General features: G+C 41.3%; 1 protein-coding gene and 1 pseudogene across 8 annotated transcripts; both read left to right on the forward strand.

The window, feature by feature from the left end:
- Nucleotides 1-19,258: 19,258 nt before the first annotated feature.
- LOC306937445 (SWI/SNF-related matrix-associated actin-dependent regulator of chromatin subfamily E member 1-like) lies at nucleotides 19,259-44,363 on the forward strand. Of its 7 annotated transcripts, none has more exons than XM_079521204.1 (11): nucleotides 19,259-19,745; nucleotides 34,684-34,743; nucleotides 35,245-35,288; nucleotides 36,052-36,150; nucleotides 39,413-39,505; nucleotides 40,149-40,280; nucleotides 40,773-40,944; nucleotides 42,087-42,259; nucleotides 42,443-42,544; nucleotides 43,274-43,565; nucleotides 43,896-44,363. In XM_079521204.1, the coding sequence occupies exons 2-11, from the start codon at nucleotides 34,737-34,739 to the stop codon at nucleotides 44,351-44,353; spliced, it is 1,572 nt and encodes a 523-aa protein (XP_079377330.1). In that variant the 5' UTR covers nucleotides 19,259-19,745; nucleotides 34,684-34,736; the 3' UTR covers nucleotides 44,354-44,363. The 7 variants fall into 7 exon arrangements, with proteins under 7 accessions (XP_079377330.1, XP_079377333.1, XP_079377331.1 ...); XM_079521207.1 differs by having other exon boundaries at nucleotides 19,259-19,684; XM_079521205.1 differs by lacking the exon at nucleotides 19,259-19,745 and adding an exon at nucleotides 30,736-30,774.
- Nucleotides 44,364-45,068: 705 nt separating this feature from the next.
- On the forward strand, nucleotides 45,069-47,871 carry LOC306937446 (large ribosomal subunit protein eL27-like; annotated as a pseudogene). Its single transcript has one exon. The product of its transcript is annotated as a large ribosomal subunit protein eL27-like (transcript).
- Nucleotides 47,872-72,089: the final 24,218 nt, after the last annotated feature.

Below are 72,089 nucleotides of genomic sequence, written 5' to 3' on the forward strand. Positions count from 1 at the left end.
TAGGAAAAAAATAAATAAAGGGACCAATAAAAATATGTCCCGACCCAGTGTTTGGGAACTACTGTCAGACCTTCCTCATCCAGCCACCTGGCCCCTGGAAGCCAGTCAAGCCATTGCTCTCAGTTTGGCCTACATCCGGTGTTAAAGAGCCTGCATGGTGGTTTCTAATCTGCGCTGAATACAGCACAGGGCGTGATTTGTCTGCTAATTCAACTCGACATGCTAGGCATTTTGTCATCAAATATTCATCCTCATTTTGGAAGCAGAACTGTAAGTACGATTAGTGGGTGCGTGTGCATCTCTCTGTGTTGTGGTTGAACTGTATCTCCCTTCACTGTCTGTCTGTCTGTCTGTCTGTCTGTCTGTCTGTCTGTCTTCTCTGATATCAATGTTCAACTATGCTCCCCACCTACATGTCTTCCTCTCTTTTTCTCGCACGCATGTGCGCGCGCGCACACACACACACACACACACACACACACACACACACACACACACACACACACACTTTCTCTCATCTTGCTCCTCTCACACCTACCCTGTGTCCTGACAATTCCTCATAGCCTTCCCCACTCTCTCTTTTTATCTCGCTCCCCCTCTTTTTGTCTCCACCAGGCCGAAGGCATGGGGAGAGAGTATGTTTTGCACTCCGTCCGTCCGTGTGTCCGTGTGTCCGTGTGTCCGTCCGTCTGTGAACAGCTAATCTCCGGCACCGTTAACCCGGTCGATGCCAAATTTTGCACACACACTCCCTGGATGCCAACGATGAACCTCTGCCCCCAAATTTCCAGAACGGCCTGTTATAGCGCCACCAGCAGGCCGCTTTGTGCAAAACAAGTTTTTGGACAGTACACCTACAGATTTTGTCCAAACATCACGCAAATTGGTACACAGTCTCTCTAGAGCCATTCAACGAAACGGGTCTTTCAGATTTCTCAGACTCCATCCTGATTGGCTAAGATTGGCTTCCAAAGTTCGCAGGAGTGCTCAGTTTCAAACAAAATGCTGCAAATCATCAACACATCGTGTGATTTCCGTGAAATTGTGCACGCACATTCCCACTAGGCCGAGGAAGAAATGCCACGTGAACATTTTCAACTCAGCCTCATGGTGGCGCTATAACTGGCCGAAAAGTGTTTTTACCTCTAACTGCACGGATCTGTGGATAACTTTGTATGCCAACTCCCTAGAGGCCAAGGAAAAATCTTTGCCTGGAATTTTTCACATATGCTCTTTATAGCGCCACCAGGAGGCCGACATATGTAAAACACATTTTCTAATATTACTCCTTCAGATTTTATCAAACTTTTACGCAAATCGGTACACATGCTCTCCATAGTCATGTGATCAAGACTGGTTTGTTTGATTTCTCATAATCCACCCTCATTGGCTACGATTGGCTTCTAAACTTTTCAGGAGTAGCCCGCTTTGTACCCGTTTTGTACAAATCACAAACTACTCAACGCAGCGTCCGATTGTGGTGAAACTGTGCATGCATATTCCCACTAGGCTTTGGAAGAAATGCCACTTGACAGTTTTCAAATCAGCCTCATGGTGGCGCTACAACAGGCCAAGCATCACACACACACTCCTATCCTATCCTGGTGGAGACCTGTGCCCAGGGCACTTTTTCTAGTTCTCTCTCCTTTTCCTCTGTATCTCTCAGTCTGTTTTTTGCATCCTTCTCCCACTATAGTCCTCCTGCCTCTCTCTCTCTCTCTCTCTCTCTCTCTCTCTCTCTCTCTCACACTCTCTCTTCTTCACACTTATAGAGGTGTCTGTCTGATATGCATTTAGCAGCTGCCCATAATTTTGTTAAACCAGAACTGTGCAGGCCAACATGTATTAATTACATGACATTGCATCCACCTCTCCCAACTCGTCAGGCTTCAGATGAGACAAGAGTTACATAATGCAGACTCTTTAAACTTCTGTCAATCTGAGGTTGTTGCTTTCGGCCAGAAACCTTTGTATCTCCATATTTCAACGTTTTGTTTTGTTTCTTTTTCGTGAATGCAAAATAAAAGTAGCAAAAAGCAGATCAAGCTAGTTTTGAAAAAAAAACATCACACTCGTGTAAAGTGAGGGGCACCCACTGTTTTTCACGATTGTTAACACGTTTTTCACAACCTAACGCCATTCTCAAAACTGCACACACAAAACTGAAAACCTCCCACACAAAATGCTAAACCCTGACACTCCTTTTCCATGATGACTCTTTGCCATCAAATCTCTTAACTGTTCCCAAAATGGAACTCGTGTTTTCATTTGGTACACACAGCCATATTTTCAAATGACACACACTGTGTGTGTCATTTGTGCAGCAAATGCTTAGTTGTGTGTACTCAATGAATGGTTTGTGTGTGACACACAAACCATTCATTGAGTACACACAACTAAGCATTTGCTGCACACTACCAAGCATTTACAGCACAATGAAGTGCAAAATTGAAAACACAATCATAGAAATGGAACACACATGAATGACAAATGACTCTGGAGAATAATGAGCCAATTATCCTTTTGTAAAATGACTGTGTAAGCCTACTTTTTCATAGTCAAACATAAAACAGCACACAAATATGCAGCCAAAAAATGTTTTATTTCTACCTCCGGTTCCTATCTGGCCAGAGGGCCTCATCCACATCACAGGCAATGTTCTCCCTGTCCAAGCAGCGTTGGAAGAAACGCCTCGAGTGGCGCATAAAACCCTGACAGGCCTCAACACTCACGCCGCCACAAGGCTCCTCCATGGCCTGGAGCAGTGTGAAGGCTCATACATAGTCTGGATTTTCAGTGGTTAGGTGACCACCGAACTACAACATGACGTCACGAGCCGCGGTGAAGAGCAAACCACCGCCACCGCTCCAGCCCTTCTCTCTGTTTTTACTCACCACCACTCAACGTTATTTCAGCTCCGGTGGTCAGCTCACCACCGGAGCGGTGGTCACCTCACCACCGAAAATCCAGACTATGAATAGGCCTTGACCCGACTCTGTGGGTTCCGTTCATATACTGTACCTTCTACCTCCAAGCTGAAAATAACTCCTCAATAGGATTCAGGAAAGGAGAATAAGGTGGAAGGAATCGAACAGAAAAATGTTCTAATGATGCCAGCAAATGTGTAGTGGCTGAGATTTGGTTGGACCCTCTGTCTCATGGTCAAACCATGATTGAGCACATGGTCAACCACAGTTGCCCGAATCTCATTACATATGACCGTTCTCCTTCTTCTTTCTCCTCTTCCTCTTCCCCCTCTTTCTCTTCCTCCTCTTCCTCTCCTTCCTCCTCCTTCTCTCTGTCGAGTCTGTCCACCTACTCCTCTACCTCCTCCTCGTCCTCCTCTCACTCTTACCCCTCTCCTTCTCTGGTTGTCGATCTCTTCAAGGTTCTCCATTGTTCACCAAACAAAACAGAGGCTCTCAAGTCCCTTTTATGCTATAGTCCTGATTGCAAATTGCTCACCACATCTGAATGTTTAGAGATTTGACTATTTGTGTCTTGTAGGTTGATGCTTTGAGATTTTATGTGAGAAGTGTGTGCAACAACTGAACATTGTGTGTAGTGTTTGGACAGCAAGGTAATATGTAATTGACATCAGAGTGTAAAGAAGGAGAGTCAGAGTCTCTAGACTCTAATGCAGATAAGGGAGTGTGATGTAGTGCAAATTGTGTCTAGCGATTGGGTACATGAAGTGAAGGTTGTGCAAATTGTGCCAAGTTTTCAATTTTTGTGTACTGTAAAGTAGACTTGGCTGGCAAACGATTTATGTCATAAGTGCTCTAAATAAACATTAAAAAAAACACCTGTGTGAAGTGAGGGGCGCTCTTATCATTATACATCATCATACATCATCTTATGAACAACTGAATTTATGTGATTGGTTAGCCGATTTGCTCGTCTACATATGACGTAACTTTTCCCTTCATTGTCAATAGCATTTAATGTTTAATGGCAAATATGAGACGTGTGGGGACAAAACCTGTATATAGGAGGAGCCCTCAAAAATCACACCCGTGTGAAGTGAGGGGCGCTCCTATCATCGTACATCATCATGACGTAACATGTCTATTTGCTCAGACACATGTGATGTAAATTCTCCTTTCATTGTCAATGGCATTTAATGTTTGTGTTGGCACAGAAAAGCCGATTTGCTCAGACACATATGATCCATTGGAAGCCAGGTTATTTTGTCCATTTCCTGAAAAGTAACAGTTTTGAAAAGTACTTGGAGGCCAGACGTAATTGCAATGCATACTTGTGTTTAGAAGATCTTATTTCCATTATTCGGGTATGTCTGTCCTGTTGACCGGGGTCTCCCAGGGGTCTAACCTTGTCCCCTTGGTTTTTTGAGGGGCACTAGCCTCTCCTATGCCCAGCTGTGTGTGTTTGTGTGTAAAAAGTGTGTAAATGCTATTTTTGAAGGGTGCTTTGCTCTTGCCCCTCCTACGTTTAATGTCTTTAATTTAAAACTTTTATTCTTCTTCTTTTTTGCCATACATTGTTTTGTTTTTTAGGAAATAATTCCACCATCTAATGTGAATGCATTTTATATTAGTATTTTAATGCATTTGTGTATCGTGTGCCGAAGACAAATTTATACAATATATATATATTTTTTGCACATAGTCACCCATTTTCACCCAAATCATCACAAACATCAACAGACAACGTACACCCCCCCAACGAAACAAGGACAAAAAAATAAATAAATAAATAAAAATAAAAGTAAAAACACAGGTCACATCATGGGTCACAGTCAAGAGTATTGTACACTTGTAAGAGAGGCACTGTCTGTTAATTCTGAAATCCACAGTCTGCTATATTCGGGTCACACCGAGCAGTCTAATCCAGGGAGGTACGATTATTGAAGTATTCTATAAAGGGTCTCCATGCCTTAGTGAAGCCTTCGACGGTTCCTCTGAGAGAGAATTTTATTTTTTCTAAGCTTAAGAAGTACATCACATCATTGAGCCAGATTGAGTGAGAGGGTGGATTTGGTGACTTCCAAGCTAGTAATATTCTTCTTCTAGCTAGCAGTGTTGCAAAGGCCATAATCTCTAACTTCTGATTCGTGTAATGTAAGGGGTTTGACGGTGTGCCGAATATAGCGATCAATGGACAGGGTTGTAGTGGAATTTCTAGCACGTCTGATAGTGTGACAAATACAAGTGACAAGAATCGCTGTAGCTGGGGACAAGACCAATACATGTGTGTGAGATGTGCTTGTGTCTGGGCACAGCGGTCGCACTTTGAATCTGTCTCAGGATACATTTCAGGATACAAGATTGAATGTATCACAGAGGGAGGAAAAACTATGGAATGTATTGTCCTTATAAAGTCCTTAAAGCACCTAATTCCCACTTCGTTCCATCTATTGAATGCTGAGTCTATGGTAGATGGCGTGAATAGATGATTCATTTTGATGGGAGCATAGACAGAAGGTGAGAGAACTTTGAAGTGACGTCGAAATTGGATCCAAATTTTTTGTTGAGTTTTTTGTTGAGTTGACTGTGCTATGGGGTTAGATGAGTATCGGGAAGGAGATAGAGGAAGAGAGGAGTACACTAGAGCAGGTAGAGAGGATAGTTGACACGATTGAAGCTCCAAAGAGCACCAGTCTATCTCAGGTGCGTGTAACCAGTAATTTATCTTATGAATATTAGCTCCCCAGTAATAATTTAAAAAATTTGGAAGGGCCAGACCTCCATCAACCTTCCTTCTCGATTTTACTAATTCTCGGAGATTTGTTATCCCAAATAAAGCTAGTTATAGACGCCCTTGCCTAAATGTTAGTCGCTCTGGATTAAGAGCGTCTGCTAAATGCCTAAATTGTAAATTGTAAATTGACGTCACGCCCTGACGTCATGCCCTGACGTCACGCCCTGAGGTCACGCCCTGAGGTCACGCCCTGAGGTCATGCCCTGACGTCACGCCCTGACGTCACGCCCTCAGGGCGTCACGCCCTGAGGTCACGCCCTGAGGTCACGCCCTGACGTCACGCCCTGAGGTCACGCCCTGAGGTCACGCCCTGACGTCACGCCCTGACGTCACGCCCTGACGTCACGCCCTGAGGTCACGCCCTGACGTCACGCCCTGACGTCACGCCCTGACGTCACGCCCTGAGGTCACGCCCTGACGTCACGCCCTGAGGTCACGCCCTGAGGTCACACCCTGAGGTCACGCCCTGAGGTCACGCCCTGACGTCACGCCCTGATGTCACGCCCTGAGGTCACACCCTGACGTCACGCCCTGACGTCATGCCCTGACGTCACGCTGACGGTTGTTTCCGTGACAACATCTGTTTTTTTCCGCCACGTTGCCTGAGCGGCCCGTTAGATATCTCACCTGTTGCTAACGGGGAAGTTGGGTGTGTCCGAGTAGTGGAAGGAATAATAACCCATTCTGGGCGGGAACCCCTTTTGGTGTTTTAAACATTGTTATAATTTAGCTATTGAAAAATAGCAGATCTACAAGCTCATAGCGCGCCACCGAGTGGCACGCTATGAGCTTGTAGGTCTGCTATTTTTGAAAAAACGTGAAAAAGTGGCACAAATCTTTGAATATGTATTCTTTCAGAGTGAACGTTTTTAACTCATATCTTTGCTTCTGGGAGGATCCCTGGAACAACATATTTTCAGATGGGGGTCGGCGGCCAATTACATATATTTTTGGGGGTCCTTGACATGAAACTGTTTGAGAACCAGAAACATAGAAACATGGGTTTTTCAGAAAACCCAGAAAAAAGGATTTAGAAGACATTTTTTTAATTTCGATGTCAGGCCTAAATGGGTTAATAATAATAATCTTTATTGTCCCGAAGGATATTTGTCTTCACAGTGTTCAACACCCACATCAAGAACAACACAGAGCACATGACACCAAGACAATACAACATGAGGTCCACTGTATACAGAACCATCCTGTACACTGTATACAGAACCATCCTGTACACTGTATACAGAACCATCCTGTACACTGTATACAGAACCATCCTGTACACTGTATACAGAACCATCCTACATGTACGATCTACAATAAAGTTTTAAGGGAAATGAGATGTTAATTCCATTGATCCAATCCATTGATCATTCAAATAAATGGCCCACCCATCTGACCATTTGGACATTTTCAAATGGGAGTGTGATCCAGAAACGGTTGGGAACCACTGGCCACACATGATGGGCCACACATGATGGGCCACACATGATGGGCCACACATGATGGCCACACATGATGGGCCACACATGATGGCCACACATGATGGGCCACACATGATGGCCACACATGATGGCCACACATGATGGGCCACACATGATGGCCACACATGATGGCCACACATGATGGGCCACACATGATGGGCCACACATGATGGGCCACACATGATGGCCACACATGATGGCCACACAAAGTTGCTTTAACATGGTGGATACTTTTTGGTTTAATTTACAGTAGTTAATATTTACTTTCAGCACTACTACATTCTACATGCATAAACGCACAACCGGTTAAATGACACACTGTTTATTTCAAGTTTGGTGATAAAGTTACAGACTGGAGTGCACATCCATATGTTACATTTTGTCAAATGCCAGAGTATCAGTTCATATGAGTACTGGAGTTTAAATGGCTGGTCACAGAAAGAAGGGCCAGTTGCTTCAGATTGGCTTATAAGGAGCTGGGTAATTGGACTGCACCATGTCCCCTTTGCATGGGGATGGGCAGGGCTTTATGTTTGAATTTATTTATGATTTTTGAAATTTCAGTTTCATTGTATTTTCTTTTGTTGAAATGGGTTTAGTGATGTGTTGTAGTGGATTATGTTGTAGTGATTTTAAATGTTGTTACTTTTCTTCCCCTGTGTGTCAATAGTGGTTTGATCACCCACTATATATGTTCATGTCTCATTTTGGTTAGCGCAGCGGCAAGTTCAGTTCTGTTTGTCTTTATTATTTTGGTTATTTGTCATGTTTCATGGGGAAAATAAAAGACATTTTTTTTTGCTTTTATTTTCCCTTTTTAATAAAACCATGCAAGAATCCCGGCAATGAAGTCTCTCATTGTCGACCAACTCCCTGACAACTATATCAAATCACTGTTCCGAGTAAGCAAAATGTTCATATTTTCCTAGTTTGATGACTGATGGTGGTAGTGATAATATGGGACTGAAACTTTTAATGATGGAATGCCCTTTACCAGAGCCATCGTTCAGCTGAATGCATTGGAAATCGCAGAAGTACTGAAAGTTCCCACCAGCTAGTCTCGGCTGATGTTGTAGAAACATTATGCAGCGTATTGGACTAGCATTGTGATACAGGACAGTTCTTAACTAAAGCTGCCCTCAGACTTCAGAGAGAAGCTGTATTTTCAGAGCTGCATTAACTTAAAGAAAAAAGCACTCATCACCCCCCCCCCCCCCCCCCCCCCCCCCCCCGGATCAGATGGGCAATGCTGATCAAACGCCTTTGTATTTTAATATTGAGCCACATTACATTAAAACTACACTACATTACTGTGTGTGTGCGCGTGCGTGCGTGCTAGATATCATGTCAGCCACTATCTGTTTTAGATCTGTTTCATGTCTCATTTTGGTTAGCGCAGCGGCAAGTTCAGTTCTGTTTGTCTTTATTATTTTGGTTATTTGTCATGTTTCATGGGGAAAATAAAAGACATTTTTTTTGCTTTTATTTTCCCTTTTTAAGAAAACCATGCAAGAATCCCGGCAATGCCCAGGCGGTGGCGTAACCGTCTGGGCACCCGACTGGTAATCCAGTCGCAGTGTGCCGCGGGTTCGACTCCCGAGCCCGACACGGCCTTTACTGCATGTCTTCCCCCATCTCTCTCCCGTTTCCTGTCAGCCTACTGTCTGTCCCTTCAAAAAAAAAACAATAAAAGGCGTAAGCCGCAAAAAAATATCTTAAAAAAAAAAAAAAAAGAATCCCGGCAATGAAGTCTCTCATTGTCGACCAACTCCCTGACAACTATATCAAATCACTGTTCCGAGTAAGCAAAATGTTCATATTTTCCTAGTTTGATGACTGATGGTGGTAGTGAGAATATGGGACTGAAACTTTTAATGATGGAATGCCCTTTACCAGAGCCATCGTTCAGCTGAATGCATTGGAAATCGCAGAAGTACTGAAAGTTCCCACCAGCTAGTCTCGGCTGATGTTGTAGAAACATTATGCAGCGTATTGGACTAGCATTGTGATACAGGACAGTTCTTAACTAAAGCTGCCCTCAGACTTCAGAGAGAAGCTGTATTTTCAGAGCTGCATTAACTTAAAGAAAAAAGCACTCATCACCTCATCATTGACTGCCACGATTGTTTCAGTCAGCTCACTCATCATCACGTTCTCATTCACATGATTCACTCATCCAATATCACACACTCATTCCACCTTCATACCGGCAGCAGTTTGCAACTTTGCACTGCTCATCCTGCTTGCTTGCTGCTGCATACTGATAAGGTGCTGCCAGACTTACTAAAGAGCCGCGCACGTTCTCGGCTGTGCGCAGCTTCTTTTTCCGGGTTTTTAGACAGCTGGTGGATGGAAATTAAGCTCCACCTCCGCGGACGACTTGCGCGACGGCCAGATTCCCGGAAACGCTCTCCTCCGCGCAAGTCGTCCGCGGAGGTGGAGCTTAATTTCCATCCACCAGCTGTCTAAAAACTTGGAAAATAAGCTGCGGACAGTGTAAGACGTGCGCGGCTGTCGGCCGTTTTGCGCTTAGGTGTGGAAACACTGATACTGCTGTCTGCTTAAACTTTGGGCTCTCCTTTTGCTGCTCACCCTCCTCCACCCCAGCTACCACCTGTCGTTTTGGATCTGCTGTTTAGGTACGGGGATTCGGAGTCCCTATGGTTGGGACTGATGTGCTTGAGTACCTAAAAAGCAGATCCAATTCATCGCCAAACCATAATAAATATATTGCTCATTTTATATTCAATATCAATAAATATATATTCCATTCATGAGATGTCCTGACTGAACACTTATTGAGGCAGAAAGACTACAGCTTCTATCAGTCAGGAGGTGGAGTGGCCATCTCGGAATCTGAAAGTTCCCGGTTTGATTCCCAGCCCCTCCTGGCTGCATGTCGAAGTGTCCTTGAGCAAGACACTGAATCCCTACTGCTCCCGATGAGCAGGCTGGTGCCTTGCATCGTGTCCTCTGCCGTCTGTCTGAATGTGTGTATGAGTGGGTGAATGTGAAATACATTGTAAAGTACTTTTGCAGTCGAGTGAGACAAGAACAAAGAGGGGGTGGAATTATTGCCGCTATATACCCAGAAAAGTTTTGCTGAAAGGTCAACTGGGTAACTCTTGCTGAATTATCTACTTATTATTATGACACACAGGCCTCCAAGGCACATGTCACTATTTCTGTGAGCTGCGCTCTCATTATCACCAGATATGACAGAATGGTTTTGAAGGGAGATTTCAGCATTCATATTCACAACAGTGCAAAATCTAAGGCTTTGGAACTCGTGAATCTAATCGAAAGCAAAGAACTTAATTAAACATTATTTATGTCAGTCATCAGCATGGTATTATCCTTGATTTGGTGGTGTAAAAAGTGTCTGTCCACTGATAATGATTCAGTGTTTCATATCTCTGTCTCTGATTATTACTTTTTCATTTCAAGGACCCCCAAAATTATATGTATTCGGCCACCAACGCCCATCTGAAAAGGTTTTGTACCAGGCAGGGACCCCCCAGAAGTAAAGATTTTGGGTTCAAAACCTTTGCTGTTAAAGAATATATTCAAATTGTGCCACATTTTCAAGATTTTTCAACAGCTAAAATTTCAAAAAATGTGGTTAAAAGCTACGGTGACACAGATGCATTCCAGGTCTTAACAATGTTTTGTCTGTAGCTACAAACACAAAGATGCTGAGGCTGCAGCAAAAAGTGAGTTCGCTGAGCTTGTAAGTTCCTTTGATCCATGTAGTGTGACTGCTCGCTAGACAAAATGGATTCTGCCCTAAACAAAAAAAGGAAATATATGGTGGCACCACTCAAGGTTAAAAGATACAAAATAAAAACACACGCATCAAAACATTCATATGAAAAAGTATTGCCACAGACGGTTCTCAAACTTTTGAATTTCAGGACCCCTTCCTCTTAACTCTTGAGACCAAATGGACTCGTATAAAAGCCTATTCATACCCCAGTTTTCGGTGATAAGGTGACCTAACCACTGAATCGGTGGTTAGTTAAAACAAGAGAGTTGTGTTTGGGTGAGCGGTGAGTCGCTTACCACCGCGGCGTGACGTCATATTGTAGTTTTCGGTGGTCACCTCATCACCTGTGAATGCCGTAAGGGTCCTTTTGGTCCAACTTTTTTATAGACATGTTGTGAGCTTGTAGATCAGCTATTTGAACTATTTTAATATGTTTTAAAATATATATAGCCAACTGTCTGTACTGTGAGAAAGGCCTTTTCTAATATCATATCAACGTCATGAGTCCTAGTCCTCGTCTGAAGACAAAGTCCTAGTCTTTTTAGTCTAAGAAGGTATAGAGGCCTCGGATGGATGATACAATCACCCACAATGCAACAGCACATAAATGTTGAAAACAGGAATTTCCTCCCCTGGATTGAATTTCCACAGATCATTGAATCTCCAGTCTATCCAGTATACCTGTATGGCTACTGAAACACCATCGCCATTGTAGGCAAAGGCTGAATGGCCATGGTCTTTTCCTGGAAGAAGATAGCTTGTCGGTTCCTTTGGCCCCAAATTCCAGTTCCATTTTTCAGAGTTTATTTTAATAATCAATCAATCAATTGTGTTCTGGCTTGTATCAACGGACCTTACATAGAGATTATTAAAATCAAAGTGTCTTCCAAAATGTTTGGGGGCCCGCTTGCAATATACTCAGGAGCTCCCACTGTCTGATAAGCGAGTCAGTGACATTATTTTAATACAATTTAAAAAATATAAACCTGTTACATAAATGTCAGGTTCTTATGAGTGGGGACGTTCATAAGATATTCATGAAACATAACATATTTCCCAATGTTGTATCGCGAATGTGAAAGTATTGACATCCTACATATGTCTGCAGGTGAAATGAAATTCAGCTGTGGAACAAATTGCTTTGACAGCCCGTGCAGAATTGTCCCATTCCGAAACATGAGCACTCTTCCTTGCTACCTGGACACTGCTGCTGATCGAGAGCGTGCTTCTGTGTGAAATCCAGCACAGGCTGTCAACAAAACCCATTTACAGGTGTTTCACAGCGGAATATCAATTACCAACCCATTTTATACTCTCTCTCTCTCTCTCTCTCTCTCTCCTTCCCTTCCCTTCCCTTCCCTTCCCTTCCCTTCCCTTCCCTTCCCTTCCCTTCCCTTCCCTTCCCTTCCCTTCCCTTCCCTTCCCTTCCCTTCCCTTCCCTGTCTGTCTGTCTGTCTGTCTGTCTGTCTGTCTGTCTGTCTGTCTGTCTGTCTGTCTGTCTGTCTGTCTGTCTCAGTGTTTATCTCTACTCTCCTTTCTCCATCATGTATATGTCTTCACGTGCACGCACGCACGCACGCACGCACACACATACATGCAGACACATTTTCTGTTCTCTCACACCTACTTTCTTTTTCTGTCTTGAGAATTCTTCACAGCCCTCCGTTCTCTCTCTCTTTCTCCCTTCATCTTCCTCTCTTTCTTCTGCTTCTCTCAATCTCTGCTAGAGGTGTCTGATATGTATTTAACAGCAGCATGATCTGACATACCCCCCCCCCCCCCCCCGCACAAACAAGCGCACACATACACACACACACACGAAAGCTGACACACCCATCTGCAGACACGCACACACACACACACACACACACGCAAACACACACACAAACACACACACACACACACACACACACGCACGCGCGCACACACGCACGCACGCACGCACACACACAGAGAGAGAGAGACGCATCTTTCCAGCCTGCCAGTGGTGTATCCTAGCAACCCAACTTTACTAGTAGTAGTAGTAACATGAGGCTGGCAGGCTGACACACAAGCCTACCCTCCTAGGTAGAGAGCATGAATATTCCTCATGGTGAATGCCTCCCAGTGCCCTCAGGTGACGGGCTCAGGGCACGTCGCCATGGTTTTCTGACTACCGCTAACCTTTTTTTTACAGTTGCAGGCTAAACAGAACACCGGGCCCCAGGAGAAACACACGATTATTTCTGGGAACCCGGAGCCAGACTCCTGGCATCCTCCGCCTGCGAGCAGAGGTGAAAAAGTGTCGACTTCTCAACTGCACCTGTCCTATTGTCAATGTGCTGTGTGGTGCAGAGGGTTGTGGCTTCCTTCCTGGGGGCTTTCCTTTATCCTTCCTTCCCACAGGCTCCTTCCTTCCTTACAAGAGTGAAGGGGTCGAGTCAACCGATTCAGAGTCAGCTCTTATGCATTCCTTTGAGCAGAACACACTGTAGTGTAGATAGATAGATAGATAGATAGATAGATAGATAGATAGATAGATAGATAGATAGATAGATAGATAGATAGATAGATAGATAGATAGATAGATAGATAGATAGATATACAGACAGACAGACAGACAGACAGACAGACAGACAGACAGACAGACAGACAGACAGACAGACAGACAGACAGACAGACAGACAGACAGACAGACAGACAGACAGACAGACAGACAGACAGACAGACAGATAGATAGATAGATAGATGCAGCAGTGTCGCTCTTTCCTTCCTTCTATCTCCTTGTTTTTCATAGTTTCTGTCGCTGTATTGCCTTGAAAGCATCTCTGCTCCTCCCTCGCAACATGGGTTCACTCTGAGTGTCATCACTCGCCTTTCTTTAGTGTCCCTGGATCACCTTCCTTTCTGCCCCCACGTTCATTGTCCAGGCTGTCTTATGTTTTATTTTCTTATTTTTTAAGCTTTGGCAGATACAGGCTTTGAGGAAAATATTCACTGATCTGACTGACTGACTGACTGACTGACTGACTGACTGACTGACTGACTGACTGACTGACTGACTGACTGACTGAAGGAATCAAACCAGTGGGCAGGTACTTTACAACCTGTACAGACAGACTCATATGGTTTGACTATATATATATATATATATATATATATATATATAATCACTAAATCACTAAAATCACTAAAATCACTAAAATCACTCATCACTAATCACTAAATACACATAATATGAAACCCCACTTAGGCAACCACGTAAAAAAGAGAGGACAGAAAATGGTACATATAGAACAGCAGAGGAGCGCTAATCACAGATGAACAAAATCACTAATCACTAAATCACTAAATCACTAAATCACTAAAATCACTAAAAATCACAAAAATCACTAAATCACTAATCACTAAATACACATAATATGAAACTCCACTTAGGCAACCACGTAAAAAAGAGAGGACAGAAAATAGTACATATAGAACAGTAGAGGAGCGCTAATCACAGATTAACTAAATCACTAAAATCACTAATCACTAAATCACTAAAATCACAAAATCACTAAAAATCACTAAAAATCACTAAAAATCACTGAAACACTAAACACTAATGAAACACTAATGAAACACTAAACACTAATGAAACACTAATGAAACACTAAACACTAATGAAACACTAATGAAACACTAAACACTAATGAAACACTAAACACTAATGAAACACTAATGAAACACTAAACACTAATGAAACACTAAACACTAATGAAACACTAAACACTAATGAAACACTAATGAAACACTAAACACTAATGAAACACTAATGCAACACTAAACACTAATGAAACATTAAACACTAATGAAACACTAATGAAACACTAAACACTAATGAAACACTAATGAAACACTAAACACTAATGAAACACTAAACACTAATGAAACACTAATGAAACACTAATGAAACACTAAACACTAATGAAACACTAATGAAACACTAATGAAACACTAAACACTAATGAAACACTAAACACTAATGAAACACTAATGCAACACTAAACACTATTGAAACACTAAACACTAATGAAACACTAATGAAACACTAAACACTAATGAACACTAATGCAACACTAAACACTATTGAAACACTAAACACTAATGAAACACTAATGAAACACTAAACACTAATGAAACACTAAACACTAATGAAACACTAATGAAACACTAATGAAACACTAAACACTAATGAAACACTAATGAAACACTAATGAAACACTAATGAAACATTAAACACTAATGAAACACTAAACACTAATGAAACACTAAACACTAATGAAACACTAAACACTAATGAAACACTAATGAAACACTAAACACTAATGAAACACTAAACACTAATGAAACACTACTGAAACACTAAACACTAATGTTTACCTTTACCTTTACAAACACATTGGTGAAGAAAATTCTTGGTAAGAAATGTATTCACAGATTTTACATTATTCTGATAATATTCCCTGACTAATTGGTAAAATAATAGCAGGTCCGCCATTTTTGAAAATGGCTGCCATTGTCACAGCATAAATCTAAATAGTACTACTGTATTGCTCATCCTTGAAAATGTAGGATTAGTCAGAATCAAGATTCTAGGTGGTGTAGAACTTGAGTTATTGGGAAATACCAGAAAGTTGGCGGCCATTTTGAAAAATGCCTACCATGGTCACAGGACAAATCTAAATAGTACCAATGTATCCCACATCCTTGAAAATGTATGATTAGTCACCAGAATCAAGATCCTAGGTGGTGTAGAACTTGAGTTATAGAGGGTATGCGCATGCTTAAAGTTAATGGCACATCGAGTGGCAAATCGAGTGGCAAAGCAACATGCAAAGTGAGTTTAACATTGTTTAACGTTGTTTAATGCAATTAGATATGACTTTTATGTTTGGATGCATGGGCTGTCAAGGCCTGAAAGTAGATTTTAGACACTCAGTAGGCATTCCTGCATAACTTCCGGGTTTGATGATGATGTCACGTGCATACCCTCTATTGTAAAATAACAGCAGGTGGCGGCCATTTTGAAAAATGGCTGCCATGGTCACAGGGCAAATCTAAATAGTACCACTGTATTCCTCATCCTTGAAAATGTGGGATTAGTCACCAGAATCAAGATCCTAGGTGGTCTAGAACCTAAATCAGTTCAACTTGTCAACTCCGTCAGATGTTCGTCAACTCCACATCCCACTCCACTGACACATGCCTTCTCTATTTGAGCGACCACATCAAACAAGAGGTGGACGCTGGCAAATACTGCGGCATGGTCATGCTGGACCTCCAAAAGGCTTTTGACACCGTGAACCACTCCATACTGGTTAACAAGCTAAAAGCAATTGGTTTCGATAGCACATCAGTGAGCTGGATGCAATCCTACCTGGAGGGGAGAGAACAGATGGTGCAGTGAACGGAACACTGTCCCCCCCCCTCCCAGTGAGCTGTGGCGTTCCACAAGGAAGCATACTAGGGCCTCTACTGTTCCTAATATATGTAAACGACATGACTTCAGCTTGTGACTGCAACTTGTTCCTGTTCGCAGATGACTCAGCACTGCTGGTCTCGGACAGGGACAAACTGCAGGTTGAAAATGCCCTCAGCTCTGAACTCGGTAGAATCTGCACCTGGCTCGCTGATAACAAACTATCTTTACACCTGGGAAAAACTGAATCCATTCTCTTTGGCTCTATTAGTAATCTCAGCAAGGCAAATGGCTTCTTGGTTAGAGTGGGTGACAATGTTATCACACGTAAAGATGAAATTACCTACCTAGGTTCCATCCTGGAGGCTAATCTTTCCGGTGATAAAATGGCCACCAACGTAATCAAAAAAGTCAACCATAGAACAAGATTCCTCTACAGGATCTCCTCACTGGTCAACAAAAACACCTTGAAGACCTTAACAGGAGCCCTTGTACAGGGTTTCTTTGACTATGCATGCACCTCCTGGTACCACAGCACCTCAAAGGCCCTTAAAACCAGGCTCCAGACTTCCCAAAACAAACTGGTCAGGCTCCTACTTGATCTAGCCCCCCGAACCCACCTCACCCCTGCCCACTTCGACAGGCTGGAATGGCTTAGGGTCGACGACAGAGTACAGCATCTTGCAATGGGTCTGGTCCACAAGATTCGATACACCACCAAGATACCCATGTACCTGTCTAGATACTTCCTTAATGTTAACGAAGTCCACACCCACAACACCAGAGGGAGTGCAACGAACCATGTACAACCCAGATTCGGCACAAACAAGGGACTAAATTATTTTCGCTCCTATGCCACCAAAATGTGGAACGCCCTACCAACTGTCATTAAGACATGCGAATCCCTTGACTCCTTCAAAACCGCTCTCAAAGGGCACCTACGGATGGCTGCAATTCGAAACTGGCCCCCGTAAAATCTGAATCCCCCCCCCCGCACCCCCCTTTTTTCCCCTCACTGTATATATTTCTTTCCCCTTTTTACCTCCTTTATGATGAATTCCTGTTCTGTCTATAGAAGTGTCTATTTGTACGTCTCTAAATGTTTTGATGATTTGAACATGGTGGACCCTATTGGAAACAAGTGTAATGCTTAATTGGGTCGTCCACTCACAGTTAACAGCCTTTGTATTGAGTTTGTGCTTGAAATGTACTGTAATTCTGCAAACTGTTAATAAATTCTTCAATCAATCAATCAAAACTCCGTCAGACGTTGGTCACATGATGTTTTTGTTAATTTCCAAAGAAATAGATGATTTGATGTCAAATATTTTGTGCTTATGTATTGAAACACCAACTGAAATACTACATAACGATGCTTTTTTTTTTTTACATGGTGTTTATGTTATAATATTGAAAGTAGAGGTTGCAAATGAAGGATTTGAGAAATGGGATATTTCATAATAGTGTGATATTGGAACAAAACAATATTAAATGAATTGTATTACTAAACTTGACTACTGAAAGCCATTATAAGATAACTGAGGACTTTATATTATTGTTGAAATGATCAAATTAAAATAAACGGGATTTTAGTGTGTCTGAGGGAGTTGACATGAATCAGTTATGAAGTGCATAAATGTCCCATTTTAGAAGAAAATGTTGAAAAACCTGTTCCTTCTCAAGATTGGTAGTTGAGACCTGTGTCTACAAATACATCCATTTGAGTTTAATGTTTCTAAAAATAAAATAAAAATCTGATTTGAAAAAAGTTTTGTCCCTTATCTCAAGAATATATATATATATATATATATATATATATATATATATATATATAGTCAAACCATGAATATATATAGCAGTCTATCAATACCCATGCCTTTTTTGGAAGAGCGGTGCGCTTTTAAAAGTTGAGAACAGGTTTTTTGTTTCCAGAAATGTACATATGACGTTTTTGATCATCTGATCAATCACGATAAATCGTGTCTGCCGTCTTGAGATATCTGGCCCAACCCTCTGCAACAGGTCTTTATATATTGCCCCTGCCTTAGCCCGAAGCAAACTTTAAAACAAGCTTTGTCCAGAGTCCAGACAGAGCTCCTAGACAAGGTTTTGATGATATGCCCCCTAGCATAAACCTGTTGGGGGTGGAGGGTGACGCTTCAGCAGAGAAAGTGATTTAGGCTACTCTTTTTCTTCATAGCAGCCAGAACACAAGGGACATGCACTTTCCACAGCCAGGCTGCTGAATAGGCGTTGGGCCATGTCACCATGTCAGGCTCCCACTATCACGTGAATATATGACTGTAGATAGATACACTTCCATTCCCATACTTTTCCTACATGTGTGATATCTATCTGCTGCTGTTTGATACAGTACGTCTCTTGTGCACGTCTTGTATATTTGATATTATAGTTTTCATATTTTATATTTCCATTATAACTGTCACGGGGCAACCGGTGCCCTAGACACTAGAAGACTCCACAATGTAAAACTGAACATTCCAAACGCACACTGCACAGCTGCTTCCATTAATTGACTGTCATCAAACTCCTTCGAGGTGTGGCTATGTGTATACTCTTATCTGTGTTGCCTAATTCTATTATAATTGATTTGTGACTTATTTGATGCCTTGGAAAACATTCAGAGTCTATTAAGGAAATGTGTAATTGTATAGTTAGTCTAACTCATGGGTCATGGTTTACCTTGTTTGAGTAGATTGTTCAATGACTAATCATTGTGGGTGGGTCTCACCTGGTATATAAGGGAGGCTGGAAATGTTGAGGGGAAAATTGCTCAGTTGGTTTGAGACAGCAAAGAGACAACACCAAGGGAGAGCTGCCAGGGTCCTCAGGGAAGGCATAGCCTGTTTTCAGTTTCTTTAGTTCTTTTGTTGTTTTTGTCTTTGTTTAGTTATCAAGTGTTTATTTCTTACTTTCGGTTTTTGAAAGTGTATTTTGGCCAGTATTATTTTTGCAGTATTATGTTTTGCCTCAGTGTGACAATCCGATATATGGGCTGTTCATCAGTTTTGGAGGTAAATAAATACAACAAAAGATCTACATTCTTGGACTTCGTCTATTCTTGGAGCCTTGACCGCTCGGCAACTGTTACATGTGGTGGCAGCGGAAAAAGAAGAAAGGACAGTCCAGAATGCCTACAAATCGACATCACCAGCAGTATAGCAAGCCATACTCTTGGAGGAAGAGGGTGCCACAGGGGGAGCTGTCGAGGAAGGCTTCCAGCCCATGGTGGACACAGCCACTAACCAAGAGGCAAGCTTTGCCAACTACATCAAGCTGTTGGAGCCGTTTCATCAGTTCCAGAGGGACAAGGGTACAGAGAATTACAATTTGTGACTTTGTGACTGTAATTACAATTACAGTCACAAAGTGCTTTAACAACAATAAAATTAAAACAAGTCAATAGTCAATAAAACAAGTCAAGAACAAAATCACTAATAAAGTAAGACAAAATAGAGTTAAAAATAAAGCAATCAACATTTAACATTTAACCAGGCCGGCTATGGAAAGGCCTGTTTAAAAAGGTGAGTTTAACAGTCCTTTAAAAATGTCCACAGAATCCACAGTTCTTAGGTGGAGGGGGAGCTCATTCCATAGCGTAGGAGGGGCAAAACCTGCAAAGGCTCGATCACCTTTAGTTACTAGTTTTGTCTGAGGAACAACCCGCAAAGCCTGGGATGTGGATCTCCGTGACCTTCTGGGCAGGAAGAGGGTGCCACACTACATTCTTGAACTTCGTCTATTCTTGGAGCCTTGACCGCTCAGCAACTGTTACAATAACCGTCATTCATTCACGTTGCACTAAACTGAGTAGAGTTCGAGTGCACTTGTGGGAGGATGGGATTCTTGGGCCGTGCTTTGATGAGGAGAACAGAAAGGCATCATATACAGATGTTGGATGTGAATTATTGAGCAGCGTACGACAGTGTGCCTCTGTATTCACTTCTCAAGGAGACTCCTAAGATACCGCTTAGACTTTGTGGTGGAGCATTACGCGTGCGCGCGCACACACACACACACACACACACACACACACACACACACACACACACACAATTTTACAATTTACAATTTAGGCATTTAGCAGACGCTCTTAATCCAGAGCGACTTACATTAAGCAAAAACAAAAAGCATGGCATACATCACATGTATAAAAAGTAGTTATCATGAATCATGCGTAAACTAAGAACGTAACAGTGGAGTATCTATGTAAACTATACATACTATACTATATAATATATTATACATGTGTACTATAAAGTGCTATGACTACATAAAGTGCAATTCTAGAGCTGTCTACATAACAAGCTATAAGTCTGTTTAAAATACTATCTAAGTCTACATAATGTGCTATCTAAGGGGCTAGGCTAGGGCAAGTGCTACGGGCCATGGTGGAGTCTGAAGAGGTGGGTTTTCAGACTACGGCGGAAGATTGGGAGTGAGGCTGCAGTTCTGACTGCAATGGGAAGTGCATTCCATAGTTTTGGAGCCAGAAGGGAGAAGAGTTTGGGACGTGTGGAGCGTTGTCCCGGCGTTTTTAGTGAAGGTACCTCCAGCTTCCCTGCGTTGGCTGATCTGAGTGAGCGGGAGGGTTTGTAGGGTACGATCATACTTGTGAGATATGGGGGGGCCATGCCTTTGGTTGCTTTGAATGCCAGCATCAGAGTTTTGTATTCTGTGCGGGCAGCGACCGGGAGCCAATGGAGCGAGCGGAGAAGGGGGGAGACGTGTGAGAATTTTGGCTGGTTGAAGACCAAGCGTGCTGCGGCATTTTGGATCAGTTGGAGGGGCTTAAGTGCACATGCCGGTAGGCCAGTAAGGAGGGAGTTGCAATAGTCAAGTTTTGACAAGACTGTTGTCTGGATTAGGAGCTGGGCTGACTCCTGGGTGAGGAACGGTCTAATTCGTCGTATGTTGTAGAGTGTAAACCTACAGGATCTAGTGACAGCTGTGATGTGTGTTTTGAACGAGAGCTGACTGTCCAGGACAACACCAAGGTTCCTGGCTGTCGGGACAGACTTTACCAGGGCGTTGTCTACGGAGATAGTTAGCTCCCGCATAGGGCAGGACTTAGCTGGGAAGAACAGAAGCTCAGTCTTGTCTGGGTTCAGCTTGAGGTGGTTGGAAGACATCCACTGTGAGATGTCAGCCAGGCATGCAGTGATGCGCTCTTCTACCTGGGTGGCAGAGGGGGGGAAGGATAGAAACAGTTGTGTGTCATCGGCATAGCAGTGATAGGATATATTGTGAGCAGAGATGATGGTGCCAAGGGATTTAGTGTACAGTGAGAAGAGGAGGGGACCAAGTACAGATCCCTGTGGGACCCCAGTTTGGAGGGTGCGGGGGGGTGATAGCAAACCTTTCCAAGAAACCTGGTAAGTCCGGTCAGAGAGGTAGGAGGAGAACCACTTCAGCGCCGTCCCGCCTATGCCTAGATCAGCTAGGGTGCCTAGGAGCAGCTGGTGGTTCACTGTGTCAAATGCCGCCGATAGGTCTAGGAGAATCAGGACTGCAGAGTGGGAAGCAGCCTGGGCAGCATGTAGTGCTTCTGTGACTGCGAGGAGTGCACACACACACACACACACACACACACACACACACAGCCTTGACTGTACACTCACTGTCCCTTCCTCCGCCTGTCTCTCGACAAAAGGCATATTGAGTACTGATCATTGTGCCTGAACCACTGTCTTAACACAGTGGTTCTGAAACATTTCCATGTCAAGGCCTCCAAATTGACATATGAAATCTCTATGACATCTCTGTTTTTTAGAGACCATATAAGAGAAGATAAGTTAATTTAATATTTTTTATTCAAAAATAGAACAGGCCTCAAGATCAGGTAGATTATAGTTATAGTCACCATGTACACCGTTTTTCAATGTACAAATATTTATTTCCCCAAAAAAAAAGAATTTATTTTTTTAATTTATTTTATTTTTTACATAATAGGTAGTTAAACAACTAGTCGACTAGTAAACTAGGCAACTAGTCAACTAGTAAAAATTACTAGAAGTGAATGCCCTACTACAAGCTCACAACCCCTTTTGAGAAACACTGTCTTAACACACTCATGTTGAGAACCAGTGAATAAGTGGACAGCCATAGGTGAATGGATAGTGGCTGCCTGGTGAGCAGGTCACAGGTTCAAGACCCTGGCAGTGGCTGGGTGTAAGCTGAATAGTAATACCAACCTTGAAATACCATACCACCACACACATGAAGACAGATAATTCATCTTTATTTGGGTAAAGAATACATCTTGACAGTACAAAAAGAAAGATGCAGAAAACGTAGAGGCATAATTACTAAAAACAGTCCGATTCAAGTATGAAAACAGTCGGTTTTTAAATGCATAAGTTACAATTATTTTAGTATTATAATAATTATTATTGGAAGAAGTACTAGAAGAAAGTTGAACCTGGTGGAGCCGGCTTCCTTCCAGCCTTTTGCGTTATTTATTTACGTTCCCACTAGCTGGAAACCAACTGAGAAATGCAACTCAGAGATTTTCAATGAGAATTGACAACATGTCCTCACTATAAAGCAGTTGCATACTGTAAACATATTTCAGTGCTGATGAAAGCCTTGCAAACCTTTTTATTGTGTTTCCCGTTTCCCCACCCACACCATATTGTACGTAAGTGACACTATCTTCATATTATTACTAATACTTTAGTTGTTGTTGGGGTATTTGCCACAGTACATGTCCACATAATTATTATGTGTAGTGTTTCCTCTGTATTTACCCATCTTAACTAATAGGAGCTGTGGCTGCCATAAATACAGACCCTAGTGAGAAGTTATGGGATAGGTGTCATTCTCAAGGACACGTTGACAAATTGAGTGGGTGAGCCGTGGGGCGAAGTGGCGACATTCTAACTACCAGACTCTTCCCAGTACCCACTCAGCTAAAGCCACCATGGCTTTTTTCTCTTGAGATTGGCCAATTAAAAACATTGGAGAACCCTCTGCGTTTAGGCCGTCACCCCTCAAACAACGAATTCACCAGACCTTAACCTAGCATTGACTGAGGCTAAGGTTCCCCAGGAAATTGTCAGTGATCAAACACGATCAGTCTGGCAATGCCAGACAGTTGGATGATTCGAGTACAAAGGACCCCAATGGAACCATGAAGCCTTAGGCTTTCTTGGGTTTAAATCCTCTTAGCAGACCTTGTATTGAACTGTACTATCCTGTTCTCTTTTTTTGTTAATAAAGTATTCAATCAATGTCAAAAGCAGTAGCCTACGACCAAAAGGCGGGATTAACAGTTCAAGAGGTTTATTTAAGTAACTTAAACTTCCCATAAAATGGGGCAGGCAAAAGCAAGAAGTGGAATAATACAAAATGGCTTGTGTGAAACACCATACAGAACACACTGAGGCCCCGTACACATTATTTAAACAAAATCGCTCCCTCTGTTCCCGGGGGGAGAGCGGGGGGAGAGCAGCTCGCAATTAATTTTCAATGGCAGTCACTGGGTTTCACAGAGCAGCTCTGCTCCATGGGGGGGAGGAGGGCAGAACACAGCCATGGAGCAGAGCTGCTCTGTGAAACCCATGCAGGGACTCCCATTGAAAATGAATTGCGAGCTGCTGCTCTGCGAGTTCTGTGACTGCATGCGAGTTCTGTTCCCCTGACCTTGCATTTCTTTTGGTGCCATCATGTGACATTATGGTCAGAACAACTGCATTTTACTCCTTTTCTTCACATCACTTTACATCATCCCCTGAAGGCCTTTTATTTTTTTATTTTTTTTTAATTCTTTTTATATGTTTTATACTTTTTTCAAGGTACCTAAATTAAGAATTTGGTCTCTCACCTTGGGACATTGCTATAAACCATCCCATCAGACATACTGTGTAAGCCCCCGGGAGGACCCAGGGGCCATGAAACATGAACAACTTTATGAGGCACAGATGATGGGCTCTATTGCCTACAGCTGTGAGGAACCAGGGATGAAATTAATGTGCGTAACACAGTGGCCAATTGCCTATTGGTTATAGATTTGGCCTCATGTGTATTGGACTGTGTTATTTTGTAAGCTGTTGATTTGTAACCTGGACCAAAGACACTAAAGCAAGGTCCTGTGCACTTCTTGCAGACTAAAGTTTAAACAGGTAAGTCTATTCTCACTTATATAGGCTAATTCATGATTGAGATGTGGTTAACTGTCTCTTTTTTTGCAGTAATTTTGTAATCAGCCTCTGTTTGTACAGCCACACAATGTTTATTCTTTTGTAAAAATGCTCAAAGTTTAATGTACTGTAAGATCTCATTTGAGACTGGATACTTTCCCATTTATGTGACTCTGAGAAGTTGCAACCATGCCAGTATACATAGGAGATATATAGACCATTATAAAGCACTGGCTCCCAGAAAACAGAGGAACACTGTAACCAACCCTATTTTATACTCTTATTAATTGAAAATAGTTGCTCGGCTTGTAGATCTGCTATTTTAGAAAGGTGTGTGTGTGTGTGTGTGTGTGTGTGTGTGTGTGTGTGTGTGTGTGTGTGTGTGTGTGTGTGTGTGTGTGTGTGTGTGTGTGTGTGTGTGTGTGTGTGTGTGTGTGTGTGTGTGTGTGTGTGTGTGTGTGTGTGTGTGTGTGTGTGTGTGTGTGTGTGTGTGTGTGTGTGTGTGTGTGTGTGTGAGAGAGATAAACTAAACAGTAGCCCTGCCTGACGTCAAGAACCCTAATGTCTATGTTGACATTCACCTGGATTCACCTTTCTCTGGGCGGTAGATGTTTGTTTTCCCATGCAGGATACCATGTTTTCAACCGTGATTACGTTAATGTGACATGGATATACATGGTGTCCTAATGGAGGGATGTCAAACGGGTAAATATAGCAGATTATACCCTGTCCAGAAGCCTACTCCAGTGGTTCTTAACCCATTTAGGCCTGTCTGAAAGAATATATTATATTCAAAGATTTGTGCCGCATTTTCACGATTTTTCAAAAATAGCAGACCTACAAGCTCGTACCGTGCCACTTGGTGGCGCGCTATGAACTTGTAGATCTGCTGTTTTTCAATAGCTAAAGTATAACATTATGCTTAGTTAAAACACCAAAAGGGGTTCCCGTTCAACCACTGGGGGAAAATAACGAAAGATTAAGTAGGTTGGCACTTGAAACTGTAGTCACCCTATATATTATGATCAACCAAAATGTGCATACAGTATAGTGTTGATGGTACTACTGCTGCTATTGTATTAAAGGTATATTCAGTGATATGACTTAATTCAAATATCACTTTTTTTTCTGGATAATCCTCCCTACTATAGAGTGTGTTGACCATATAAGGAGTTCCTCCCTGTCCCCAGTGAGCCCCTGGGGTCAAAAAACCCTAGTTTCAGTTTTGGTGGCGGGTGGCAAAACCGTCATCCAATCAGGATGAGAGGGGCCTTCCTCCAATCATGATCGAGTGGGGGCGGGCCTTGGTGCATGCTGTTGGCCTGTTGCACTTCCCCCCACTGTAGAGCGTGCATGTGCACATTTTGTTACTGGGGCGGACTGGGTGGTTTTCCAAATCACCCAAATCACTGAATGCTCCTTTAAAGAAATACAAGGAAACAGTTGTTTTGCTGATAGTGTATATAAATACGAGATATCTAAAACATTTGTTATGTTGATGTGACTACTGTGACTACTGCTGCTTTTGTATAAAGTACTGTTATAGCTGCTGTAATGTTTCTGTAGAAAATGGCCTTGCCTTAATGCACATTTATTTTCCCTATGCCTTATTGTACAGTGTGTACACTATATTTCCCCCCCTCTTGCCATTACTATGTTATATGTTGATGTGGATACTTGTTGAAGGCTTTTTCTTATTGTGGCACAGTACTTTTGAGGACCTCGCATATTTGCTTCTTGTACCTGTATGAGTAGTGATAAAATAGCTATTCATGCTTGATTTTTGATTCGTTGCTGCCTTGCTGGGGACATCCCGGTACACCCCGGTACTTTAAAGGGATAGTTCACGCCCCAAATAACCATTTTCCTACCGATTTCTCACCCCATGGAGACTTGAATTCATGCATATTTGTTTAGTTTTTGTTGCATTCCTAAGCCAATAATGTGATGACCAGCTCCCTATACTCCCTATGGAGACACAAAGGAGACTCTTTGTGTCTCCATATGGAACCAGTGTTTGTCATCAAATTATTGGCTTGGGAATGTGACAAAAACAGTGCCCATAGCCTATAGGTGGTTGGCAAAAGGGCCTTTCTGTGTGGAGTCTGTGTTTGCATGTTCTCGGACCCGTGTCCCCCTAGGGTAGGTACCCTCACAAAAAAACACGCAGTAATCCTGGTCTCTATATGTGAAAAGAAGCGGCTTGGACTCCTCATGCATTGAAAAAAGCATGAGGTCAGTCCTTTGCTATCCCCAGGTTGGCAGAGGGACTCAGTCCCTCTGCCAACCTGGGGAGAGCAAAGGACATTTTGAAGGGAAAAAAAGGAATGCGACGAAAGGGAAGGGAAAACAAGTGGGAAAAAACATTTTTGGGGGTGAACGATCCCTTTAAGGATCCCTGGAGACTGGGCCATGGCTCAGTGGTCCAGGGACCTTGGCTGGACCACTGCCGCGGGTTCGACTTCCGATCCCGACGGCTTTTACTGCATGTCTTCCCCCCCATCTCTCTCCCCATTTCCTGTCAGCCTACTGTCTGTCCCTCCATACAAAAATAAAAAGGCGAAAGCCACAAAAAATAAAAAACATAAAAAAGAAAAAGGATCCCTGGACCCCACATTGAGAAGCACTCAGTGGTTCACTGACTGTAGCCTACATATCCTCATAGCTACAGTAGACCCGTGGGGATTCCTCCCTTTGATCTCCCACACAGGGGACTGGGCTTAAAATCCAGGTGGTATAACATAATATAAGCCTATTGATGGACATCGTTTTCAGTGCTTGCCTTCAGTCGAGGCAAAATTCACTTCCCCTTTGTTAAACTTGAACAAAATGGCCCACTTGGCACAGCTATACTATCGTAAGAAATAACACTATAACAAGCAGAGCACAGCATGGAACTGATACCTGGGATACACTACGAGGGGACTGGTGGTGTTTCAGAATAAAGTGCATCATTCAGATTTACATACATATGTAGCCTGGAAAACACACAAATCTGCCATTGCAAAAAATGCCCTTGGCAGATTTGGTCTATAGCACCGCCCAGTTGTGATTGGATTTCACTCCTTCTGAAGTAGTGAGAGACAAATCAGGACGCAGTATATGCAAATTATGTTTATCACTAGAGGCTTTCTTTTTTTGTAATCCACCCCTAGAAATCTATGCAGTGATATTAGACTGGCCACGGCAGGCTAGTAACATGGTGGCAGATGGTGGATAAAATGTGGGGGAACCCAATAACGGAATAGTTAGGGTGCATGATACTAGTCAGGGGCGGCAGTGACTCAGGGGGTACAGTGGCCGGTAGAACTGCAAGAAAGGAAAAACTGCAGTTCAATCCCATAAATCCCCCTGCACTTTGTGGTATACTAAAATAAAACTATTAATTCTGGGTCTATCCGTACTATCTTTCTGGTGGTTAATGGAACATGTTGAGCTATTGGCCACGATGTACTTGTCCTTAATATCCACAATATGTCTACAATGTTCATTCTGAGTCAGTGCTGACCCAGAAGGCCAGTTTAAGACCGGTCAATAGACATGGCATTCTAGGTACTTGCTCATGCACAGTTATAAGAAGAAATAGCTACTTGTAGTGATGTGGTTTCTGTGTGAATCTAAATGCTCATCCGTAGCTACTACTGCCATCCACTGGTGGACATTAGTGTTGCAGTAGAGACACCCCACACACAGAGAGAGAGAGAGAGAGAGAGAGAGAGAGAGAGAGTCTTTCTTGCCTGTAGGCCTACTGGATTCAAGAATACAAAGTATGCATGAGTGTATTAAGACAGCGGGTTTTAAAGCAGTTGTGCGCTTGTAGATCTGTTATTTTTTAATAAGAAAATAAATTAACACCTTTAAAGGAGCATTCAGTGATTTGGGTGATTTGGGGAAAAAAACGGTCCACCTGATTGGATGAAGGCTTTGCCGCCCAAACCGAAACTAGGGTTTTTTGACCCCAGGGGCTCACTGGGGACAGGGAGGAACTCCTTATATGGTCAGCACACTTTATAGTAGGGAGGATTATCCAAAAAATAAGAACAAATAAGTGATATTTGAATTAAGTGAAATCACTGAATATACCTTTAAAGGGTCTCTGTCTACAAAACATTTTCAGGTGGCGGTCCGCAGCCAAATACATATGGGGGTCGTTGACATGAAAACCTTTGAGACGGCATGCACACTGACAGGTGTGTGTGTGTGTGTGTGTGTGTGTGTGTGTGTGTGTGTGTGTGTGTGTGTGTGTGTGTGTGTGTGTGTGTGTGTGTGTGTGTGTGTGTGTGTGTGTGTGTGTGTGTGTGTGTGTGTGTGTGTGTGTGTGTGTGTGTGTGTGTGTGTGTGTGTGTGTGTGTGTGTGTGTGTGTGTGTGTGTGTGTGTGTGTTCCGTCTCGGACAATTAAAGCCTTTATTTACAGGGTGCAGGCAAAACGATGTCAATACATCTTCGTCCGGTTAGCTGTGTGTGTGTCACGCACGCACTCTCTCTCTCTCTCATACACACACAGTCTGTCGCACAGACTGTGTGTGTGTGCACGTAGTTAGTGTCTCCTTGAGAAGTGAATACAGAGACACACTGTGGTACAGAAAATGGAATGCTATTATCACGAAAAAGATACATTGGCTGAATACCTGAGCACAGAAAATGACAAAACTTAGGAAAGCCTTGACTAGGTAGGTTACAGACTCGGTGAACACCGTCTTGCAATAGAGAAAGGCCTCCATAGACGGATCCCCGCTCCCAAGGGAAGACAGACTATACACCCACTGCCACTGCACATCAAATATGGTGGAAACAGATCTACACTTTCTAACCACCTGACCTGCCCACTATACCAAGACATCAGAGACAAATACTTCCCAGCCCACAGATTACACACACCCAAAGTGAGTTTGAAACTAAATATGACCAACGATAAAAACTCCCATACCTATTGGGAGAAATACAACAATGTGCAAAATCAGTAGTGAAATGCTACGATCGAATCGAATACAACCACCCTAAGGACTACTATCTGTACCGAGTAGACCGCTAGACCTACTGCACATGTACAGAGCTGCTACCTTTAAACCAGGGATGGATTAACCCCCACAAGGGCCCCTGGGACGGTATTTTTTGTGGCGCCCGTGTGTGCGAAATGTTCGTGTTAATCTTTTTTTTACCTACATTTAACTAAATCAACGGCCACTGAAGGGCCTCAAACCAAGTACCGCGTGGTCCAATTTCCCCAAAGGGCCCCTGCATGAGAGCCAAGGGCCCCTGGCCCCATTGGCCCAATGGCTAATTTGGCCCTGCTTAGCGGTGCCTAACCGCTCCAATTGTCCATGACTGGCTGCTCCAATGACTTTCCGCGTGTGTACGTCTGTCTGTATGTTTGTAGCACGACCCATTGACCCCTGCAGCTGATTGGGGTCACACACACACACACACACACACACACACACACACACACACACACACACACACACACACACACACACACACACACACACACACAGGCCAGGAAGCAGGGGTCATTGCAACCCTCATGCTTGACTCCAAGGCACCACTCACTTCACATTATGGTGTGATTTTTTTTTTTATACTATTAAATAGTCTTGGGGAAAAATGCTGATATTTGTCCCAAAGTGACTGCCAGGGAATGCTGCTATTTGTTTCAAAAAAGCTTTAGGCTATACCCTGACTGTATAACAACACTTGCTTTGGCCGTATGTTTTCTCATGCCAATAAAGCTCATTTGAATTGAAATTGAATTAGTCCGTCGCTCAATAATTCACATCCAACATCCTTCCTGATGCCAGGGCTTGCCAGGCTTGTCCGGTTGTCCGGGACAAGTAATAAATCTTTCTGGACAAGTGCATTCACATTTTACTTTTCCGTTGGACAAGTGACTCTTGCTTTAACTTTTTCTGTGATGCAGCCAACAATATTGTCTGGCATTATTGTCTGGCTTTCCTAATAATCACCTTTCCAATATCGTCAAGCCCTAGAATGTCAATTACAATTATAAGACTGCAGCATAAGAAACACCCCTCTCCTGCATAGCACTTGGCCCCTTCCTCATCAAGGGAAATGCCACCAGCGGTGCAGGAGAGACAATTGGCAATCAGTGATTATTTAAATTTCAACACACAATTTTAAAATAGTCCTTGCATGTTATAGACAACAATATTTGACTCAAAGTCTTAGGAATTAATTACTGGGTGAGTACACACGCAGTGCTGCCTGCAAGTTTACATGAGACATGGTCATTGGTCAGTCTGTTAACCATGCGCGGATAGGACCGATCTATGACTGTCTATTTGGAATACATGAAATGTATGTAAGAAGGATCACACATTCTGGGGCTATTAACTTATTAATATTCATCTAATATTCAAACATGTCTCCACCAACACCAACTTACAGTTAGTTGATTAAAAATTTGGGAATGGGAATTGGGAAATGTACTTGTCCGAAGCACAAGTGCCTCAAAACGTTAATGTCGAAAATAACTTAGTCCCTTTTTTTGTGCCGAATCTGGGTTGCACATGGTTTGTTGCACTCCCTCTGGTGTTGTGGGTGTGGACTTCGTTAACATTAAGGAATTATTTAGACAGGTACATGGGTATCTTGGTGGTGGTGGTATCGAATCTTGTGGACCAGACCCATTGCAAGATGCTGTACTCTGTCGTCGACCCTAAGCAATTCCAGCCTGTCAAAGTGGGCAGGGGTGAGGTGGGTGAGGTGGGTTCGGTAGGAGCCTGACCAGTTTGTTTTGGGAAGTCTGGAGCCTTGTTTTAAGGGCCTTTGAGGTGCTGTGCATGCATAGTCAAAGAAACCTTGTACGAGGGCTCCTGTTAGGGTCTTCAAGGTGTTTTTGTTACAGCGAGCCAGGTGCAGATTTTACCGAGTTCAGACTAGAGCTGAAGGACTTTTCAACCTGCAGTTTGTTCCTGTCCGAGACTAGCAGTGCTGAGTCATCTGCGAACAGGAACAAGTTGCAGTTACAAGCGTTTACATATTAGGAACAGTAAAGGCCCTAGTATGCTTCCTTGAGGAACGCCACAGCTCACTGGGAGGGGGGGGGGGACAGTGTTCCGTTCACCTCCACCATCTGTTCTCTCCCCTCCAGGTAGGATTGCATCCAGCTCACTGATGTGCTATCAAAACCAATTGCTTTTAGCTTGTTAACCAGTATGGAGTGGTTCACTGTGTCTAAAGCCTTTTGGAGGTCCAGCATGACCATGCCACAGTATTTTCCAGCATCCACCTCGTGTTTGATGTGGTCGCTCAAATAGAGGAGGCATGTGTCAGTGGAGTGGGATGTTCTGAAGCCAGATTGGAACTCATACATTAATTTATTTGTGGCAAGATAGTATACTTTTCAACCTGTTCATAGACTATTTTTTCCATCACTTTCGAGATGGAGCTTAGAATAGAAATAGGGCGGTAGGGTGGTAGTAACCCCCCTGCACTTCTTGTGCAGGGGGGTTACTTTGGCCAGTTTGAAATCTTGGGGGACCTGTCCCTGTTTGATGGAGAGGTTTACTATGTGGGTGATGATTGGAGCTATAGAGATGGCCGAGTCTCTGAGAAATGTGGAGGGAATATTGTCATGGCCAGTGGCCTTGTGGGGTTGGAGGGCACTCAATGTCTTAAGTACCTCATCAGTTGTTACCATAACTAGTTTAAAATCGTCTTTACAAACACCTAGGTTTCTGTAGAAGGTTTGAATGTGCTCTACACCAAAGAGCCCAGAGTGGGAGGGCAGTTTGTTAACCAGCGTTGTTGCTATGTTTGTAAAAATGTTCAAGTAGTTGGCCACATCAAGCTTGTCAGTGATGACAGTGTCGTTCGATTTGATGTTTATGTACCGGGGCGGCGGCGGCGGTGGTTCGGGGGTAGAGTGCCTGGATGGTAACCGCAAGGTTGCCAGTTCAAACCCGGGCTCCCCCAGAGTTACTGTCGAAGTGTCCTTGAGCAAGACACTGAACCCCTAATTGCTCCTGATGTGCTAGTTGGTGCCTTGCATGGTTTCCGTTGCCATCGGTGTATGAATGTGTGCGTGAAAGGGTGAATGTAATGCACAATCAACAAAGGCGCTATATAAATGCACCATTTACCATTTACCATTTATGTTTGAAAACCTGGTTTTCAGTTTCTGACTGCAGCCTAGTTGGTTGTTGAGTAGCTTCCAGAGCTCCCGAGGATTGTTTTTGTTTTCCTCAGCTTTATCATTGATAAAGTTTCTTTTAGCTGATTTGGTCATGGCAGTAACAATATTTCTTAGCTTGTTTCGTTGGGTTTTTAGGTTGTCCAACTGAGCTTGGAGATCACTGTCGAAGCGCTTGGCAAGCTTTGACTTGCATTTTAGAAATTCAGAGCATTTTTTGTCTCTGGCTTTAATTGCAGTCAGTTTGTCCGAATTCATCCATGGCTCTGATCGGGTTTTGACCCTGATGGTTCTCAAAGGAGTCATGTTGTTCAGTACTGATGTAAATTTGGTTTTGAAGCCAAGCCAAGCTTCTTCGACAAGTGTACTTTTAAGCTCATCGGACCAATCCAGACTCTCCAATTCTTGCCTATTATGTATAGTTTACTATTCACTTTGTGCAAACCTTTATGACAGACATTGATTGATTGAAATATGTATTAACAGTTTGCAGAATTACAGTACATTTCAAGCACAAACTCAATACAAAGACTTAACTGAGTGGACGACCCAATTAAGCATTACACTTGTTTACAAGAGGGTCCACCTTGTTCAATTCATCAAAACATTTAGAGACGTATAAATAGACAGACAGACAGTTATTTGATATATTAATAATTTTAAAGGAAATCATGAGGTTATTTTATTTACAAAATCAGGAATGAATTTCTATCACATTTTTTCAATTCGGTTGCCAGGTTGGTGTGAAAGAGTAATGGAAACATCTATTATCTACATCGAGTGAAATCAGTTTAATTTAAAGTGGAGCTTTAAATTAATGGTATTAGAAGAGTTGTGTTTAATCCTCACATGTTTGTGGGAGGTTTGTCTCATTTTCGTTTACTAAACTGGTGCATAATCTGGATATAGGCTACTGTCTGCCGGAGCAAGTGCATTATGATTATGGGGTGATAATGACATACCGACCTGGCAACCCGTCAGTATTGAGTCAGTGCAGAGTGCAAACAGGCGCGTCGAGGAAACAAAGGAGGGATAAAGTATGTACATTCATTCATGTTTCATTTACTATATTCATTTGTGTATTTGCATCTGCTTGTCGTCTCGCCGCGCCGATTCTAACACCTACTACTATGTCAGAATAACTGTGTTTGCCTTCAGGTAGTTCAAAGCGAGGTTAACCTCGGCCAGCTAACGCTGCTCGTGCATGTAGCCAGCTAGCCTAGCAGTAGCTACTCTTACCTTTGGCACAAATAAACCTCCATTTAACGTTACATTTATTATGTCGACGGACTACGTCGTCGAAATGACACTTCCGTTACTTGTCTTTTGGGAAATTGGGTTCATTTGAATGCATTCCTCTAAAAAAAGAGATGGGAGTTCAACGCCTGCGTTAGTCCCTTTTGTTTTAGCCACCATTGGCTAGTAGGCCATGCTCGAGGATACACACTCAATTCATTCATTTACACACACAGTGGAATGAGACATTTAACGAATCTCCCTGGCAGTGTATAAAGGGAACAAATAGACCTGTATGGGTCCATTTGGTCCCCATGTATGCTGTCAAGACAGAGTGTGTGACTGTGTGTGTGTGTGTGTGGTAGAGGACGTTTTGCATATTGTTTGTCTTTATTAGCCCCAATATGTTCCCTCAGTCTGAGGGAACATATTTGGGGCTAGTCTTTCATATGTCTCGATTAACTGAATACACTGGACCACAATGGAAATACGTCACTTTATAAGTCCCACAAAAAGCTTTTTGTGTTATCATTTCAGCACCTTTTGTATAATTCGTACCACTGTACCTTTTTTCAAACTGTTAATTAAGTATTCAATCAATCAATAGTTACAAATGATTTGTCTATTTGTAATTACCGAAGTGATTACAGTGGTAAAGTGGTTGGTTGGGTTATCTTTTTCTGTGTCCGATTGTTTTAACCTTTTATTATTGTTATTACAGAGTACTGTGATGGAAATAGCTTAAACTAGCCTACATACAGTCCATCTTCCAAGATGTCAAGTAAGTATAAGTAAACGTGCAAATGCTATTTAAGAGAAGCACCCTAAATTCCAAGTGTTGCAAATATGAAAAAGGCTGAGACATTTTAATTTTACAAATCATCTAGTCCTTTTTTAGTAGCTGTTTCATATGAGGAAATATTAATGATGATTACTTGAACTCAACTTGATTGTCAACCTATTCTCTACTGTGAACTTTACTTAGACTAAATGGAGATTGAGATCTGTACTTGTATAAGCCAAATAGGTAATACACCGTTCTCTGCTTGCATTGTGGAACTGCCTAAACCAGGCAGAAATAAGCAACCTTTGACAGGTGTGTGTGTGTGTGTGTGTGTGTGTGTGTGTGTGTGTGTGTGTGTGTGTGTGTGTGTGTGTGTGTGTGTGTGTGTGTGTGTGTGTGTGTGTGTGTGTGTGTGTGTGTGTGTGTGTGTGGTTCAACACTGCTCTATAAATAAGGTGGATTGGATAATTAAATATGTTTTGTTTTGTTCTCCTGCAGAACGGCCATCCTATGCCCCTCCCCCTCCCCCTGCTCCCACAACAGTAAGTACACCACACTGCTTTTCAGGAATCGTAGCACTTATCGGGGTATAATGGCTAAAAGCCACGGTTTCTCTCTAATTTTCAGTCTTCTATAATCTGCATATAGTGAGCCACAAATCTCTTTCAGCCCCCCCCCCCCCCCCCCCCCCCTCCCCATCATCACCACCACCATGAGACTTTCACGTCTTTGTATTCCGTCCATTTCCTGTCATATCACCACTTCAAAACTGTTCCAGACATGGATGAGGTTAATTTACCCAGAGATTGAATAACTTTTTGTAGTTTGTGGAATCCAAACGGTGTTTAAATCTTTGATTTTAAATATTTCCTTCTATAATGTTGGTAGGCTAGAAAACATGCTCAACGTGCTGTTGTAACATTTGACTTGCAACCTTGCATTCAGCAGCAGGGCACAACACAATGAAAGATTGACACGGAAATGTAATGCCGCAGCTGGCTCCAAACGTCGCCTTTCAAACCAAAAACCCTTGTTCATTTTCAGCTTTCTGCATGAGCCTGTCCTAGCTGCAACGTTCACTTTGTTGTGCACTCATCCTGAATGCCAGCCAGCCAGTCGCCTGCTTATTTTGCCTTGCATGATGACATGACATATGCAAACCATTACAAACAAGCAAACTTTATTTTTCATGTTTATTTCTTGTTTATTTTTTTGTTTTCTTTTATTTACATGTTTATTCCTCTTCCCTCCTCTTGTTTGTGTGCCATTTCTCATTCGTGTTTTGTCTCATTTGTCTTCCATCAGCAAATGCCTTCCACCCCAGGGTTTGTGGGCTACAACCCTTACAGCCATCTGGCCTACAACAACCTCCGGCTGGGAGGGAGCGCCGCAGGTTCCAGCAGGGTAATGAATGGAAGGAGGGATGGAAAAAGCAGAGGGAGGGGAAAGAGGAAAAGGTGGTAGTGGGGCGTGGAGTGGGTGGTTCTTAAAGACCCATTCCATTGGCTAAAAATGCAGTTGCTATCGTTGGCATATCACCGTATCAATTCTATCAAAAGCGTAATTCACACACTAAAAGAAATACACATTTTGTTAGCCATTTCTGCTATACTAAGCTCATTAGGAAGAGTGAAATTCACAACTGGGATTTGATTAACAGCTTGATTGTCCAGTCTTAAAGGGTAAGACCACTTTTTTTTAGGTTTGAGTTGTGCAAGTTACCTTGCCATGATGTAACTCCACATGTGGACAAGAAATTAAAAAATATGTTCCAGTGATCAGAATTGATAATTCAAAATATGCTCCTCATTGATTTACATTGTATGCTAAAACACTCTCAAAGTAACTCTTTTAGTACGTAAACAAACACAAACAAAGTTGATTCAGACAATATGGAGCTTCACCAAAATTCATGTGGTTTTATTTTTTCATAAAAATGTTAACGTCCTGTTGATTTTACTATTTGAAGATCTGGATCCCGATCCACGGATCCAGTCCGGGTTTTCTTCCCAATAAAATGGACAAATCAACAGGAAGTTAACATTTTTATGAAAAAATAAAACCACATGAATTTTGGTGAAGCTCCATATGTCTGAATCAACTTTGTTTGTGTTTGTTTACGTACTAAAAGAGTGACTTTGAGAGTGTTTTAGCGTACAATGTAAATCAATGAGGAGCATATTTTGAATTATCAATTTCTAATCACTGGAGCAGTTATTTTGTATTTCTTGTCCACATTTGGAGTTACATCATGGCAAAGTAACTACACAACCCAAACCTCAACAAAAGTGGTCTTACTGGCTCACCTAATTCATTAAATGGTTGATTAGAGTTCAGCTTGTGGATTTTGTACAGAATCAAATTTGCTCCTCGCTGCTGGTTAGCTAGTCTGGAATCTCCCTGTTCAGTAACTTGTTTGCGTGAACAGTTGGTTGCTGCAAGAAAGGTGTGGCAAAATAGTGCACCAATTATATTAAATGATAATTTAGGCCAGATATCATGCCTGAATCCAACAATGCATGTGAAGCCGAGTTTTGGGTCTATGGAATAATTGGTTAAATAATCATGTGTTAGCCTAGTACTCTACTGAAATGCCACATTTGCACATTTCCCTTTGCACTTTTACCAGTGGAATGGACCTTTTTAAATTCTGGATTAAAATGGTTAGAAGGAGCTAATAATACAGTGAATGACAAATGGGGTGATATGCAAGGAGAAGAGATGATGTGGGAATAGATGGCTCATGAATAATGGTTGGAAAGGTTAAAGCAGAGGTGGGTGATGAGCTGATAGGATGGTGTGAGGAGAGAGAGAGAATGATGAGGGCTTGATGGTAGTTAAATACCAGGAGGAAATGGCCAAGAATATGAAAATGGGAAAAGAGTTTATAGAGTAAAGACATCAATATAGGCCACACTTCAAGAGCAGCAAAATTAGTAGTCACAGTAATTTGACTTGATGATCAGGGCATATTTTTGTAATTGTCAGCAGCTGAAGCTGTGCCCCCATGAACGTGTGTGGAAAAGGTCACCTTCAGCTTCCAGGTCAAAGTTGGCACAAAGTTTGAGGCTGAATATACCATAGATATAAAAACCTAGATACCTCTTTGGCCGCTGCAGTTCATAAGAGCGACCTGTATCGCAGGGAAGGCGGAAGTGCAGAAGGCACGTGCCAAAGTGACTACTGGCCAATCACAGCGCGTCTTTTTTCGGGGACTTTTCAATTCAAAGGAGCTTTATTGGCATGAGAAAACAAACTATTACATTGACTGGTCTACCGAACGTCCCCTTCTGTGACGCACGTGGAAGCTTGCCTTCCCTGAAATGGCGCCTGAGATATAGACGCCCCAGAGCCGAGGCATCTACCGTTCTATGTCTATAGATTATGGAATACACCACCCTGGTAGCTTTGTTGTGGCTTTCTGCTCCACTTCACCTCCATTCACAGTTTCATGTACATTTGCCATGGAAGATATTCCATGGAACATTTTGCAGTGAAATTAAAATGGTTCTATAATAGCTTATTAGTGCTTTGAAGTAATGCACTGCATCAATAAAATGTAAACATCCAGGGTTGTGTCCATACATCAGCAACCCAAAATATAATTGCCATTGGCTGGTGTTTATCACACATCATATTGTGTGTGTGTGTGTGTCTGCTTTGGCAATGTAAACGTATGTTTTCTCATGCCAATAAAGCCCTTTTAATTAAATTGAATTGAATTGTGTGGGGGGGTGGGGGTGGGGGGATGCAACTTGCTTGAATGTTAAAATAATTTAGCAAGCAGTTAGTGTCATTTGGACTGTAAGCACTGCAGAGCAGCATGTCAATAGTAGCTTTAGCAACACTGCATGGCCAGTTCTAACGTCAATGCTGCAACTGTTGACGGATGTTTCTCATCAGTCCCCCATGCACCCCCCTCCATCTCTCAATAAGCCACGGACCCTCTTCGTCTACCTGTCATCTTGTCTGTGAGGAAACCGCTTTTCAGTGTCGAGATGAAAATGACATGAACTGTCTAATCAGGACCCCTGATCCGCATGGCTAAATAATTCAGTTGTTGAGGTCAACAACAAATCAAATCCATATATCTAGCATGGTTTGGCCTTTACCAGTTTGACATCATGGCTGTTTGTGTGCCCTTATCTTTGTGTCGTTCAGGGCTTGTGACTTGGCACACCTACTCGCCACAGCACCTGTTTATGTTATGTATTGTCTGAGCCAGCACCATCAAACCTGGAAGGTCTGGTCTTTGTTTTGGCCCATTCTAGTGTTTGTGTGACGGTTCCCAAAAATAGATCAAGCCATGCCATCGTTTAATGACTCAAATATCCCCTCCTGTTTCCATGAGACTTTATAGTTACATTTTTTTGAGTGATAATATTTGTATTTAATCAGTGATAGTTTTAGTTAATCAATGGAAATACTTGAATGCTACATAGCCTATGTGTACTATTTTTTGTTTTGTTAATTAACCATGATTTACTGTTTTCTTTCTCTCCCTTCATCACCCTCTTTCTTTCTATCCCTGCCCCAACGTATTCTCCCCTGTTCTCCATTCCCCTCTCGCTCTTCCTTCCATTCTCATCTTACCTTACTCAATGCTCTCTCTCTCTCTCTCTCTCTCTCTCTCTCTCTCTCTCTCTCTCTCTCTCTCTCTCTACAGAACTCCACGGGCGTCACTGTGCCAAAGCCCCCCAAACCTCCAGACAAGCCCCTGATGCCTTACATGCGGTACAGCCGGAAGGTAAGCAGGAAGGTAAGACACCCACCCACGGTGTCTGCTTTTACTGCTTGTCTCAGGTGGAGTAACTCCATCCAACCAACCAACCACCTACCCAACCTAGCTCCCAACTACCCCAGCACCCCCTCAAACGAGTAGTAGGTTTGTGGGGGTAGCCCCCCCCCCCCCCCCTTGTTAACCCCCCCCCCCTCCCTCCACAAATGCAAATGCCCTTGGCCTTTGGACCCCCAAGGTTTCACGGTCCCTGTCTGTCTGGCCCTGAAGTGAAGGGTCATATAGGGTTAGAGGTTGGGAGACAGCTGTCTCGCGACACCACCGCCGCCGTCCTCAACCGGAACACACCGTTCCTCCTTCTCTGTTCTCCTGTTGATCTCATCTTCCTCTCTGTTGTGATAGATAGTTTTAAGTGAATTCTTAGTGCCCCCCCCCCCCCCCCTCCCGTTCTTTTGCACTGCTGCCCTCTCCTTGTTCTTAGCCCACTCCCTTGTATGTTTACCTCCTTTCATGCTTCCTTCCTTTTACTGGTCTATAAATCTGACCATTTTCCCAGTTTTCCTCTTCTTTCTCCTGTAGTGATCCCCAACTTAGATTTTCATTTGGTTGCAAGGCCTCTTGTATTGACCTGACCATGTGCTATTTTTGCGTGTGTGTACGTCAGGTATGGGACCAAGTGAAGGCATCCAACCCAGACCTGAAGTTGTGGGAGATCGGAAAGATCATCGGAGGGATGTGGAGGGACCTGACGGACGAAGAGAAGCAGGACTACCTGAACGAATATGAGGCTGAGAAGGTGAGCTGCCGTTAAGGTCCTGACCAGAGACCAGGAATTGTTAACTAACACTTTCACGGGCCTGTCTTTATCAAGTTGGGAATGGGGCTGAGTACCGAATTCGATGCCTTTCATGGTATGGACTCAATCACGTCAGTACTACGATTGACATAAAAACAAATGGTTTCACGTTTCAATACTCTTGAATGCAGCCTTGGCCGGTTGCATCCGTTACAGTTTCGCTACTGACATTTTAATGACTCATGTGAAAATAGCCGACAACTTCGGAGGATTAAATGTTTATTCTGATCCGATCTACTCTCACACTAGCTGTACAAATGAAACTGAAAGGGGGCCCTTTTCTGTATCGCATCAAGCAAGGGAAAGGTACATAGTCCATGTGTCTGTAGTAGTTTTGACCGTCTGGAAAAAGTAATTGATCGGTTGAAACAAACTTTTTAAAATGTATCTCATCCACCTCCCTTAACTGATGCGTTTCCTTCCATTGTTCAGATTGAGTACAATGACAACCTGAAGGCCTACCACAACTCCCCAGCCTACCTGGCATATGTCAACGCCAAAAATCGTGCCGAGGCGGCAATGGAGGAGGAGAGCAGACAGAGACAGAGTCGTATGGACAAGGGAGAGCCCTACATGAGCATCCAGCCGGCTGAGGACCCTGATGGTACATATATGATGTTTCACTTTCTTCATGTCCACTAGTAGTTAACCAGCGGAGTGAGTTTCTCTCCCTTTAATTCATATGCAGCAGTTTGTGAAAAATCACTTATGGCTCGTACACACTGCACGATATTTGCTCTGATTATGCTGTCTGGGACCATTTTTGGCGCTCGCTGACTACTCCCGATCTGATGCAAGATTGGGCTTTGATCAAAACCGAGGTTTTGCTCGCTGTGTGTGGTGAAAGGCTCTGCGAGAAGATATAGCGCTGTGTGTGTGTGTGTGTGTGTGTGTGTGTGTGTGTGTGTACACTACACGCATACAGAGAGAGACAGAATTATTTAATGAAAATCAAGATTTAACGTCCTGTCTCTCTATAGCGCACGTAGGCTATAAGCTATCACAAACATTTCGCCCTGTGTAGCCTGACTATTCCCGTGTGTGGAGTGTGTGTGTGTGTGTGTGTGTGTGTGGGGGGGGGGGGTCTCGTGCTTGTATCACGGCATCCGCATCCTGCACATGCGTGAGATGTCAAAATGAATTGGAATAAAAAACAAATGATGTAGCCTATATGTATCAGGTCTGGATTGCATCTTGATGAACTCCTGCAGTGTGTGATGCCTAGTCTATCAATCGTTTAGTGTGAAAGCCACACAGATATAATGCCAGTCAATTTAAAAAAAAGACTCCTGTAGTGTGAAATACATAAAGATCTGATGACTCGCAGACTACTTTAAAACTCCTACAGTCTGTAGGGGCCATTACATGACTATTTACAATAAATAACATTTAATACTTGGCAAAGAATATTGTACAGCCATAGAATAATGGGCTGCCCACACAAAGCACAGAAACTAACTATAAATGTATTGATTTTTATTTATCGTTCTTACTCAAGTGGAGTCCATACCACTATAACGACAATTTCAGTGTTGAATGCTCACATACTTTTCTTTCTAATTTAGTTATTGTGCCTTGTGTGGTTGGCCTTAACACCTTGTATTGTATTGCTCAATCAGTATTAGTAAGTTGAGATAAAGCTATAGATAAAAGAATATCAATTCTGGCAAAAACAAATCTTCCTAATTGAGCCAACCAGCCCATGTCCTCTATTTATTTCTCTTTCCTTTCTCCTCGCCTCTACAGACTATGATGATGGTTTTTCGGTGAAGCACACGGCTGCGGCCCGTTTCCAGAGGAACCACCGACTCATCAGCGACATCCTGAGTGAGATTGTGGTTCCAGATGTGCGCTCTGTGGTGACTACTGCTCGCATGCAGGTTCTCAAGAGACAGGTCCAGTCACTCATGGTTCACCAGGTATGACACACACACACCCCCTTATAACACCTATTTTGAACTAGCATGATACCCACCTTGTTGTAGTAGCAGGAAGATGTGCACTTTGCATGAAATTGATTGACCGGGTGAACCTAGGGGAAAGATGACTCCCCGCCTCTAGTTTGAAGAAACACTGTTTCTCACTTGTGCCTGATATTGCAGAGGAAGCTGGAGGCAGAGCTGCTACAGATTGAAGATCGTCACCAGGACAAGAAGAGACGTTTCCTGGAGACCACAGACTCCTTCAACACTGAACTCAAACGGGTACAATTTACTCCCTAAAGTGTTCCCAATAGTAAGTTCTTAACCCATTTAGGACTGAGTGCGATTCTAAAAAACCCTTCTAAATCCTGACCCGTTTTCTGAAAATATTTATTCAAAAATTTCAAAAATGTTATGCTGCTATATACTATACATAGCAACAAGAACCCCAAAAGGGGTTCCCGTCCAGAAAGGTCAAAACACCAATAGCCCCCTCACCAACCTTAATCCGGTCATTTTAACGCACCCCTCACCAACCTTAATCCGGTCATCTTAACGCACCCCTCACCAACTTCTTTTCTTCTTTTTTTTTACAATTTTATTTATACATTTTCAGGTTTAAAGACGAGACATACTGTACAAACATTCACATCACATACACACAAACCCTCCCCACCCCCCCCATTCAAAGGAAAGGAAAAAAATGAAATATAATAATACAATGCACAAAAACAAAACGTACACAAATGAAAGATCACAGTTAAGAGTTTTAGAAGAAAAAAAACCTCACCAACCTTAATCTGGTCGTTTTAACGCACCCCTCACCAACCTTAATCCAGTCGGACCAATGCTATGTCTAACCAATGGTATGTCTAACCAAAGTATGCCTCCCGTTTCGGTTTGATTTGATGCCTGCATTATTTTGTATTTATCTTGGGAGGCTACCGTTTAATTTCTCCGCTGGGACAAGTGGGATCTACTCTAATCTTATCCAATTGAATCTGTGTCCAGCTTTGCAGCCAGAAGGTGGAGGTGGACATGGAGAAGCTGGCTGCAGAGATGGCTGCTGCGGAGGAGGCAGCCAGGCGCCGGGCGGAGGAGAGGGAGCGAGAGGCGGCCGAACAGGCCGAGAAAGCTGCCCAGCAGGCTCAGGAACAGCAGCTGCATCAGCAGCAACATCAGGAGCTTGCAAACAAGACTGCTGCTAGCAGCAGCCTGGAACAGAGCATGGCTAATGCTGGTGCTGCAGCTAACTCAACCTCAGGGAGCAAAGAGGAGGACAAGCCAACACCAATGGAGACAGGTAGATATATGCACAATTACATGAATACTATTACATACAGTACACACTCACACGTGTTTTCAGATTTTTCTGTGGGAGGTAACTCCTTAGTTAGCCACTAGATGGTGATGTTCACATCGCCATCTAGAGTCCAGCAGTCGACTAGGAGTAGCTATCATGCTTTTTAAACGGTGTTGAAACACTAATTCAATTTGAATTGAAAATGGGAAAAACTAGTGAAAAAACTCCCAACTGTAATCACCATGGTAATTGGTAAGCTCGACTTTGATGTTTAACTGATGCACCCTGTCTCTCTGTACTACGTCTTCCTCCATGTCTGTCCTCTCACAGATGAGGCAATGCCTCCTGAGCGCTCCACCACACCGCAGGCTCCTCCTCCACCACCACCACCCCCACAACAACAACCACCACCGCCTCCACCCACTGGCCCGCCGTCTGAACCCCGTTCTTCCTCCCCCTCTGACAAACCGGGCCCACCCCCCAGCAACCCCCCCAGGGAGAGCACCACTATGGGCGACAACACGCCCAGCAACGACAACAGCAACAGCAGCAGCAGCACGGGGACCCCTACCTCCTCCTCTGACAACAGCAACACCTCCGTACCTCCTCCGGTCCCTCTCCCGGACCCACCGGTGGCCAAGGAGCCCAGCTCGGTCGTGGTGAATCCTAACCCGCCGCCGGCCCCTCCCCCTGCACCGGAAGAACCAGCTCCACCGCCTCCGGCACAACCGCCACCACCGCCACCGCCTCCCCCACCACCCAGCCAGCCAGCACAGCCTATGGCATAATAACTGTTTCTCAAAAGACCCCCAGTTTAATACCATGTCCATCTCTGGGACCCTCAATCTGAACTGCAAAGTCCTCTTAACTCTGAGCGTGTACACATGGAAATGGGTCCATTGTGATTCCATTTGTACACTCGGAGTTACAAAGCTCTTAAAGGGGACCACTCATTTTCATACTCATTAATATACCTTAGAAATGTTGTGTGGAAATTATAAACACAAATTATACACAATTCTGTGTAGCCCAGACCTGGAGGTCTAGAACTTGGGGTCATGTGATCAGTAGCCTGGAACTCACCTATGCTTTTTATGGCATAGGCAGCTCCCGGCAGGATCCGCCGGCAGAAACTATGCGCAGCTGCTAGACATGAGACTAATTAATTAGAGCGACAGAGAGTGAGAGGAGTGTGTGTGTATATGTGTGCGTGTCAATTTAACAAAGGTGCAGACGATCAGAAATCAGCAGAGAGTAAGTGATGTTTGCGCTACTCTATGCCGAATTGAAGTGGACTCGGACCCATACTTTTCTTTCCTCCCTGGAAATAAAAACGTCTGGGTTTCCGAGGCTATGTGATCAGTGACATTACGAAGATGTTCTTTGCAAGCCAAAGAGTACATCTTTGTACTCTTTGGCTTGCAAAGTACATCTTCGTAATGTCACTGATCACATGACCCCAAGTTCTAGACCCTGGTAGCGGTGGTCATAGAACAACACCAATATGGGCAAGTTCATGAAACCTGGCAAGGTGGTGATGGTCCTCACTGGACGCTACCTGGTGGTGATGGTCCTCGGTGGACGCTACGTGGTGGTGATGGTCCTTGCTGGACGCTACGTGGTGGTGATGGTCCTCGCTGGACGCTACGCCGGGCGTAAGGCCGTCACAGTGAAGAACATCGATGATGGCACATCTGACCGTCCCTACAGCCACACTGGTCTCAGGTATCGACCGCTACCCTCGCAAGGTGTCCGCATCCATGAGCAAGAAGAAGATTGCCAAGAGGTCCAAGATCAAGGCCTTTGTAAAGGTGTTCAACTACAATCACCTTATGCCCACCAGATACTCTGTTGACATCCCCCTCGACAAAACTGTGGTCAATAAGGACGTCTTTAGGGACCCTGCCCTGAAGCGGAAGGCCAGGCGGGAAGCAAAGCTCAAGTTTGAGGAGAGGAACAAGTGGTTCTTCCAGAAGCTCAGGTTCTACAAATAAATTTATTTAAAAACAAATTACATGAGCCCAAGTTCTAGACCTCCAGTTCTAGGCTAAACAGAAGAGGGTGGGGGGGGGACTTTTGTATTATTTCCACACATCTCTAAAGTATATTAATGACAGTTCAATGTTGAAAATGAGTGGTATGCCCCTTTAACTCTTCAAGGACCCCTGGGGGTCCTAGAACCCCACTTTGAGAACCACTGGCATAATCTAGTAGTTGGCCATTTTTAAACCCCCAAGTCAGGTAGAGCTGTATAATGGTAGCTATTATAAGAGTCCACACTCAAGCCCCCAAACTCACACTGTTGTAACTATCCTGCATCTGTACGGCAGGTTTTTCCCCCCAAAAACTATTCCACTGAAAGGTGGAGCAGAAGAGTAGCAGTGCAGCAATCTTTTTAAAGACAGGACTTCTATGATGGCTATCTATGTAGCGAATGTGGGAAGGAGAAGTAGCAGTTTATTTTTTGTTTTTTTGGATCGGGAATCGGGATTGAGGAGAGTATGCATTCAGTTGTCAACATTCTGTATTTGAAATATGATTGAATCAGGTTATGGCGATTTAAATTAAATTCAAGTCACATTCAATGTCAAATTCAACAGTTGGACCACACAACTATTGAAGGGAACATTTGGAGGTTAAATTGGTTTCCAATTTCAGTAATTAAGTAAATTGAATTATGAAAGCTTGCTTGATTTTGATGCTATCAGTTGGTTTATTAAAACAAGTCACCAAAGACTATCATTTGACCTGGTTGAGGACAATTACTTTAGGCAATTGCTCATGAAATGTCTGCTAGATGGTCTTGAGACGGAGAAGGAAGTGGACAGTGACATGCACACACTGATAGCACTGCAGGGTACCAAACGTGTGCTGAGGCCAGACCAATGTCTTTCACCCCATTTGAGGACATCAATAAGCCACTCATTCGTCATTCTCTAGTTTACAATGTCATTGTTGAGCCCTTCACTGTGATAAATTCTAAATAAATATTAGTCTTGGGACCCATAAAGTGTTAGGGGCATACAGTTGCCCCATGTTGACAAATTTGACTAATATTGCCCTCACAGTACTGGGAGGGCAATATTGAAGTCTGTTGAACCCCCACCCCTTCCATTAGTCTGATACAATTCCACTTTAACACAGAACCGAGGCACGAAGTACAGTATTCCATCATGTGAATGCTGACCTTTGACTCTGCTTGTGTGGTCCAATTGACTTGTTTTCCTGAAGTTTTCCAGATTTCCAGATCCAGTTTTTCCAGATTGTGCATGACTTGTCTTGTACATCCACAAAGTTAAGATCTTTAGTCTGAGGCAATGCAGGCGGCAAAACCTCCACACTAAACACACTAACTATTTCTTTCCCACAAAATGGAAATTGCCATGCATGTTTGCCATGCCAGTTGAGTTGTGAAACTGACCTTTAATTCTTAATGGCCTATTTTTGTCACAATACAGCCAACCTGGCATGGAAAGACCTTAAACACCTCACCCATTCTAAACCTCATAACCCTGTAGTAGTTATCTGTGCTTTTTATGATACTACTTATGCCACCTCTACAGTTTGTTACTTATTTTTTTTTAACTTTGTATTAGTATGCCAATAGTCGGGTAGCTTAATATATATGAGCTTTCCTATTAAACATGCACTGTTAAAAAGGCTGTGGAACATGTCTGTCAGTTCAGGGACAACATCCTGTGGTCAGGGTTCCTACAACTACAAGAAGATGTTTGACTGCTACTTCACAAAGCTTGAAAAGTGTAGGGAAAATTTCACAATACACATGATGGCAATATGTCATCTGAGACCCATATCTTGTGACACATGGTTGCCACGCATCCGTGCGTGCGTGTGCACACACACACACACACACACACACACACACACTCTCTGACCATAGCACATAACATGCTTTCCCCTATCACAGACAGGAATGTTTGTGAAAAAAGGCCTTTTTAAAGGTGCACCTGTTCCATTTGCTTGTTGCTGTAGAATGAAAGTTGCTACAAGACATTATTTAATTAAGAATTACACTATAAAAAGATTCATACTGGCTATTTTTTTCAGACTACATATCTCCACCTCCCCTTAGAGTTTAAGGCTTAGACCATTATTGGCATCACGACTAGAAGTGGCCATTGTGCCCATAATGAAACCTAACCTCTGTAACTTATGCATTTAAAAACCGACTGTTTTCATACTTGAATCGGACTGTTTTTAGTAATTATGCCTCTACGTTTTTTGCATCTTTCTTTTTGTACTGTCAAGATGTATTCTTTACCCAAATAAAGATGAATTATCTGTCTTCATGCGTGTGGTGGTATGGTATTTCAACTGGTTGGTATTACTATTCAGCTTACACCCAGACACTGCCAGGGTCTTGAACCTGTGACCTGCTCACCAGGCAGCCACTATCCATTCACCTATAGCTGTCCACTTATTCACTGGTTCTCAAACATTTTGCTGTGCTTAATAATGGGTAACTAACAAAAGATCACTTGAAAATTACCAGGAGACTTTGGCTAAGAGTGTCTGACTGATGTCACAGTGGTCTAATGATCAGACTTTCAGTACAGACATTCCATGTTCAAGTCCCATTTTCCCTATGCTGCAGTAATTTCAACTTTTCAAGGCTCGAATAAAACAATTAAAAACTCAAAAGCACCAGGAGACATCTGCTGAATGCCCAAAGGTGCTTTGGCTCAATGGTGTGGTGCGCTTGATTGGTTGCCTCTGCCACAGACAGTTGGCAGGTTCAAGTCCCATGTCATCAAGGTGCACAGAGGACCATCGGGAGGGCTCTCTCTCCCCCTGTTTCCTGAGAATTAACGGTTGGGGCTTATGTCATCATCAGAATCACATTCATCAAATGCTTTGAGAGCTGTTCAAGAGTTGTTTTGTACGTTAGTGTAACACCCGGGAATCGAACCCAGGTCCCCCGCACGGAAGGCCAACATCTTACGTACTAAGCCAAAGCAGTTTCCTATGGTTGAGGCGAGATATGATGATTTGAGATCATCCGGCTGAGGCTGTGAGCCACTGCTACAACAGCCTTCAGTAAATACAGCTCTACATGTTCAAATCCCTGTTCTCCTATAGCAGGGGTCCTCAACTAGAAATGATGAAGGTCCACTAATATTTTTTGAAAAAGACTAAGGTCCGGTCCCATGAGCGCGACGCGGGCCTTTGGCGTGTGGCCTAAGGCCGAACATTTTAATTAATTAATTAATGAATTAATTAAATTAATGAATTGTATTAATTAATTAATTTCATTAATAAATTAAGATTAATTTGTATGATTGCTCTTGTATTGCTATTGGAGACACTGGGGAGGCACTGGGGGGACACTGGGGAGGCACTGCATGGGGAGGCACTGGGGAGGCACTCGGGGACACTGGGCGGACACTGGGGAGGCACTGGGCGGACACTGGGGAGGCACTGGGCAGACACTGGGGAGGCACTTGGTGGACACTGGGGAGGCACTGGGGGGACCTGGGGACTTCAGTGCAATGTATGTAAGTACAGTGCAAGGAATGAGTGCATTCGCCATGTACTTGAAGGAAGCCTAATCTAATCACTCTTAGATTTTCTCCAGTTTATCCCTGAGTTTAAGTTTACCCTATTGTTGTAGGATTTTTGGTTTATTTAGCCTTATTGGGCCATCAGAGGTAGTCTAATGGCCCATTTGGTGTCAGTGACACCTCTTGCTTCTTGTCCCAGGTTGGTGTGGAATGTGCTAATGTGTCCCCTATTCAAAGTCTGATTTCCATTGAGTGTTGGCTTTGTTTAGCATCTATGTGGCTGTGGAGTTTTGGTACAAAATCAAAACAACTTGTCTAATATTTTGGCATGTTTAAACCTCCAGGAAAATCCGTGTTGAGGTTCTTGATCCACTGTCTTTCATTAAAACGTCTTTGTCCTACTGTCCAGTTGGGATTGTGTTGAAGTCCAGACACTTTTAGATCTGCAATGCCATGTGCCATGAAATGTTGGACAATCCTTGTAGTTGTCTTTTTTGCATTGTTAATATTGTATCTGTGTTGTCTCAGCCTTGCAGCTATTGTTTTACTTGTTTCTCCGACATATTGTAAGCCACATTTTTCACATGTGATTAAATAAATACAGTTGCTGGGGCTGGCTGTTATCTGTTGTTTAATCTCCAGCACGCGTTTTGTAGTTCTATTTTTAACTATTTGTTTGGGTTTGAAGTATTCTGGTCTCTGGCGTGCTGGTGTGTTGATTCCTTTTAGCTTGCTGTGTACCAGATAGTCTTTAAGATTTTTGTTTTTTCTGTAGGCTGATATAATTTTATATTCCTTTAGAAGATCATCTGTTCGGTTCTCAAAATTCCTTTTTAATCTGTTGTTGGCTAGTCTGCTCTGTGTTGAATAACTGGTTACTAGGGCTATTTTTGGGCCTTGATCCCGTACTCTTACCTCTAAGAAGGTATTGTGAGCTTTCCGTAGGAATGTCCTGGTGTAACCTCATAGTCTGAGAGCATTAAATAGCGTTTTACAGGCAATTTTGAAATCACTTCCTTGCGTGCAAATCCTATGGAATCGCAGCAGTTGTGATTTGACTATCCCTGTGTACGAGTGTGGTGGGTGGAATGACGTTTTGTGTAGTAAGGCGTGAGTGTCTGTTTCTTTAAAGAATACTTTTAAGTCTAATTTCCCGTTTGTGTTGAAGTTTGGGCCCTTGAAGATTGTGACATCAAGAAAGTCAATACTTTCCGTGTGTGTCACATATTTTATCGTTATGGATCTATGATGGCTATTTAACACATCAATAAATGCCTGGAATTCTTCTTTGCTATGTTCCCATATCCCAAAGATATCATCCAGAAATCTATAGTAATGTGTTGGTTTTAGTCTGCATTTTTCTAGGGCTGTCTGTTCCCATATGCTCATGTAAATGTTTGCATAAGATGGTGCAAACCTCTTTCCCATGGCCCTCCCTTTGGTTTGTAGATAGAACTTGTTATTGAAGGAAAAATCATTCCTGGCTAGATTTAAGTCTAACAATTGGAGTAATTCCTCCTCTGGTCGATTTGTGTCTGGGTATTTACTGAAAACTTCCTTGACTGCTTGTAGCCCTGCTGTCGTCTCAACGTTTGTGTAGAGGCTGTCTATATCTATCGAAAACAGAAAGGCTTCTTTTGGTACTATTATTGCTTTGATTTTGTCAACAAAATCGTAAGTGTCTTTTATAAAACTGGGGTGTCTTATTGACAGTGGGTTCAGGAAGTGTTCAATATACTCTGCTGTCTGATAGGTCTCACTGCCACAGTCAGACACAATTGGTCTCCCTGGCGGTATTTCGTATGGTATTGTCCATGAATCCGGGCTCTTGTGGATTTTTGGCAAAATATCCTCTCTCGTGGAGTGTCCTGTCCGAGCAAATATTGCTGTTGTTTGGCGCACTGGGGAGGTACTGAACATTTCATATCACACACACCATGATTCACTACCCCCCCCCCCCCCCCCCCCAAAAGAAAACAACTATAGTGAACTATAGTAGGCCTGTTTCGTGTTTTCAAAATCCAAAATCACGAAAAATGACATGCTATAGTATGCCGTCCGAAACCATGGGCTATAGTATATAGTTTTTTCACGATTTTCATCATTTTTTTCAAATCCTCCAAAATCCCAAAAAACGACATGCTATAGTATGCCGACCGAAACCAAATATGAGAAATGTATAACAGGGCTCAATGGCAGATATTGGCTCGTCAAAAAAAAACTTTCAAACTTTCACCTTTCATGGCACATCACTTTGACCTAGAAACTCAATTCACACTTTGTATACTTCAGCTTACTGTGGAGACACATGCTGGAACTTTTTACTTTGACATGTTTTGTAGTTTCTGAGTTATTTAACTTAAACGCCCAATGCATTCTCAATGGCAATAGCACAAACTTTGGCATGCTACTAGTCCTACATACTTACACCTACAAACCCCATTCCAACCTATTTAGGTTCATCTTACGGTGGACATGTTTGCCCGAAAAGGAATCTTTGAAATATTTCATAGTTTTAGAAATATAGTGCTTTCAAATTTGAGAAATGTACAATGGGGCTCAATGGCAGATAGTGGCACGTCAAAAAGTCACTTTCACCTAGAAACTCCATTCACACTTTGTATACTTCAGCTTACTGTGGAGACACATGCTGGAACTTTTTACTTTGACATGTTTTGTAGTTTCTGAGTTATTTAACTTAAACGCCCAATGCATTCTCAATGGCAATAGCACAAACTTTGGCATGCTACTAGTCCTACATACTTACACCTACAAACCCCATTCCAACCTATTTAGGTTCATCTTACGGTGGACATGTTTGCCCGAAAAGGAATCTTTGAAATATTTCATAGTTTTAGAAATATAGTGCTTTCAAATTTGAGAAATGTACAATGGGGCTCAATGGCAGATAGTGGCACGTCAAAAAGTCACTTTCACCTAGAAACTCCATTCACACTTTGTATACTTCAGCTTACTGTGGAGACACATGCTGGAACTTTTTACTTTGACATGTTTTGTAGTTTCTGAGTTATTTAACTTAAACGCCCAATGCATTCTCAATGGCAATAGCACAAACTTTGGCATGCTACTAGTCCTACATACTTACACCTACAAACCCCATTCCAACCTATTTAGGTTCATCTTACGGTGGACATGTTTGCCCGAAAAGGAATCTTTGAAATATTTCAAAGTTTTAGAAATATAGTGCTTTCAAATTTGAGAAATGTACAATGGGGCTCAATGGCAGATAGTGGCACGTCAAAAAGTCACTTTCACCTAGAAACTCCATTCACACTTTTTATACTTCAGCTTACTGTGGAGACACATGCTGGAACTTTTTACTTTGAAATGTTTTGTAGTTTCTGAGTTATTTAACTTAAACGCCCAATGCATTCTCAATGGCAATAGCACAAACTTTGGCATGCTACTAGTCCTACATACTTACACCTAGAAACCCCATTCAAACCTATTTAGGTTAATCCTACGGTGGACATGTTTGCCTGAAAAGGAATCTTTGAAATGTTTCATAGTTTTAGAAATATAGTGCATTCAAATTTTAGACATTTATAATGGGGGTCGGTCAATGGCAGATTTTGGCAAGATAAGATTTGAGTGGGGTTTGAACCAACAACCTCCAGATCATGTAACCAGTGTGCTAAGTCACTGACCTACTTGCTACATGCCACAACACAGTCTGCTGTTCCTTGTGACAACATTGATACAAAAATAAAATAAAAAATAAAATAACAGGAGATTTGTCTATTGTTTCTTGTGCTGTTGTTTATCTCTAGACGTTTGAATGCTTATGAACCACAATGGAAACAAGTCTCTGGCTCATCTATCATTATCTATTTTGCTTTTCGTACACAGCAAGCACAGTGGCTCACTGGGTACAGAACCTGCCAGGGAATCAGGAGGCCACAGGTTCAAGTCCTGGCTCTGACATAGTGTCCCAAAATCATGAAAAAATGACATACTATAGTATGCTGTGTGAAACCATGAACTATAGTAGGCCTGTTTTGTGATTTTCATATTTTTTTCAAATCCTCCAAAATCACGAAAAATGACATGCTATAGTATGCCGTCCGAAACCATGGACTATAGTATGTCGTTTTTTTCGTGATTTTCATATGTTTTTCAAATCCTCCAAAATCACGAAAAATGACATGCTATAGTATGCCGTCCGAAACCAAATATGAGAAATGTATAATGGGGCTCAATGGCAGATATTGGCACGTCAAAAAATCACTTTCACACTTTCACTTTCACCTTTCATGGCACATCACTTTCACCTAGAAACTCAATTCACACTTTTTATAATTCAGCTTACTGTGGAGACACATGCTGGAACCTTTTACTTTGAAATGTTTTGTAGTTTCTGAGTTATTTAACTTAAACGCCCAATGCATTCTCAATGGCAATAGCACAAACTTTGGCATGCTACTAGTCCTACATACTTACACCTACAAACCCCATTCCAACCTATTTAGGTTCATCTTACGGTGGACATGTTTGCCCGAAAAGGAATCTTTGAAATGTTTCATAGTTTTAGAAATATAGTGCTTTCAAATTTGAGAAATTTACAATGGGGCTCAATGGCAGATAGTGGCACGTCAAAAAATCACTTTCACCTAGAAACTCCATTCACACTTTGTATACTTCAGCTTACTGTGGAGACACATGCTGGAACTTTTTACTTTGAAATGTTTTGTAGTTTCTGAGTTATTTAACTTAAACGCCCAATGCATTCTCAATGGCAATAGCACAAACTTTGGCATGCTACTAGTCCTACATACTTACACCTACAAACCCCATTCCAACCTATTTAGGTTCATCTTACGGTGGACATGTTTGCCCGAAAAGGAATCTTTGAAATATTTCATAGTTTTAGAAATATAGTGCTTTCAAATTTGAGAAATTTACAATGGGGCTCAATGGCAGATAGTGGCACGTCAAAAAATCACTTTCACCTAGAAACTCCATTCACACTTTGTATACTTCAGCTTACTGTGGAGACACATGCTGGAACTTTTTACTTTGAAATGTTTTGTAGTTTCTGAGTTATTTAACTTAAACGCCCAATGCATTCTCAATGGCAATAGCACAAACTTTGGCATGCTACTAGTCCTACATACTTACACCTACAAACCCCATTCCAACCTATTTAGGTTCATCTTACGGTGGACATGTTTGCCCGAAAAGGAATCTTTGAAATATTTCAAAGTTTTAGAAATATAGTGCTTTCAAATTTGAGAAATGTACAATGGGGCTCAATGGCAGATAGTGGCACGTCAAAAAGTCACTTTCACCTAGAAACTCCATTCACACTTTTTATACTTCAGCTTACTGTGGAGACACATGCTGGAACTTTTTACTTTGACATGTTTTGTAGTTTCTGAGTTATTTAACTTAAACGCCCAATGCATTCTCAATGGCAATAGCACAAACTTTGGCATGCTACTAGTCCTACATACTTACACCTACAAACCCCATTCCAACCTATTTAGGTTCATCTTACGGTGGACATGTTTGCCCGAAAAGGAATCTTTGAAATATTTCATAGTTTTAGAAATATAGTGCTTTCAAATTTGAGAAATGTACAATGGGGCTCAATGGCAGATAGTGGCACGTCAAAAAGTCACTTTCACCTAGAAACTCCATTCACACTTTGTATACTTCAGCTTACTGTGGAGACACATGCTGGAACTTTTTACTTTGACATGTTTTGTAGTTTCTGAGTTATTTAACTTAAACGCCCAATGCATTCTCAATGGCAATAGCACAAACTTTGGCATGCTACTAGTCCTACATACTTACACCTACAAACCCCATTCCAACCTATTTAGGTTCATCTTACGGTGGACATGTTTGCCCGAAAAGGAATCTTTGAAATATTTCATAGTTTTAGAAATATAGTGCTTTCAAATTTGAGAAATGTACAATGGGGCTCAATGGCAGATAGTGGCACGTCAAAAAGTCACTTTCACCTAGAAACTCCATTCACACTTTGTATACTTCAGCTTACTGTGGAGACACATGCTGGAACTTTTTACTTTGACATGTTTTGTAGTTTCTGAGTTATTTAACTTAAACGCCCAATGCATTCTCAATGGCAATAGCACAAACTTTGGCATGCTACTAGTCCTACATACTTACACCTACAAACCCCATTCCAACCTATTTAGGTTCATCTTACGGTGGACATGTTTGCCCGAAAAGGAATCTTTGAAATATTTCAAAGTTTTAGAAATATAGTGCTTTCAAATTTGAGAAATGTACAATGGGGCTCAATGGCAGATAGTGGCACGTCAAAAAGTCACTTTCACCTAGAAACTCCATTCACACTTTTTATACTTCAGCTTACTGTGGAGACACATGCTGGAACTTTTTACTTTGAAATGTTTTGTAGTTTCTGAGTTATTTAACTTAAACGCCCAATGCATTCTCAATGGCAATAGCACAAACTTTGGCATGCTACTAGTCCTACATACTTACACCTAGAAACCCCATTCAAACCTATTTAGGTTAATCCTACGGTGGACATGTTTGCCTGAAAAGGAATCTTTGAAATGTTTCATAGTTTTAGAAATATAGTGCATTCAAATTTTAGACATTTATAATGGGGGTCGGTCAATGGCAGATTTTGGCAAGATAAGATTTGAGTGGGGTTTGAACCAACAACCTCCAGATCATGTAACCAGTGTGCTAAGTCACTGACCTACTTGCTACATGCCACAACACAGTCTGCTGTTCCTTGTGACAACATTGATACAAAAATAAAATAAAAAATAAAATAACAGGAGATTTGTCTATTGTTTCTTGTGCTGTTGTTTATCTCTAGACGTTTGAATGCTTATGAACCACAATGGAAACAAGTCTCTGGCTCATCTATCATTATCTATTTTGCTTTTCGTACACAGCAAGCACAGTGGCTCACTGGGTACAGAACCTGCCAGGGAATCAGGAGGCCACAGGTTCAAGTCCTGGCTCTGACATAGTGTCCCAAAATCATGAAAAAATGACATACTATAGTATGCTGTGTGAAACCATGAACTATAGTAGGCCTGTTTTGTGATTTTCATATTTTTTTCAAATCCTCCAAAATCACGAAAAATGACATGCTATAGTATGCCGTCCGAAACCATGGACTATAGTATGTCGTTTTTTTCGTGATTTTCATATGTTTTTCAAATCCTCCAAAATCACGAAAAATGACATGCTATAGTATGCCGTCCGAAACCAAATATGAGAAATGTATAATGGGGCTCAATGGCAGATATTGGCACGTCAAAAAATCACTTTCACACTTTCACTTTCACCTTTCATGGCACATCACTTTCACCTAGAAACTCAATTCACACTTTTTATAATTCAGCTTACTGTGGAGACACATGCTGGAACCTTTTACTTTGAAATGTTTTGTAGTTTCTGAGTTATTTAACTTAAACGCCCAATGCATTCTCAATGGCAATAGCACAAACTTTGGCATGCTACTAGTCCTACATACTTACACCTACAAACCCCATTCCAACCTATTTAGGTTCATCTTACGGTGGACATGTTTGCCCGAAAAGGAATCTTTGAAATGTTTCATAGTTTTAGAAATATAGTGCTTTCAAATTTGAGAAATTTACAATGGGGCTCAATGGCAGATAGTGGCACGTCAAAAAATCACTTTCACCTAGAAACTCCATTCACACTTTGTATACTTCAGCTTACTGTGGAGACACATGCTGGAACTTTTTACTTTGAAATGTTTTGTAGTTTCTGAGTTATTTAACTTAAACGCCCAATGCATTCTCAATGGCAATAGCACAAACTTTGGCATGCTACTAGTCCTACATACTTACACCTACAAACCCCATTCCAACCTATTTAGGTTCATCTTACGGTGGACATGTTTGCCCGAAAAGGAATCTTTGAAATATTTCATAGTTTTAGAAATATAGTGCTTTCAAATTTGAGAAATTTACAATGGGGCTCAATGGCAGATAGTGGCACGTCAAAAAATCACTTTCACCTAGAAACTCCATTCACACTTTGTATACTTCAGCTTACTGTGGAGACACATGCTGGAACTTTTTACTTTGAAATGTTTTGTAGTTTCTGAGTTATTTAACTTAAACGCCCAATGCATTCTCAATGGCAATAGCACAAACTTTGGCATGCTACTAGTCCTACATACTTACACCTACAAACCCCATTCCAACCTATTTAGGTTCATCTTACGGTGGACATGTTTGCCCGAAAAGGAATCTTTGAAATATTTCAAAGTTTTAGAAATATAGTGCTTTCAAATTTGAGAAATGTACAATGGGGCTCAATGGCAGATAGTGGCACGTCAAAAAGTCACTTTCACCTAGAAACTCCATTCACACTTTTTATACTTCAGCTTACTGTGGAGACACATGCTGGAACTTTTTACTTTGACATGTTTTGTAGTTTCTGAGTTATTTAACTTAAACGCCCAATGCATTCTCAATGGCAATAGCACAAACTTTGGCATGCTACTAGTCCTACATACTTACACCTACAAACCCCATTCCAACCTATTTAGGTTCATCTTACGGTGGACATGTTTGCCCGAAAAGGAATCTTTGAAATATTTCATAGTTTTAGAAATATAGTGCTTTCAAATTTGAGAAATGTACAATGGGGCTCAATGGCAGATAGTGGCACGTCAAAAAGTCACTTTCACCTAGAAACTCCATTCACACTTTGTATACTTCAGCTTACTGTGGAGACACATGCTGGAACTTTTTACTTTGACATGTTTTGTAGTTTCTGAGTTATTTAACTTAAACGCCCAATGCATTCTCAATGGCAATAGCACAAACTTTGGCATGCTACTAGTCCTACATACTTACACCTACAAACCCCATTCCAACCTATTTAGGTTCATCTTACGGTGGACATGTTTGCCCGAAAAGGAATCTTTGAAATATTTCATAGTTTTAGAAATATAGTGCTTTCAAATTTGAGAAATGTACAATGGGGCTCAATGGCAGATAGTGGCACGTCAAAAAGTCACTTTCACCTAGAAACTCCATTCACACTTTGTATACTTCAGCTTACTGTGGAGACACATGCTGGAACTTTTTACTTTGACATGTTTTGTAGTTTCTGAGTTATTTAACTTAAACGCCCAATGCATTCTCAATGGCAATAGCACAAACTTTGGCATGCTACTAGTCCTACATACTTACACCTACAAACCCCATTCCAACCTATTTAGGTTCATCTTACGGTGGACATGTTTGCCCGAAAAGGAATCTTTGAAATATTTCAAAGTTTTAGAAATATAGTGCTTTCAAATTTGAGAAATGTACAATGGGGCTCAATGGCAGATAGTGGCACGTCAAAAAGTCACTTTCACCTAGAAACTCCATTCACACTTTTTATACTTCAGCTTACTGTGGAGACACATGCTGGAACTTTTTACTTTGAAATGTTTTGTAGTTTCTGAGTTATTTAACTTAAACGCCCAATGCATTCTCAATGGCAATAGCACAAACTTTGGCATGCTACTAGTCCTACATACTTACACCTAGAAACCCCATTCAAACCTATTTAGGTTAATCCTACGGTGGACATGTTTGCCTGAAAAGGAATCTTTGAAATGTTTCATAGTTTTAGAAATATAGTGCATTCAAATTTTAGACATTTATAATGGGGGTCGGTCAATGGCAGATTTTGGCAACATAAGATTTGAGTGGGGTTTGAACCAACAACCTCCAGATCATGTAACCAGTGTGCTAAGTCACTGACCTACTTGCTACATGCCACAACACAGTCTGCTGTTCCTTGTGACAACATTGATACAAAAATAAAATAAAAAATAAAATAACAGGAGATTTGTCTATTGTTTCTTGTGCTGTTGTTTATCTCTAGACGTTTGAATGCTTATGAACCACAATGGAAACAAGTCTCTGGCTCATCTATCATTATCTATTTTGCTTTTCGTACACAGCAAGCACAGTGGCTCACTGGGTACAGAACCTGCCTGGGAATCAGGAGGCCACAGGTTCAAGTCCTGGCTCTGACATAGTGTCCCAAAATCATGAAAAAATGACATACTATAGTATGCTGTGTGAAACCATGAACTATAGTAGGCCTGTTTTGTGATTTTCATCTTTTTTTCAAATCCTCCAAAATCACGAAAAATGACATGCTATAGTATGCCGTCCGAAACCATGGACTATAGTATGTCGTTTTTTTCGTGATTTTCATATGTTTTTCAAATCCTCCAAAATCACGAAAAATGACATGCTATAGTATGCCGTCCGAAACCAAATATGAGAAATGTATAATGGGGCTCAATGGCAGATATTGGCACGTCAAAAAATCACTTTCACACTTTCACTTTCACCTTTCATGGCACATCACTTTCACCTAGAAACTCAATTCACACTTTTTATAATTCAGCTTACTGTGGAGACACATGCTGGAACCTTTTACTTTGAAATGTTTTGTAGTTTCTGAGTTATTTAACTTAAACGCCCAATGCATTCTCAATGGCAATAGCACAAACTTTGGCATGCTACTAGTCCTACATACTTACACCTACAAACCCCATTCCAACCTATTTAGGTTCATCTTACGGTGGACATGTTTGCCCGAAAAGGAATCTTTGAAATGTTTCATAGTTTTAGAAATATAGTGCTTTCAAATTTGAGAAATTTACAATGGGGCTCAATGGCAGATAGTGGCACGTCAAAAAATCACTTTCACCTAGAAACTCCATTCACACTTTGTATACTTCAGCTTACTGTGGAGACACATGCTGGAACTTTTTACTTTGAAATGTTTTGTAGTTTCTGAGTTATTTAACTTAAACGCCCAATGCATTCTCAATGGCAATAGCACAAACTTTGGCATGCTACTAGTCCTACATACTTACACCTACAAACCCCATTCCAACCTATTTAGGTTCATCTTACGGTGGACATGTTTGCCCGAAAAGGAATCTTTGAAATATTTCAAAGTTTTAGAAATATAGTGCTTTCAAATTTGAGAAATGTACAATGGGGCTCAATGGCAGATAGTGGCACGTCAAAAAGTCACTTTCACCTAGAAACTCCATTCACACTTTTTATACTTCAGCTTACTGTGGAGACACATGCTGGAACTTTTTACTTTGACATGTTTTGTAGTTTCTGAGTTATTTAACTTAAACGCCCAATGCATTCTCAATGGCAATAGCACAAACTTTGGCATGCTACTAGTCCTACATACTTACACCTAGAAACCCCATTCCAACCTATTTAGGTTCATCTTACGGTGGACATGTTTGCCCGAAAAGGAATCTTTGAAATATTTCAAAGTTTTAGAAATATAGTGCTTTCAAATTTGAGAAATGTACAATGGGGCTCAATGGCAGATAGTGGCACGTCAAAAAGTCACTTTCACCTAGAAACTCCATTCACACTTTGTATACTTCAGCTTACTGTGGAGACACATGCTGGAACTTTTTACTTTAAAATGTTTTGTAGTTTCTGAGTTATTTAACTTAAACGCCCAATGCATTCTCAATGGCAATAGCACAAACTTTGGCATGCTACTAGTCCTACATACTTACACCTACAAACCCCATTCCAACCTATTTAGGTTCATCTTACGGTGGACATGTTTGCCCGAAAAGGAATCTTTGAAATATTTCAAAGTTTTAGAAATATAGTGCTTTCAAATTTGAGAAATGTACAATGGGGCTCAATGGCAGATAGTGGCACGTCAAAAAGTCACTTTCACCTAGAAACTCCATTCACACTTTTTATACTTCAGCTTACTGTGGAGACACATGCTGGAACTTTTTACTTTGACATGTTTTGTAGTTTCTGAGTTATTTAACTTAAACGCCCAATGCATTCTCAATGGCAATAGCACAAACTTTGGCATGCTACTAGTCCTACATACTTACACCTAGAAACCCCATTCAAACCTATTTAGGTTCATCCTACGGTGGACATGTTTGCCTGAAAAGGAATCTTTGAAATGTTTCATAGTTTTAGAAATATAGTGCATTCAAATTTTAGACATTTATAATGGGGGTCGGTCAATGGCAGATTTTGGCAAGATAAGATTTGAGTGGGGTTTGAACCAACAACCTCCAGATCATGTAACCAGTGTGCTAAGTCACTGACCTACTTGCTACATGCCACAACACAGTCTGCTGTTCCTTGTGACAACATTGATACAAAAATAAAATAAAAAATAAAATAACAGGAGATTTGTCTATTGTTTCTTGTGCTGTTGTTTATCTCTAGACGTTTGAATGCTTATGAACCACAATGGAAACAAGTCTCTGGCTCATCTATCATTATCTATTATGCTTTTCGTACACAGCAAGCACAGTGGCTCACTGGGTACAGAACCTGCCTGGGAATCAGGAGGCCACAGGTTCAAGTCCTGGCTCTGACATAGTGTCCCAAAATCATGAAAAAATGACATACTATAGTATGCTGTGTGAAACCATGAACTATAGTAGGCCTGTTTTGTGATTTTCATCTTTTTTTCAAATCCTCCAAAATCACGAAAAATTACATGCTATAGTATGCCGTCCGAAACCATGGACTATAGTATGTCGTTTTTTCGTGATTTTCATATTTTTTTCAAATCCTCCAAAATCACGAAAAATGACATGCTATAGTATGCCGTCCGAAACCAAATATGAGAAATGTATAATGGGGCTCAATGGCAGATATTGGCACGTCAAAAAATCACTTTCACACTTTCAATTTCACCTTTCATGGCACATCACTTTCACCTAGAAACTCAATTCACACTTTTTATAATTCAGCTTACTGTGGAGACACATGCTGGAACCTTTTACTTTGAAATGTTTTGTAGTTTCTGAGTTATTTAATTTAAACGCCCAATGCATTCTCAATGGCAATAGCACAAACTTTGGCATGCTACTAGTCCTACATACTTACACCTACAAACCCCATTCCAACCTATTTAGGTTCATCTTACGGTGGACATGTTTGCCCGAAAAGGAATCTTTGAAATATTTCATAGTTTTAGAAATATAGTGCTTTCAAATTTGAGAAATGTACAATGGGGCTCAATGGCAGATAGTGGCACGTCAAAAAGTCACTTTCACCTAGAAACTCCATTCACACTTTGTATACTTCAGCTTACTGTGGAGACACATGCTGGAACTTTTTACTTTGACATGTTTTGTAGTTTCTGAGTTATTTAACTTAAACGCCCAATGCATTCTCAATGGCAATAGCACAAACTTTGGCATGCTACTAGTCCTACATACTTACACCTACAAACCCCATTCCAACCTATTTAGGTTCATCTTACGGTGGACATGTTTGCCCGAAAAGGAATCTTTGAAATATTTCAAAGTTTTAGAAATATAGTGCTTTCAAATTTGAGAAATGTACAATGGGGCTCAATGGCAGATAGTGGCACGTCAAAAAGTCACTTTCACCTAGAAACTCCATTCACACTTTTTATACTTCAGCTTACTGTGGAGACACATGCTGGAACTTTTTACTTTGAAATGTTTTGTAGTTTCTGAGTTATTTAACTTAAACGCCCAATGCATTCTCAATGGCAATAGCACAAACTTTGGCATGCTACTAGTCCTACATACTTACACCTAGAAACCCCATTCAAACCTATTTAGGTTAATCCTACGGTGGACATGTTTGCCTGAAAAGGAATCTTTGAAATGTTTCATAGTTTTAGAAATATAGTGCATTCAAATTTTAGACATTTATAATGGGGGTCGGTCAATGGCAGATTTTGGCAAGATAAGATTTGAGTGGGGTTTGAACCAACAACCTCCAGATCATGTAACCAGTGTGCTAAGTCACTGACCTACTTGCTACATGCCACAACACAGTCTGCTGTTCCTTGTGACAACATTGATACAAAAATAAAATAAAAAATAAAATAACAGGAGATTTGTCTATTGTTTCTTGTGCTGTTGTTTATCTCTAGACGTTTGAATGCTTATGAACCACAATGGAAACAAGTCTCTGGCTCATCTATCATTATCTATTTTGCTTTTCGTACACAGCAAGCACAGTGGCTCACTGGGTACAGAACCTGCCTGGGAATCAGGAGGCCACAGGTTCAAGTCCTGGCTCTGACATAGTGTCCCAAAAACATGAAAAAATGACATACTATAGTATGCTGTGTGAAACCATGAACTATAGTAGGCCTGTTTTGTGATTTTCATCTTTTTTTCAAATCCTCCAAAATCACGAAAAATGACATGCTATAGTATGCCGTCCGAAACCATGGACTATAGTATGTCGTTTTTTCGTGATTTTCATATGTTTTTCAAATCCTCCAAAATCATGAAAAATGACATGCTATAGTATGCCGTCCGAAACCATGGACTATAGTATGTCGTTTTTTTCGTGATTTTCATCTTTTTTTCAAATCCTCCAAAATTACAAAAAACGACATGCTATAGTATGCCGTCCGAAACCAAATATGAGAAATGTATAATGGGGCTCAATGGCAGATATTGGCACGTCAAAAAATCACTTTCACACTTTCACTTTCACCTTTCATGGCACATCACTTTCACCTAGAAACTCAATTCACACTTTTTATAATTCAGCTTACTGTGGAGACACATGCTGGAACCTTTTACTTTGAAATGTTTTGTAGTTTCTGAGTTATTTAACTTAAACGCCCAATGCATTCTCAATGGCAATAGCACAAACTTTGGCATGCTACTAGTCCTACATACTTACACCTACAAACCCCATTCCAACCTATTTAGGTTCATCTTACGGTGGACATGTTTGCCCGAAAAGGAATCTTTGAAATGTTTCATAGTTTTAGAAATATAGTGCTTTCAAATTTGAGAAATTTACAATGGGGCTCAATGGCAGATAGTGGCACGTCAAAAAATCACTTTCACCTAGAAACTCAATTCACACTTTTTATAATTCAGCTTACTGTGGAGACACATGCTGGAACCTTTTACTTTGAAATGTTTTGTAGTTTCTGAGTTATTTAACTTAAACGCCCAATGCATTCTCAATGGCAATAGCACAAACTTTGGCATGCTACTAGTCCTACATACTTACACCTACAAACCCCATTCCAACCTATTTAGGTTCATCTTACGGTGGACATGTTTGCCCGAAAAGGAATCTTTGAAATGTTTCATAGTTTTAGAAATATAGTGCTTTCAAATTTGAGAAATTTACAATGGGGCTCAATGGCAGATAGTGGCACGTCAAAAAAATCACTTTCACCTAGAAACTCCATTCACACTTTTTATATTTCAGCTTACTGTGGAGACACATGCTGGAACTCTTTACTTTGAAATGTTTTGTAGTTTCTGAGTTATTTAACTTAAACGCCCAATGCATTCTCAATGGCAATAGCACAAACTTTGGCATGCTACTAGTCCTACATACTTACACCTACAAACCCCATTCCAACCTATTTAGGTTCATCTTACGGTGGACATGTTTGGCCGAAAAGGAATCTTTGAAATGTTTCATAGTTTTAGAAATATAGTGCTTTCAAATTTGAGAAATGTACAATGGGGCTCAATGGCAGATAGTGGCACGTCAAAAAGTCACTTTCACCTAGAAACTCCATTCACACTTTGTATACTTCAGCTTACTGTGGAGACACATGCTGGAACTTTTTACTTTGAAATGTTTTGTAGTTTCTGAGTTATTTAACTTAAACGCCCAATGCATTCTCAATGGCAATAGCACAAACTTTGGCATGCTACTAGTCCTACATACTTACACCTACAAACCCCATTCCAACCTATTTAGGTTCATCTTACGGTGGACATGTTTGCCCGAAAAGGAATCTTTGAAATATTTCAAAGTTTTAGAAATATAGTGCTTTCAAATTTGAGAAATGTACAATGGGGCTCAATGGCAGATAGTGGCACGTCAAAAAGTCACTTTCACCTAGAAACTCCATTCACACTTTTTATACTTCAGCTTACTGTGGAGACACATGCTGGAACTTTTTACTTTGACATGTTTTGTAGTTTCTGAGTTATTTAACTTAAACGCCCAATGCATTCTCAATGGCAATAGCACAAACTTTGGCATGCTACTAGTCCTACATACTTACACCTAGAAACCCCATTCAAACCTATTTAGGTTCATCCTACGGTGGACATGTTTGCCTGAAAAGGAATCTTTGAAATGTTTCATAGTTTTAGAAATATAGTGCATTCAAATTTTAGACATTTATAATGGGGGTCGGTCAATGGCAGATTTTGGCAAGATAAGATTTGAGTGGGGTTTGAACCAACAACCTCCAGATCATGTAACCAGTGTGCTAAGTCACTGACCTACTTGCTACATGCCACAACACAGTCTGCTGTTCCTTGTGACAACATTGATACAAAAATAAAATAAAAAATAAAATAACAGGAGATTTGTCTATTGTTTCTTGTGCTGTTGTTTATCTCTAGACGTTTGAATGCTTATGAACCACAATGGAAACAAGTCTCTGGCTCATCTATCATTATCTATTTTGCTTTTCGTACACAGCAAGCACAGTGGCTCACTGGGTACAGAACCTGCCTGGGAATCAGGAGGCCACAGGTTCAAGTCCTGGCTCTGACATAGTGTCCCAAAATCATGAAAAAATGACATACTATAGTATGCTGTGTGAAACCATGAACTATAGTAGGCCTGTTTTGTGATTTTCATCTTTTTTTCAAATCCTCCAAAATCACGAAAAATGACATGCTATAGTATGCCGTCCGAAACCATGGACTATAGTATGTCGTTTTTTCGTGATTTTCATATTTTTTTCAAATCCTCCAAAATCACGAAAAATGACATGCTATAGTATGCCGTCCGAAACCATGGACTATAGTATGTCGTTTTTTCGTGATTTTCATCTTTCTTTCAAATCCTCCAAAATTACAAAAAACGACATGCTATAGTATGCCGTCCAAAACCAAATATGAGAAATGTATAATGGGGCTCAATGGCAGATATTGGCACGTCAAAAAATCACTTTCACACTTTCAATTTCACCTTTCATGGCACATCACTTTCACCTAGAAACTCAATTCACACTTTTTATAATTCAGCTTACTGTAGAGACACATGCTGGAACCTTTTACTTTGAAATGTTTTGTAGTTTCTGAGTTATTTAACTTAAACGCCCAATGCATTCTCAATGGCAATAGCACAAACTTTGGCATGCTACTAGTCCTACATACTTACACCTACAAACCCCATTCCAACCTATTTAGGTTCATCTTACGGTGGACATGTTTGCCCGAAAAGGAATCTTTGAAATGTTTCATAGTTTTAGAAATATAGTGCTTTCAAATTTGAGAAATTTACAATGGGGCTCAATGGCAGATAGTGGCACGTCAAAAAATCACTTTCACGTAGAAACTCCATTCACACTTTTTATAATTCAGCTTACTGTGGAGACACATGCTGGAACTTTTTACTTTGAAATGTTTTGTAGTTTCTGAGTTATTTAACTTAAACGCCCAATGCATTCTCAATGGCAATAGCACAAACTTTGGCATGCTACTAGTCCTACATACTTACACCTAGAAACCCCATTCAAACCTATTTAGGTTCATCTTACGGTGGACATGTTTGCCTGAAAAGGAATCTTTGAAATGTTTCATAGTTTTAGAAATATAGTGCTTTTAAATTTGAGAAATTCAGAATGGGGGTCAATGGCAGATTTTGGCAAGTAAAGATTTGAGTGGGGTTTGAACCCACAATCACCAGATCATGCAGCCATTGTGCTAAGTCACTGATCTACTTGCTACCTGCCACAATGCAGTCTGCTGTTCCCTTTGAGTACAACATTGATACAAAAATATAATACAAAAAATAAAATAACAGATTTGTCTATTGTTTCTTTTGCTGTTGTTTATCTCTAGACGTTCGAATGTTTATGAACCACAATGGAAACAAGTCTCTGGCTCTTCTGTCATTATCTAATCGGCCTTTTAAGAACAGCATGCACAGTGGCTCACTGGGTACAGAGCCTGCCTGGGAATCAGGAGGCTGTAGGTTCAAGTCCTGGCTCTGACATAGTGTCCCAAAATCATGAAAATATGACAAAAAATATATTATGCCATCCCAAACCATGGATTATAGTATGTCGTTTTTTCATGATTTTCATCTTTTTTTCAAATCCTCCAAAATCATGAAAAACGACATGCTATAGTATGCCGTCCGAAGCCATGAACTATAGTATGTCGTTTTTTCATGATTTTCATCTTTTTTTCAAATAGTCCTAAATCACGAAAAACGACATGCTATAGTATGCCGTCCGAAAAAAATTATAACTTTGGCATGCTACTAGTCCTACATACTTACACCTAGAAACCCCATTCAAACCTATTTAGATTCATCCTACGGTGGACATGTTTGGCCGAAAAGGAATCTTTGAAATGTTTCATAGTTTTAGAAATATAGTGCTTTCAAATTTGAGAAATGTACAATGGGGCTCAATGGCAGATAGTGGCACGTCAAAAAGTCACTTTCACCTAGAAACTCCATTCACACTTTGTATACTTCAGCTTACTGTGGAGACACATGCTGGAACTTTTTACTTTGAAATGTTTTGTAGTTTCTGAGTTATTTAACTTAAACGCCCAATGCATTCTCAATGGCAATAGCACAAACTTTGGCATGCTACTAGTCCTACATACTTACACCTACAAACCCCATTCCAACCTATTTAGGTTCATCTTACGGTGGACATGTTTGCCCGAAAAGGAATCTTTGAAATATTTCAAAGTTTTAGAAATATAGTGCTTTCAAATTTGAGAAATGTACAATGGGGCTCAATGGCAGATAGTGGCACGTCAAAAAGTCACTTTCACCTAGAAACTCCATTCACACTTTTTATACTTCAGCTTACTGTGGAGACACATGCTGGAACTTTTTACTTTGACATGTTTTGTAGTTTCTGAGTTATTTAACTTAAACGCCCAATGCATTCTCAATGGCAATAGCACAAACTTTGGCATGCTACTAGTCCTACATACTTACACCTAGAAACCCCATTCAAACCTATTTAGGTTCATCCTACGGTGGACATGTTTGCCTGAAAAGGAATCTTTGAAATGTTTCATAGTTTTAGAAATATAGTGCATTCAAATTTTAGACATTTATAATGGGGGTCGGTCAATGGCAGATTTTGGCAAGATAAGATTTGAGTGGGGTTTGAACCAACAACCTCCAGATCATGTAACCAGTGTGCTAAGTCACTGACCTACTTGCTACATGCCACAACACAGTCTGCTGTTCCTTGTGACAACATTGATACAAAAATAAAATAAAAAATAAAATAACAGGAGATTTGTCTATTGTTTCTTGTGCTGTTGTTTATCTCTAGACGTTTGAATGCTTATGAACCACAATGGAAACAAGTCTCTGGCTCATCTATCATTATCTATTTTGCTTTTCGTACACAGCAAGCACAGTGGCTCACTGGGTACAGAACCTGCCTGGGAATCAGGAGGCCACAGGTTCAAGTCCTGGCTCTGACATAGTGTCCCAAAATCATGAAAAAATGACATACTATAGTATGCTGTGTGAAACCATGAACTATAGTAGGCCTGTTTTGTGATTTTCATCTTTTTTTCAAATCCTCCAAAATCACGAAAAATGACATGCTATAGTATGCCGTCCGAAACCATGGACTATAGTATGTCGTTTTTTCGTGATTTTCATATTTTTTTCAAATCCTCCAAAATCACGAAAAATGACATGCTATAGTATGCCGTCCGAAACCATGGACTATAGTATGTAGTTTTTTCGTGATTTTCATCTTTTTTTCAAATCCTCCAAAATTACAAAAAACAACATGCTATAGTATGCCGTCCGAAACCAAATATGAGAAATGTATAATGGGGCTCAATGGCAGATATTGGCACGTCAAAAAAATCACTTTCACACTTTCAATTTCACCTTTCATGGCACATCACTTTCACCTAGAAACTCAATTCACACTTTTTATAATTCAGCTTACTGTGGAGACACATGCTGGAACCTTTTACTTTGAAATGTTTTGTAGTTTCTGAGTTATTTAACTTAAACGCCCAATGCATTCTCAATGGCAATAGCACAAACTTTGGCATGCTACTAGTCCTACATACTTACACCTACAAACCCCATTCCAACCTATTTAGGTTCATCTTACGGTGGACATGTTTGCCCGAAAAGGAATCTTTGAAATGTTTCATAGTTTTAGAAATATAGTGCTTTCAAATTTGAGAAATTTACAATGGGGCTCAATGGCAGATAGTGGCACGTCAAAAAAATCACTTTCACGTAGAAACTCCATTCACACTTTTTATAATTCAGCTTACTGTGGAGACACATGCTGGAACTTTTTACTTTGAAATGTTTTGTAGTTTCTGAGTTATTTAACTTAAACGCCCAATGCATTCTCAATGGCAATAGCACAAACTTTGGCATGCTACTAGTCCTACATACTTACACCTAGAAACCCCATTCAAACCTATTTAGGTTCATCTTACGGTGGACATGTTTGCCTGAAAAGGAATCTTTGAAATGTTTCATAGTTTTAGAAATATAGTGCTTTTAAATTTGAGAAATTCAGAATGGGGGTCAATGGCAGATTTTGGCAAGTAAAGATTTGAGTGGGGTTTGAACCCACAATCACCAGATCATGCAGCCATTGTGCTAAGTCACTGATCTACTTGCTACCTGCCACAATGCAGTCTGCTGTTCCCTTTGAGTACAACATTGATACAAAAATAAAATACAAAAAATAAAATAACAGATTTGTCTATTGTTTCTTTTGCTGTTGTTTATCTCTAGACGTTCGAATGTTTATGAACCACAATGGAAACAAGTCTCTGGCTCTTCTGTCATTATCTAATCGGCCTTTTAAGAACAGCATGCACAGTGGCTCACTGGGTACAGAGCCTGCCTGGGAATCAGGAGGCTGCAGGTTCAAGTCCTGGCTCTGACATAGTGTCCCAAAATCATGAAAATATGACAAAAAATATATTATGCCATCCCAAACCATGGATTATAGTATGTCGTTTTTTCATGATTTTCATCTTTTTTTCAAATCCTCCAAAATCATGAAAAACGACATGCTATAGTATGCCGTCCGAAGCCATGAACTATAGTATGTCGTTTTTTCATGATTTTCATCTTTTTTTCAAATAGTCCTAAATCAGGAAAAACGACATGCTATAGTATGCCGTCCGAAAAAAATTATAACTTTGGCATGCTACTAGTCCTACATACTTACACCTACAAACCCCATTCCAACCTATTTAGGTTCATCTTACGGTGGACATGTTTGCCCGAAAAGGAATCTTTGAAATATTTCAAAGTTTTAGAAATATAGTGCTTTCAAATTTGAGAAATGTACAATGGGGCTCAATGGCAGATAGTGGCACGTCAAAAAGTCACTTTCACCTAGAAACTCCATTCACACTTTTTATACTTCAGCTTACTGTGGAGACACATGCTGGAACTTTTTACTTTGACATGTTTTGTAGTTTCTGAGTTATTTAACTTAAACGCCCAATGCATTCTCAATGGCAATAGCACAAACTTTGGCATGCTACTAGTCCTACATACTTACACCTAGAAACCCCATTCAAACCTATTTAGGTTCATCCTACGGTGGACATGTTTGCCTGAAAAGGAATCTTTGAAATGTTTCATAGTTTTAGAAATATAGTGCATTCAAATTTTAGACATTTATAATGGGGGTCGGTCAATGGCAGATTTTGGCAAGATAAGATTTGAGTGGGGTTTGAACCAACAACCTCCAGATCATGTAACCAGTGTGCTAAGTCACTGACCTACTTGCTACATGCCACAACACAGTCTGCTGTTCCTTGTGACAACATTGATACAAAAATAAAATAAAAAATAAAATAACAGGAGATTTGTCTATTGTTTCTTGTGCTGTTGTTTATCTCTAGACGTTTGAATGCTTATGAACCACAATGGAAACAAGTCTCTGGCTCATCTATCATTATCTATTTTGCTTTTCGTACACAGCAAGCACAGTGGCTCACTGGGTACAGAACCTGCCTGGGAATCAGGAGGCCACAGGTTCAAGTCCTGGCTCTGACATAGTGTCCCAAAATCATGAAAAAATGACATACTATAGTATGCTGTGTGAAACCATGAACTATAGTAGGCCTGTTTTGTGATTTTCATCTTTTTTTCAAATCCTCCAAAATCACGAAAAATGACATGCTATAGTATGCCGTCCGAAACCATGGACTATAGTATGTCGTTTTTTCGTGATTTTCATATGTTTTTCAAATCCTCCAAAATCACGAAAAATGACATGCTATAGTATGCCGTCCGAAACCATGGACTATAGTATGTCGTTTTTTTCGTGATTTTCATCTTTTTTTCAAATCCTCCAAAATTACAAAAAACGACATGCTATAGTATGCCGTCCGAAACCAAATATGAGAAATGTATAATGGGGCTCAATGGCAGATATTGGCACGTCAAAAAAATCACTTTCACACTTTCACTTTCACCTTTCATGGCACATCACTTTCACCTAGAAACTCAATTCACACTTTTTATAATTCAGCTTACTGTGGAGACACATGCTGGAACCTTTTACTTTGAAATGTTTTGTAGTTTCTGAGTTATTTAACTTAAACGCCCAATGCATTCTCAATGGCAATAGCACAAACTTTGGCATGCTACTAGTCCTACATACTTACACCTACAAACCCCATTCCAACCTATTTAGGTTCATCTTACGGTGGACATGTTTGCCCGAAAAGGAATCTTTGAAATGTTTCATAGTTTTAGAAATATAGTGCTTTCAAATTTGAGAAATTTACAATGGGGCTCAATGGCAGATAGTGGCACGTCAAAAAATCACTTTCACCTAGAAACTCAATTCACACTTTTTATAATTCAGCTTACTGTGGAGACACATGCTGGAACCTTTTACTTTGAAATGTTTTGTAGTTTCTGAGTTATTTAACTTAAACGCCCAATGCATTCTCAATGGCAATAGCACAAACTTTGGC

Source organism: Electrona antarctica, assembly GCF_951216825.1.
Source record: "Electrona antarctica genome assembly, chromosome: 14".
In the NCBI taxonomy this organism is placed as follows: Eukaryota; Metazoa; Chordata; class Actinopteri; order Myctophiformes; family Myctophidae; genus Electrona; species Electrona antarctica.

Bases quoted from the DNA above. Each gene is read 5' to 3' on its own strand.
- LOC306937445 (XM_079521204.1), top strand. The intron at 40,281-40,772 runs GTGAGCTGCCGT...TCCATTGTTCAG, and splicing joins ACGAATATGAGGCTGAGAAG to ATTGAGTACAATGACAACCT. The intron at 42,545-43,273 runs GTACAATTTACT...ATCTGTGTCCAG, and splicing joins TCAACACTGAACTCAAACGG to CTTTGCAGCCAGAAGGTGGA.